Genomic DNA, 72,089 nt, shown 5'->3' with positions numbered 1-72,089 from the left:
TTGTGGGCATTTATACATTCTTTTTATAGCTTATTACTCTCTCTCATACTTGCATTTTAATCTTGATTTTTTGAGAGTAAGCTAAAAGTTCTTTTCCCATTATAATTCATTGATAAATATTGTATTGGGAAGAGCTCATCTTTGCTTTTGATTCTTAGCATCTTTATTGCAAGAATCAAAAGCTTGCATATTATTTTTGATAAACGTTTTCGCAAGCTTAAACCCTAATATCTATTGTGCTTGATACTTAAAAAAAAAAATTGAGATATTTGCTTAGGGTTTTTGAAGTTCCTTTGATTATTCATTTATTGAACAAACTATCTTAAATCAAAGGTCTCACTCTCACATATTCATATACACATCTTTGAGAGTTGACATATAACTAGACAAAGTCTCACTTGAGCATAAATCTACATCTTCCGTGAGTGCATTTTGCTATATTATGGTACACATTTTCTTAGTGAAGAAGCATTTGTATTGTACACGTTTATTATTATCTGTTGTATCCCTTACGTGTGGTCGGAAGAGGATTGCACTAGTTTAAAACGTGCACCAGATGGTTTAGACTCGGTTAGGAGAACCAAGTATACCTTTCTAAGGTGTGGTTGTAAAGGTTAGGGTCAGCCCTATAATGTGACCTGAGGTATTCGCTTGCCTAGTAAGGAGAGGGTATTGTATTTAGTTACGCTCTACCCATAAGTGAGCAACTAGTGGAATCCTTTTACTTGTGAGCTTAAGGCGGGGACGTAGGCAGTATTGGTTGAACCCTTATATCATATCATGCGTTGTTCTCTTCCTTGCGCACTTTATTTTCTACACTTTAAATTCAATTCATGCATGTTTGATTATTTATTGTCTTGATTGTTTTCACATACATGCTTTGAATACTATGGGTATTGGAATCATTTTAGAAAGACCCTAGGTTGCGATTTATTGCTTGTGGATTGGAACTTAACCTAGGAAAAGTTTTAAATTTCCAATTCACCTCCCTCTTGGGAATACACTAATTCCAACATTATGAATCTTAACGCGTGAGATGCGCAAGTTCAAATGGCGTTTACTTTTAATTGTTCGTGCATAGGTTTCTTTGAACTTTGTTTCATCATTTAGATTGAAACCTATAACGATCATCTTAGTCATTCAACTTCATTATAGGGATGTGAAGCTCTAAAAGATTTGATTAAAGTTTGAGAGCTTATGAGAGAATATGAATAAATACTCTTAAAGATCAAGATTTCTATTACGTTTAGAAGAGTATTCAGACGCAGGACATTATACAAAATATTTTCGTGCTGGTGAATATGTCCTAACAGATCAGACAAAGAGCACTTAAGGGTATATGAATTTCTTAAATGCTGCTCTTTGGTCATTTCGATTTTCCACAATACGAAGGTACCCCTTTAAATATGATCACCAAGTAGAGCAAGGATACAATTGAAGGAATAGGATAAAAGTTTACTGAATGTGATCGTGATTGGTAAAGAATTCCTATGGAGGAGCTCAAAGGGAATATTTTGATTTAACAATAAAACTTGAGTCCTTTAGTGGATGCCTCTAATTTTTATTACTAGAAGGATGTTTTTTAACAAGCACAAAATAGAATAGGAATTTTTGAAAGTCAGTGCTTATGATAGGAGTGATGACTAATTTTGATATGAGTTTAGGGATGAATGATATACAGTGAGACGCATTCCCTAAAACTCAAGCTTGCGCCATGGACAAACTATGCTTAACTTTTGGATTTTCACTTTTGAACATGAGTTAAGCATTTAAAGTTATTCAACAAGCAAGGATGCATTTGTCTATTTGGGTATGGATTTACTAGAGTATGCCTATGAGATTTTATTCTGGATGTGATGATTTGTGATTAGCATCTCAGAGTTAAGGTTCTAGATAACTTAGCCAATTATGCTTTGAACCTTTGTTTTAACAATACAGAGGAATGATATGAGATGTGGAGAGGCTAACGCCCTAACCAAGCAGGTGAAATACTCATTCCTTTCCCATTCAAAGTTGGCATGCTATAGCCAAGATTGTATAATTTACTTAAATTTTCGTATTGGCTTGATTCGTCTAAGGTTCTTAGTATACAATATAGTGTATAGAGATTGCATATACTAAGTTTTAAAATTTTGAGCCCAAGCCACTTCCCAAGCCTCTCAGTCATCATGTCCACTTTTGACTAATCCCAAAAACTAAGGAAGAATTAAGTGATTAAGTATTTCCTATTTGAGCTCGTTCTCCCTTTGGTTCTAAGGAGTTTGCTTTTTTGATAACCCATACCATTTTTCCATCTTTGAATTTCAATGGGTTAGGACCAAGTGGTTCTTTGACTCTTAAGACCTTTTTGGGTTTCACACCTTTCCTTCTAAATGGACAATCAAATTTTTGTGCCCCCCTCCCCCTTTTTTTTAACACAAGACGCAGGTGGTGTGAGCATATGAACTGGAGGAGGTACTAGCATAATGTTTAGATTCTCTTACAAAGTACCGCATGTATAGGTTCTTTTCGTATTTTCAATTCCATTAAATCCTATACTTTCTTTGTCTAAGGTCATCTTTTGTGAGCCTAAAAGATTGTCAAAATTTTCTTTGCCCCTAGTAAATGTATGGATGGTCTTAGCTTGGTCCTTAATTTTTCTTTCAAGGCCTTGAGTTTTTAGATCTTTTAAGCCCTTTCAAACACCTTGTAATTTTATGAATTCTTTTGTCATCATGTTTGCTTTAAACTCAAGTTCGGATATTTGAAGATCCTTTTTATTTTTTATAGAAACTTGAGATCTTAAATCTTTTAGCTCTTTTTCCAACATTGCATTCTTGTATCTATTCTTATGATTTTCAAATCCTTTTCTTTTACAACACTAATTTTATATTCTAGATCATTCAATAAAGTCTCTTTCTTGTTTTTCAAAGTAGTATATCTTTTATTTATCTTAACAAGAAACTTATGAGTTCTAATATATTCCTTTTTGAGTTCCTCATAAGTTGACATGCTATCATAAACAGATTCACTACAAGATTCACTACTAGAAGTATTACAATAAATATTGCAAGTATCATTGCATGAATCATTTAAAGAGGTAGAAGGAGAAGAATTTACCTCCTCATTAGTTAAAGCTATAAAGCACCAATTTTCTCCTTCATAATCTTTTGAGCTTGAAACATTTGGAGTGATAGCCTTTTCTTGTTTGGTTTCTCTCCATATCTCTTTTCAAGTTCTTCACATATTTCCTTAGCACTTTGATATGCCATGACTTCATGAAAGACATTAGTATCTAAAGCATAAAATAGAATATTCATGGCATTGAAATTTATTTGCATTAAATTCATGTCGTTCTCGTTCAACTCATTTTCTAATTTGGGAATTTCAACATTATTAACAATTTTCATAGGCACAACATTCCCTTGGGCAATTACTCTCTCAGTCCTCCAATTTAATGATTTGATAAAAATAGTCATTCTAAGTTTCCAATCGATGAAATTTTCACCATAAAACATTGGAGGGCATATAGAGAATTTTCCCTCACAAAACGGGGATGCACCAACGTGAGTCATTGCGATCTTCAGCATAAATAGTTAAACTTTTTGCAATGAGGCTCTGGTACCAATTGACAGGAATTGTGTATTCCCAAGGGGGGGGTGGATTGGGTATATAAAAAATTCCTTGATTAAATTCAAATCACAATCAGTATTTTCGCAACCTAGGGTCTTTTTAAGTAGTTACCAATTCTACAAATATAAATGTATGCAGATATTTAAAACAAATAAAACATTCATAGCAATTTAAATATAAGCATACAAGTGCGGAGAGTAAAAGGCGTAGGGAAAAGAAAGCTCAAACACAAAGTTTGTTATCGAGATTCAGTCAAATCAGCCTACATCCCCGCCTTAAGCCAGCAGCTCAAGGATTCACTAAGTGCTCACTTAAATCGGGCGGAGCGACGCCACTTACAACTCTCCTTACAAGGCGGAGACTCCCCAACTCAGTTACAGGGCTGAGCCACAACAAATACTCCTTACGAGGTGGAGGGAGTTATGTTCATTTTGGGTTGGTCGGTCGAGACTTTGTAAACAGGCTAAATATGAAGGGTTGGTCGACTAAGGCGTTTATAACGCTCAATGGTCGGTTGACCGAGGTCCTTGAATAACCGAGATTTGCCCTTATTTTGACCTTAAAAATTTTACTCCTATATGTATGAATATGACATTTTAGTTTGAAAATTTTTCCTGAAAGGTTTTGGGACTTAAGGTCATTCTATGGTCTCTATTGAGCTTATCAATCCCATCATGCATAAATGCATTATTACAGACCAAAACTTAAATGCATTTACAAATAAAATATATATGTCTTCCTCTTCTTCTTCTTTTGCTCTTCTGATTTTTCATGGAGTATGCCAAGTGAAGTAAGCTTTTGGATTCTAGTGGCTTCCATTGTACCTCTCATTTGTGTGCGTGCTGATTTTTAAACCTGCTCATGCACTAAATACACACATGAGATATAAGTCCATTGTCAGCATCAAAATAGGGATCAGACTCAAAAAGTCAACAATGCAGAGTAGAGAAGAAGTCAACTCGTACTATCGAGTCAACTCAACCTAGTCTAACTCAAAGAGAAAGAAAATTGGATTAGAAAAGGCCAATCAAATTGCACCATGTGGCATAAGTTGTAGAGACCTAGGGAAATTAAATTAATAAAGTAATAAAAGAGATGAAAGAGAAGGGAATTTTTAAAAGGGAGAGAAAATAGGTCTTCATCGACGAATATCCCATAGATTTTGGTGACGAGATACGCGTGTCTCGTCGACAAGAGATTACCAAGAGAGTTTTGGGAATTTCAGGTTCGTCGATGAAATAGACCCCTTGTCGACGAAGTACCTTCATGTATTCATCTACGAACCACTTGAATTCGTTGATGAATCTCGGCCTATAAAAGATGAAACCCTCATTTTTCGGCACTGTCCTCTCTCTCTCTCTCTCTCTCTCTCTCTCTCTCTAGACTCACGATTCTCTCTCCTTCTCTCTTCGTTTCCCTCTTCGTTAGGGTCCGGATTGATGATCGAGAACCACCACGACGTTCTTGGGAAGATTCTCTACAACATAGGTACAGTAAATTTTCAGTTTGGAGTTCTGGGGCATTATCCCAAAATCAAGGCAAGAGATTTTAGGGTATTTTGGTTTGTTTGTAGTCTTTGAAATTTGGAAGATGTTATACTGAAATTGTTTTGGGTAATTAGTTGACTGTAGTGATTTTTAGGCTTTTGAGTTGGGAACGCCGAGGAGTGGCAAATTTAGGGTGTTAGTGGAACTCTCAGTAAGTTAGGTAAGGGAAATAAATTATAGTAGTTGATTTTGTGAAATACTGGTTGTATTATTATATGAAAATGAAATTATGATATTTTACCTAAGATATATTATGATATAAGTATTAGATGAAATTTGTGTGGCATATGATATATATTGAGAAATAAATGATTTACCCTGAAAATATGAATTGAAATGATGAGGTTATGAAATGTGAAATGAGATATGAGATTTGAAATGAGGAAAAATGATGAAAGTGAAATGTATTGAAAATGTATGTCTTGTGAGAAATGAGAATGTGAAATATTAAAATGTGGTTTGGGAAATATTGAATAATTGTGAAATGAGATATGTATACGATAGTATGAGATGAACAAAATTGTGAATATTGCACCGTTAATTCTACAATATGAAAATGAGAAATGCATATATGAGAAATATGATTTTGAGAAATGTGAATATGTGAAATGTAAATATTGTAATGTAAAATTCAGCAATATGAATACTGAATTATGAGAATTGTAATGTGAAATTCCGAAATGGGAATACAGACATGTGATTGATAAAATGCCAATACCACATAATAATTGTTGGTATGTGGCAGTGATGACCCTAATGGATGGATATGGAAACCTTAATGATGGGTTGCGATATTGAGAGCACGATGCCATTGCTAGTGGAGTTAGTGCAACCATATTGGCTCATGGAGCGTGTGGCATGACAATAGACTAAGCTGTATAGTAGAGTTGTTGTGCCCCCTGAGTCCGGATCAAGGCTTTTGGCCAGCCAGTTGTACTATAGACACGAGATATATGATGTTCTTTGACCTAACCAGGTCGGCCAACCGCGGTTAGGTCTAGCCTTCGGGCCGCACAACCTCAACCATGGGGGTAAGCATGACATAGAACATTTAGTGAGACCTCAACCATAGGGTGAAGCATGGCGTAGCGGATATCCTTAGGGCAGCCATGAGTACAGACATGGATGTGTCGGTTATGGTGACACTCATGAGCTTGATATGGAAATAGAAATATAAAGGAAATGGAAATGGAAATGAAATGGAAATGGAAATGAAATGAGAACGGAAATGAGAAAGAAAAATGAGAAATGAAATGGTGTGAGTTAATAACTAATTAAAGCGAAGTAAAACACACCGCCTGAGGGCTTACTGAGTAAGGTGAGTGCTCTAATAAGTATCAGTTGTAGCTGAACTCGAGTTAATTGGGTTAGGCTACAAACGATATCAGGGCAGAAGGAAGCTACTTGTATAGGCGGGTAAGCTTCCCTATCCCCAGGAACTTTGCCAGTAAATTTAGGTTATGAATGAATGATTTTGGAAATGAAAGTAAAAACTTATGAAAGTTTGTGTTGTATATCTATATGATTATGACTTCCATTAATCCTTTCTTATGTGTGTGCACTGAATTAATGGCTTGCTCAAGTACTAGGCACACCTATTAGTAATATGCAGTTTGTCATAATCAAAACCAGAGATCGGACTCAAAAAGTCAACAATCTCCCCCTTTTCTATGATGACAAACGCATAAGAGCAAAATGTCGTTTAGCCGAAAAAGCCCCCCCCCCCTAAGAATATGCACAGTTGAAAGATAAACAGTAGAACACAAGCATATTCAATAAAGAAGACATTACAAATAATTATGCATTTAGTTTCAACATATAAGCACACTTAAGCTCAGACCATTCAAATTATGAATATAAAAGATATGCAACATTTTGCTCAAACAATTCTCCCCCTTTTGGCATCAACAAAAGGGCATGCAAAAATTTAAAACTGTTTTAAAAATATTGCATTTAAGCACATAAGCAAGAAATAAAATATATTTGACGTAGAATCATTTCTTACCAAATAATAAAGATATATGTAAATAAATATATGTATGTATGGGACAACCATATAGATCCAAAAAAGAATTAACAATTACATGCAAGATCATATGGCAAATTCAAAGACTATGTGGCCAATATTATATTTTTCACTGAAGGTATTCAATAAAAACATAATAATCAAGCACGTGCCACAAGACGTTTTAATGCACATCTAAGCTTAAAAATAGGTGAGCATGACAAGATAGTAATTTTTAGCTTAAGGTCTCCCCCTATGAATTTGAATCCTAGCTTAGACAAAATAAACAGCTTATACTAATCAAAGATTTAATTCATTAAGCATACCAAGAAGTATAAGCAATCTTTTAAAGAATTTCTTTATTATAACTGTACTAGATATTGATTAATTCATTTCAAACATTGTAACCAGTATAGTCTTCCTATAAACATGTATGCATAAAAAATATATTAAGGCATTGCAAAAGTACTCATAACCTAGAACAATCCATATCTTATCATAGACCTTTAAGCATTGGATATGATGTTTAGAATTTTTTGAAGACCCTCAATACTCAAGGAGTAAATTGATGCACATGAGTTCTTTAAGTTCTTTCTATAGAATAGGAGCTCAACTCCCCCTTAGTATATGATGATTATGTAAGGATGAACTTTTAATTTTCTTCAGATTTTCACTCATCTTTTCAAAAAGATTTTAACATTTATTCTATCATAATCATCTTTGTACAAGATTTTATTTTAGGAAAAGTCTTGTCAAAAGTTCGGCAGCATGCCGTTTGTAAATCAGACATTTTCCCATATAACATGTACCTGATAGATAGTTGTTCTCAACAAAATATTCACATAAAGCATGCAACAACCTAAATTCCACTACCAGCATGCAGTTCACATCCACTGCATCCACCATACAGGAGGCATTCTAGACTCCGTATGCAACTAGGTAGCAATTATCAATTTATAACAATATAAACTATCCATTAAGATAACATTAGTAATAAACAACAATGGATAGTGTGCTGCAATTCTAATTTCATTAAGCTTATATTCATAAAAGGTAAGAATATCAAGAAAGCATTTCAGTTTATATAACTATGAAGAATAAAAGCTCCCCTTGAGTTATGCACTTAACTCATTTTATGTCTTTTGCCTTTTTCAATATCTTTAGCCAAGAGTTATGAGATTTTCAGTGATTTAAACTTGGCGATGAGTGCTTTAGGCTTATCAGACCAAAGAGTCACAATACATATTCGTTGAGGTAATAAGCCTATGTCTGCCTCTTTTCTTATGAATTTCAATATGTGGGAGGTACGAGTTCAAGATGGCTTCAATTTAAACTACTTGTGCGCAGGTTTCATTTGGACTATGACTTTTCTTTAAATTTGAAACCTAGTGCAATTAATTTAGCCAATCAACTTTACTAAAGATATGAAGCTCTAAATATTTGACTTTGAAGGATTGAGAGCTTGTGACACAGGTTAGAACAAATACTCTTAAAGTTTTAATCTCTTATTAAGTTCTGAAGAGTATTTTGAAGTGAGCACATGTGAACAGTATTAAGATAGTTTTATGATAGTCAATCTGTCGAAACAATTTAGATAAAGAACAACTAGAAGAGTATGAATTTTGGAACACTGCTCTTTGGTGATTGGAAAGTATCCTTAAGACATGATCACTATTTTGGAGTAAGGATACAAACTAATGAGAGAATGGATATTTACCAGATGTGATCATGATGTGATAAAGCTTTCCTATGGAGGAGATGAACTAGTATCAGAGGATTTTTATTTTGAACTCAAAGGGAACAATCCCTTAGTGGATGTCTTTAATTTTGATTTCAAGGATGTCTTATGAAAAGCACTCAATATATATTGGTTATTTATGGTCAATAGTGCTTTAAGCCTAGAGTGATGACTACACATTTTATTAGGCATTTAAGGCTTTCAAGATGAGTTTAGGACAAGATGTTTAAATAGAAGAATTTATTTCCTAAAACTCAAACTTGTACAATGGACAGAGTATGCTTAACTTTAGATATTCATATTTAAGCGTGAGTTAAGCAAGTTGAATTAGTTACCAGACAAATAATGCTTTGTCTATTTGGAAGTGAATTTTACTGACATGCTTTGACCAATATTTTCATGTTTTACCCAACCATTATGATGTATATTCATTAGGTTCAAATTGGATAAATTTCTTGAATTTTCGTATTGGTATGATTTCTCTCAAGTTCTTAGTATGCAAATAGTTTATAGTGAAGGCATTTGCTAAGTTTTGATATTTTAAGCCATAACCACTTCCTAAGCTTTTTAATCATCACAACTCCTATACCTAAGAACTAAGGACGAATAAAATAATTATGTAACTTCTATTGAAACCATCTTTCCATAGGCCCCAAGAAGTTTGCCTCCATGATTACCCCCATCATTTTCTTGTTTATGCCTTTGGCACCTTTACATGTACGATTATATTGTATGTGCCCTTTTCCTTTATCAGATAAGCATGTTTTGTATGTACATGAAAGCTTGTGTTTATTTATTTTATTTTTACTAAATGAGACATTTAGATGAATATGGGATAGATTTGACAGATTTGAACCCATTTTAAAAGAATTGTGTCTTTTAACTTGCAAGGGTTTATTATGAATATTTTTTTCATTACTCATGGATTTGAAAAACATTTCAAGATAATTTTTAATTTTTCTCTCTATGCAAATGTTTTTCAAAACCTTCACAATTTTCTTCTTTTCTAAGGTAGCGTGATATTCTTCAAGATTTTCTAGTTGTTTTACTACCCTAATATTTTCATTTTTCAAAGATGTTTTCTGTTTATTCATCCTAACTAGAAGCTTATCCATTTTCGATAAAGCATTTTCTAGTTTTCATTTAAAACATGCTTCCATCAATAAATTCATTATATGATTCAATGCAGAAATTAACACAATAATTATCATATGAATCACTGCATGAATTTTCAGCCAAAACATCACATGAGCTATCAGATGATTTATCACAAGATATGTCACAATATTTGTTACAAGAATCATCACATGCATCATCAATAGATTTATCATTAGATTCAGTACATGTTATATAGTAGCGTTCACAACAAGAGTCATCAAAAGAGATAGAGTGAGAATCATGTACCTCACCGACTACAAATGCTACATGCTCATGATATGCCACTACCTGATCGTTTGAGTTTGGAGCTTCTAGAGTGGCAGTTTCTTTTTCCTGGGTCTCTCCATATTTCCTTTCTAGCTCTACCTAGATTTCCTGCGCACTTTTACAAGCCATGATCTCATGAAAGATGTTATTCTCTACAGCACAGTACAGTAAATCCATGGCATTAGAATTAATAATATTAAAATCATTTTCATTTATTTGTGCACATGTTCTTTTAGAAGTCGCAAGTCAGACCCTCCAGTCCGTAGATTTTATAAATACGATCATTCTAACTTTCCAATGGGTGTAATTTACACCATAAAACACTGGAGGATTGGTGACTAATCCCTCTTCGAATGGGGATACACCAACAAGAGCCATTTGTGATCTTTTACAAAAGTTGTTAAGCCTAGTGCAATGGGGCTCTGATACCAATTGTTAGCCTTGGTGTATTCCCAAAAGGGGGGGGGGGTGAATTGGAATTCTAAACTTTCTTCCTAAGTTAAACTAAATAGCAGCAGTATATTCGCAACCTAGGGTCTGTTAATACAGTTCCAAATGTGCAGATAAATAAAACGTGCGAAAATTAAATCATGCGCGGCATTCACAATATAACATACACGTGTGGTAAATAAATTACGAAAAAATAAAATACACACACGATATGTTATTAGGGTTTGGCCAATACTGCCTACGTCCCCATCTCTAGCTCGCAAGTCTGAGAATTTCACTAATATTCACTTAACAAGTGGAGCGGCACCCGTTACAACCAGGTCAATTAACGTAGCTGACCTCAACCTACAACTGCACCTTACCAGAATGGTGCACCTAACTTTCCTAACCGGGTCTAAGCCAATTCGGGACTATTCAACAAGGTTAGTCTCCCTCTTCATGCCTATGCCTGAAATACAAAGGATATAAAAATTTGCGTACAAACAAATGCTTCTTACCTAAGCAGACTATGTACTACAATTCAGCATAGCATAATCAATGCACACCAATGATGTAAGAACTATAAGCTCAGTGGTGTTTATGTGCAATCAACACTCAATATAGTGATAATCTCAAATATGCACAGGAGTGTTCAAACAAGCTAATCTTTGAAAGTTAAGTATATCAAATCTCAATATTAGATTATTGTTTCAAAGATGCTAACAATAATATTCAAACGAACTCAAAAAATATTTTATCAAATGAATCAAGCACAAGAGTTGTTTGAAAATCAAGTTTTGTAAAATATTTTGCACACCAAAGAATGCTTAAGAAATCTTGTAATGTTAATGCAAAGACCCTAAAGCAAATGAGTTTTCCCACACAAGATTTATTTATTTAAGTAAGTGGGAAGAACCCTAGCTAAACTCTCAATACAAAAAAAAAAAAAAAAACAACGCAATTTTCAATGAGAGTAAAGGGCTATTTAGAATGAAGCACTAATAATCTAAACACTCTCTTTAAGCTAAAATAATCAAAGAAAATGAAGTAGGAGAGTATTTGGGAGCATTTGAGAAATATAGGCTTTGGAAATTTTTAGAGGATTTCTCACTAATCACTTTGCTAATTATTGGCTAATCCTTGCAAATGAACTTGTATATATAGACATTGGTAAAATTATAACCGTTGGGGACATATAAGGCAATCTTAATTTTTTTTAAAAACGGTTTAGCAAAAATAACCCCATTTAACCGTCTTAAGTGTGGTAAAAATATAAAACAACTCGAGAGTTTCAGGTGGCTGAACCATGGTTCGGTCACCCGAACAGAGATAATGAAAAAAGTCAATTTTTGAAGTTCGGTCGCCTGAGCATGGGTTCGGTTTGCTGAACCAAGGCGATTTCCACACTATTCGAGATTCGGGTGCCCGATCCTTAGTTCGGTCTGCAGATGACAGTCGATGTGGCTTTATGGGAGTGTTGTAGTTCCCTTGGTAGTTCGGCACAGGTGGAACAGGCTCATCATACTTACACACTTATATTTGATTTAGCATGGTCGGCCAGCTATTGTTAGGTCCCGCCTATGGGCCCACACAACCCTGTCATGTGGGGGGGGGGTAAGACATGAGAATAACTAGCTATCTATCATGGGTAATAATTCAGTATGGTATGGTTATATAAGATGATTTTTTAGTATAAAAATTTAGTATGTTAAATTATGTTATGTCAAATCATGTTTTATTCAGATACAATACACCTGTTTATACCAGATATGAATTACGTATTGTTTATATGTATATCATGAAAAATACTCATGTTGTCACACACTGATATTAGTTTATCTTCCTTATTGAGAGGTGTCTCACCCCAACATTATAAACATTTCAGAAAATCTAGATAGGTAGGCAGACCGAGCTCCGTAGTAGTAGAGATTGACTAAATTACCCTATCTGAAGGGTAAGTAGGTGAACTAGGGTCAGATTATTTTTGGGTTATAATCCTAGGTTGACTTTTTGGTCATTTTGGGATGTTTGTACATATATGTCATAATTAGTAAAACTTTGGTATTTGTGACTGGTTGGATAGTATGTATGTAATTTATGTTTTCCACTGCTTAGGTATCAGAGATGTATGATAGGTATTTCCTCGGTACCCATGGGTCTGGGTTAATCATGATAAGTCCAGTTTATAAGCAGGTTAACAGGGGTTATTATGTATGTTGTTATATATGAAAAATAAATAAATAAATACGAAAAAATAGGCTGGTCATTACATATTCCCCCTTATGTGCTTTCTTGAACTATGCCAATAGGAACTTTAGAAGATACCTGTGGCGCTCACCTGAAACCTGGCTCAAAAAGCCTAGTTTAATAAGATAAGCCCCAAATAATCTACTATTTCTGCTTTTCCTCAACTTATAAACCTCAAATAAGCATTTAAAATCCCAAAACTAAGAATCCTAACCCTTACCTCAACTTTCGAGTATTTTTCGAAAAGCCTAGTTTAGAAATCTGTTGCGCTAGATGTGTAGAGAATCTTCCCTATAACACCGTAGCGGTCTTTGTTTGTCGATTTGGGCTGAATTTGGACCGAATTTGAAGAGAGAAGGGAGAGAGGACGTTTTAGAGAGAGAAAGAAAGGAAGGAAAAATGAATTCTTCGCCAAGAAGCTTCCCCAAATCTTTTTATACATGGAGTTGCCACGTGGCCTTGTCGACGAGAAGACAAGATTCGTTGACGAGTCACAGAAGGAACTTCATCAGTGAGATATTGCGTTCGTCGACAAAACTTAAAATTCGAAATCTGCTCACTTGGGATCTCTTCATCGAGGGACTGAACTTTGTCGATGATCTCTAGAAAAATACTCATCTACGAAAACAGGATATTCGTTGACGAGGTCTACTATTTTTTTTTCCAAAATTTTCCTTTTTTCCTTATTTTTTATTTATCTATTCCATTTATTGTCTTCCTAATTATTTAATTATTATAATTTTTCCAGGTTGTTATACAAGTGATGAACTATCAAACTCAAAACCTAGGTTCTTTCCATCTCTTTTTTTAAATACACACATAATATGTCACCATTTAAAAATAATTAAGAAAAACTAAATTCAACAAACTCTATGTACGTGTAGAAATTAAAAAGATTTCAACCTAACTATTTATTTTGAGATTTATTTAACATGTAAAGTCTATATATATTTTTAATCATAATCTAATATAGTGAAATATAAAAGTTAGAAATAACATTCAAAAGCTGTTGTGCACGTATTCCTGAATTTACTTGACACGTGACAAATCTCGTAAGATTAAGTTATGAGATTTAAATGATCAGGTCTATCTCTTTATATTTTATGAATAGATCTGATCGCAACTTCGAATATGGAATTCAAAGGGATCAAATAGGAAATGATATTATGAATCATAGAACTATAATGAAATATACGATCAACCAACATATCTCGAATTTGAAAAAGAGTCAGAAGAAATGGTTCGATCCTCTTATTTTTATTTCTTGAACCGGGAGATCCATGAATCGGGGGTTTTGACGCGTGAATTTGAATAATTGTAGGAAAAAGTTATGTGATTATATAAGTATTAAATTGGGAAAATTAAATTATTTAATATTTTATTATAAAATAAAAATAAAACGGGAAAAGACTGATTTCCAAACCCTTGGGCTTTGCCACGTCTCATGATCTTTCTAAAGCCCTCTCCCTCTCGGAACAACGCTTTTGGTTTCTCCTGCCCACTGCAGGTCGGGCGGCACCAGGCGACCAGTTTTGTAGCCCTCCTCCTTCCAACGTCCTTGTTGCCCCTCTGGTCACCGGTAAGCCCTCTGATGTTCTTTCTTCCCCCATGTCCATTCGAGCCCAAATATGAGCTTTCTTCCATTCCACCCGAACTATGGCTATGGTGTTTTACTCTGAGATATAGGGTTCATTCACTTCGTTGTAACTTAATTGATGTGTGTGCTGGGTAATCTTCAGATTCCCAATCCCCTTATGATGAAAAATCTTCCATGTTTCTTATATCTTCTCTTTTGTTGTGCCTGCCGATTGCTTTGGCAAATTTATCTCAATCAATCATCACTGCCATTTTCTGTTCGATATCCATTTTTAATGCTGATATTCTGCTTTTCAGTTAATTTAGCGACTGCAAGGTTAGAGATTCGTTTTTGTGAAGAGACAATATGCCATTGGGACTGATACTAGGTGTAGGAAGGGCAATGCGAAGAAAGCGCACATCGTCCCTTGAAATTCTGTCGTCAAAACGGGCCCCAAGGGATTACTACAAGGGAAAAAATTGCAAGTCAACTGGTTTCCATACGCGCAAAGGTTGGATTATTTTTTACATTCATTACACATGGTTTATTCGATGATCGTTGTTTTGCTTTGTTTGAGTCTATAGAATCATGTTGAGCAATGGACGCTTTCAAAGCAGAGAGTAGTTGGTTGATTGATTGATTTTTGGTGTTTATTTTTATTTTTATTTCTTTATGTGCGGTTGTTTGATTTATAAGGACACTCGTGAAATAATGTGTCTTGGTGAACTGAGCTGAAATGCTTGGTGAAAATATGAGTCACTAATACTATGCCCTTCCTAACACCTAGTTTTCTGAAAAAATTGCCATGATCAATATTTGTGCAGTGTTAACTCAAAATTTCTTTTGTTTGATGAAGGAGTTGATGGCTAATTCAATTTTATATTTATTATGTTTTAGTGTTTCGATATCTCTTGGATATTTCTCATTTTTTTAATAGCATGGCTAGAAATTCATTTGTGACTTGGCATATAATTGAATTGCCTGAATTGAAAGCTGGCTCTCAGAACAAAAGGGGTCTGTTTTGTTCTATTTCTGAAGTTTAGTCATACTAACTTAAGAAATCATCCCTTTTCTTGGAAAATTGTAAACTCTATTTTTGTCAGCATTTTGGGAAAAACTTTAAGTAAAAGCTTCCTACTTTTTATAATAACCCATGACGAAAAGCCACAAGAGTATAAAAAATTTGTAGGAATTTTCTCTTAGTATAGCATCACTCTTTTGCTAAAGATGTTTTTTTGCAATCCCAATCTAGGAAGCAAATATGACTTTGTTTATACAGAAGAGTAGAAAATTTGAAAAAATTCCCTCTTGCACATTTGACTCTCCTATGTGAAAAGCCCCTCCAAGGATGGCAAGAATTGTTAATTTTATTTTTCCACACTACCATGGCGAAAAGCCCCTTCTATTATGGCAAGGATGGGTACTTTTCTTTTTCCACACTCCTATGTGGAAAGCCCCTTCAAAGCGGCAAGGATTGGTTTATTTGAAAGGAAAAAAAAATAAAATAAAATTCTGCTATTAAGTATTGGTATTGGGCTTTGAACTTTGCTATTCTTGTTCCCTTTTCTTTATTTCTTCACCATTAATTAGTATCTAAGTTGATTGTGTAATTTCATCTATCTTGTATAATTTAATTTCCAATTATGCAGAGACACTAAATGAAGTCTTTAGCATCATTCATGTAACGTACTTCATTGTTTAAATGGACCTCAAGCTTGAAGGAAGGGGTAGAGCTGCTTTAGGTTGATACTTGATAGCTAATGTAAACCTTTCTATCAAATTCTTGTCAATGTAAATATTTCTATTGAATTCTTGTTTATGTATACCCTTAAGTTTTATGCAGGAAAAAAAATCCTTTGGACTTTTATGGTATAAGTTGGAGGCCCTACATGGACAAGCTGAAGGCTGATGAAAATGTGGGTTGAGGCTGTAAAGGGAGATATATAGCCCATGATTTTGGAATTACTTTGCCTAGATAAGGATGGTGAAGAGGTAATGTAGCCAACTTCAGATACTAGGGTTAAACCTTGTTGACTTGGACTTGAGTTGCTCTTTTACACTCCCATTTTTCCAAATTCCCCTAGCACTTTGTGCTGTTCTCATGTTGGGGTTGAGCTGTCTCGAATAACATTATGCTTCTTGACTTCCAAAGCTTAAAAAGAAGAGAATCTCCTCAAGTTGGTGTAGATTGAAAGTAAGACTGGGGAGGAGGCTTTGTTCATTTTGAGGAGAGATCCCAAGTCAGAACTTCGTGGATCATGTTCACTCTTTCAGTCTCAAGATAGGTATGCGATTTTTCTTCCTTAATCTACATATTGGATTTGGAGCATTTCTATCGTCACAAAACATTTGGTAGATTGCCTTTTTGGGTGATGAGTGGATTGAATCACAAAGGTAAATTTTTGCAAGTGGGAGTGCAATAGAACAACAAAATCTTTAGTCTAGGGGCTTGAAGGGGAAAAATTGGTATAGTTTTGTTGAGGCTTTGGAGTCAAAAGGAGGTACATAGAAGATTCCTTATTCTAAAGGAGAGGTTAGGAATGAGCTAGCACAACCAAACAATCATTGGAGTTGGAAGGATGCTTGGGTGGGAGATTTGTTGCCAAAGGTCTAGGAATGGTCGACAGGACATTGCTTCACCTAGGGTTTGCGATGTGGAGAGGGCTAAAGATTGGGGCCCAAGAATGATGAATTGGGCTGAGGATTATACACATTACTTTGATGGATGCTATTGGGCTTGACCCAACTATATTTAAAGGTTAGCGCGTTCAGTCTAACTTATTTTCTTTGGGGCAGGCCCCAGACATTTTTCATGCTTTTCAAGTTTTTTTTGTTAGATCTTAGCCCCAATGCCCATTGAAGAATGTCAATAAGCAGCTCATGGTCAGTAAATATCCTTAAAACTAGGCCCAAAGCTTGGGAAAGGCTTGTGTGGAGGTGGGTCTTGATGCTGATGGGCACAACAAACTTGGTCTTGGACTAAGTGATGAGGTGGAGGAGAAACAAACTCACGGTACCTATTTTCCAACGAGGATGGATTGTGCAAGTGAGCAACATGAGTGTTGTTTTTCGGTGGGTAAATGAATGGGGGATGGATATATAGATGAGTTTATGAGGTGGGTTCCTGTGGAGGATGGTTGTCTGGAGGTACTTATGGAGGATAATGGTACGACTGTTCAAATCAGAGGATCAAGATGGTGCAAGTTCTAGTAATGTTACGGTGAGGATAGATGGGGTAAAAAAGGCTCAAGTTGTTGAGAAGGCAGTAACATCAAAGGTTTACACTCGTGGGAGGCAGAAGAGTAAGGAAAAAAAGGGATGAGTCAATTGAGAAGCTTCTTAGGGAAGATGGGAGACTGGTTAAGTTCTTCAAAGAGCAAAGTGATGGTAATTTTAACATTGAGGATTCGAATAGGCTCAAAACTGATTTAGAAAAGGACAGTGGAGAAATTTTTGTGCAGAAATTTTGTTGGAGAAGAAGAAGTGGGGTGACATTAGATTGGGAGGGTGATCTAGTGAGTGATTTTGATTATGATGAAGGGTTACTCATAGGCGAGGTTTGTGAACAACTTGGTTATGGATAAGATTTTTCTAATTTAATGGGGCTCAGTCCTTGCAATCTTCATCTCCAATGGAGGTTCTAGAGGGAGCTCTTGGTTAGAGGCACATTGAATTAGAAGAGGTAGAAGACAATGTTGAGCAGAATGAGACTGGTGGTGATACTGGTTTCGTGTCTCATCTTCAATATATGCTGGATGAAAAAGGTATGCTGTAGGCTGATTCAAAAGGAGAGGAAGTCTGCTTGGATGGTGGCAAAATTAAGGTTAGGAAGGGGCAACAGGAATTGGCTGCATTCAATCAATTATGATGGGAAAGGACTGAAACTTGAAAAGAGGTTTTCTTAGGTAGTGTATTTTTAGGCTTAGGAAGGATTTTGGATGGTGGGCAATTATGGTCTGGGATGCCTCTAATCTTTGTTGTTATTTTCTTTGAGGATTCCTTGTCCTATTTTGCTTGTATCTTTTCTCTCTCTTAATATATCTTCTTTTATTATATAAAAAAATTTGAAGAGAAGAGGAAGGAGGAGAGGGAAAAGAATGAATTGTTGCACAAAATTTATGTTGTGCCACCCGGTATGAAGTTGTTTGTTATTTAATTCAACATTTTGGTGCAGGGGGCTACGTTGTGATGCCTGAGAAATTGCCAAACTATGTTGTCCCTGATTTGACTGACTTCAAGGTACTCATGTCCCTAATCTTTTCTTCAATTTTATTTTATGTTCTTTTTTGTGCAGAAAGAGAAACATTTTATCTTTTCCTTTTCTTCCATTTTTGTGGGTGGAGGTGGAGTGGTTTGCATTCCATTATAACCGACAACTTCACAAATAAAGTAGCAATGTGTGATCATGGTGTTAATAATACATAATTTGATCATAGGATGGATTAAGGGTGAGTTTGGCCAGCCTTTGTTTGGATAAACCTCCTTTTGAAAGCACAAGTTGGGCATTGTGTTTGCGAGTAGTTTTTCGAGCTTTTAAAAAACTAGCTTTCAGCTCTTTTAGTAGCTTTTCAAAGTCACAGATTTGAAGCTTTTAATCGCTAAAAATTGCCTGTTTTGTTCCTAACAAAATTGTCTATTCCATGGTTGTCCCTGAATTTTTCTTGATATGTCAAAATTATCAACACAATATTTGCATCGATTAAAATGACAAATCTATTTTGGTCATTTTAAATATGACTTGAGATCAGCTTCATCTTTTCAACAATTCCTTTTTCATAGGAGGGCAAACAAATTTTCTACCAACTGGGATCAACCTTTTTCAAAAGCTTCTTTTCATCGGCCACTAGGGGCCCAAGCCAACCTGAATTGAATTGTAAACAATTACAAACTCTCCTTATGGTAATGAAGGAAGAAACTCAAGTAAAATAAAATAAAGTATTAATGAAGGAAGAAACTCAAATAAATAAAATAATGTTACCTTTAGAACTAGCAATGTGAAAATTTTCTTTAATACAAGTTCGCTTTTGTTGCTTTTGGGAGTATGGATTTTGGGTCATGGATTTGGGTTTAGATGGATTTGGATAAAATTCAATATGGATTTATATTACATTTTTTCCTAATCTAAATCGAAATCCAAGGTTTCTCTCAAACAAAGGGTTAGTGTATGTTTCTTGTTAGTAGAAATCCCTCTTGAAGGCGCAGTCCTTGCGCATTCTTGCCTTTCATTTGAGGTGCTTGTTTGCAGAGTGGCCACAAAGAGATATATAGTCACAAAAAATTGTTGTTGTTGTTGCTGTTTTTTTTTTCCCCCCAAAATCCAGACCTGTTTATTAATAACATTTGGCTTGTTTATGCGTCTGGAGTTGCAGAATTTTTCTATGTTTTTCTTATTTATTTCTTAATAGATAATTGAAGTGCTTTGTGAATCCACCAGTCTGGGATGCAGTGTTCTTTTTTTTTTTTTTTAAAATTTTTTGTAATCATTTATGCATGTCAGCATCTGAAAAAGGCCAAAGTTTAGATTTTTTGCCCCTCAAGATTTTTTTTGTTTTTGAAGAAATCATGCCAATAGTTTTATTTCATTTTGAATTATGTTTGTTCATATTTCATAAAAGGATAAGTATTGCACTTATGTTCTGTAAGCACAGTATTTGTCCAGGCTAACTCTGGATTGCAAATTCTCTATTTCGATTGATTGAGCCCTTACTTTGCTCTCTAGGACTCATCTAATTGGACATTGTCTTTGCGGTTTTGAAAAATAACTGAAATTGCTGTTTTAGGAGGTCTTCAGAGACCAGTCCCATCCTTGATTTTTGTTAACATTTTCTCAAAACAGAAGATCTAAGTCAATTTAAAAAAATATGGATCAGAGCCAGATTTTTCAAATTGAGCTCTGAAATTGGGTTGGACTGGAGTTGGGTCTGGTCCAAAGCCCCGCGCATTGTTGAAATTTGTTTTGCGTGAATTACCTAATTTGGTTCTGCAGCTGTGGGAGTAAATCATTAAATCGCATATAGAATATTTGATGAGAATTGACAAGCACCACTAAAGGATCCATTGCAAGTTTCAGATGGGCCAATCGCAAGGTCAAGAGTTAAGAAGATCAAGGAAGCGATGTAAGGATTGGTGGAATCCATTACAACGGGTGACGACTTAGCCTAATGTTTAGTGTAGACTTTCTATTGCAATAATTATAGGCATGTGGGCCTATTTTATGTTTATTAGTTATAGGTGTTTAGGGTTACGTTATTTGAATTTGAATTTGAATTTGAATTAAATTTAAATTTAAATTAAAATTTGAATTTAAATTTAAATTTGAATTTGAATTTGAATTTGAATTTGAATTTGAATTTAAATTTGAATTTGATTTTGATTTTGAATTTAAATTTGAATTTAAATTTAATTGGAGGGGTTTATAAATAGACTTGTGGCCACATTCTACAAAAAAAAAGGACATTGAATAAAAATGTAAGGTTTTGTTTCTTTCATTGGTTCTTCAAAGAACTTTTCGAACTTATCGGGATTTCCCGTGGCGTTCACCAACGACTTATCAAACGGCTTTCCACCACCGTTTGTGGCGTCTTCCTTATACCAAGGTTCGTGTTTCACACTAAACAACGGGTTGAGGTCGTATATACCAAAATTCTTGTTTTTCGTAAACAACTTGTCGAGGTCTACCATTCATATCTATCCAAAAATCTGAATTTTAGCTTTCTTGGGCAAGCATTCCAACATTGTTTGTTGGGTCTCAATGCATGTCGATTGAGGTTCGCATCAATATTGCTCCTTTCTATTTAGGAAAAGGGCAGCTCTTGCATTTGGGCCAGAGTGCTCCAATCCTAGCTTTGTATAAGGATGCCTTTTTTTTTGGAGGGTGGGGGTGGAAGTTGGGGAGATTGTTGGGAAGAAACCATTGAGACAAATCAAGGAGGAGCTCACATTTGGTTAGGGAGAGCTAAAAAAATGGAGAAGAGTAAACCGTAGACTGGATGTGTGCCGCTGCAGAAAGGCCCAAAACAGGTATGGCAGCCCCCTATTTCCCTCAAGGCGTAGGCTGGTTATGCAATACATGAGTTCCACCATGACTACCTAGGTTTCCCCTCATCACTGTCATATAATTCATCATCCCCCTCACCCCTACCCACCAACACTTGAGATTGACACCATATTTTAAATGCATTAGCATCATCATCACCCTCATCCCATTCATACATGTTAATGATCGTCATCATCAACTCCCCACGCATTAACCCATGCATCCACATGCATACTTGAGCCTTAGCCCCATGAGACCATGCTTCCCCCTCCAGTCTTATCCTCTTCTTCTTTTTCTTTGCTAGTTTGAGAGAGAGAGAGAGCCCTTGGCGAAGGAGGGTCAGCGACAGCAGGAGCCAGAGGTGTGGAGGAGAGAAAGAGAGAGAGAGAGACAACTCTTGGTGAATGGGAACGCACTGGGCTGTTCCTGCACAATAACACGTGCATCCACAATCATAGTTTTTAAAAAAAATAATTTCTGTTCTCTATTATTTTGTAATTCAAATAAAAAAGCTGAAATGTTTTGAAAAAATGCAGAAAATAATTAAATTTTTTTTTTATTACTATTATGAAAAACAAAAATGTTTTTTTTTCTCTTGGTATTATTATTATTATTATTATTATCATTTTATTCTTTTATTAGCGTTTTATTTATATTTTTAATTTGAATTTAAATTATTAAAAAATTCAAAAATTTGCTCAAATTTTTAATTTTTTTTTCTAAATTAGGTTAATTTCCTGCTTTTTTGCGCCTTTTCATTTTGCTTGCTTCTTTTTAAGATTATAAAAATCCCATAAAAATTGCAAAACTTTGACAAATAAAAAACATGTTTCTTTTTGTATATAACAATGGTGTTTGTTTATAAAGTTTTAGTCTTGTTGCTTTACTTTTATTTAGTTTATTTTATTTTCTTAGCAACTTAGGAAAGCTTGAGATCTTCTAAAAACGGAAAGTTGTGGAAATTTCAAAATCATTAGAGGCCATATGCTTGAATTTTTTCTTGCCTAAGGTGTATCTAGGGTTATGGAATGTATATTTGTTTGCATATTTGTTTTCATATTGATGCAAGGATTGCGTAATTGTCTTTGATCGTCTTATAAAAGCCGTAGGAACATCATTTTAGATGGAAAGTTTTGATATTGAACTTGCTCTTTGAATTAGATTTTGATCTTGTTAAAAACCATTTTGGCAACAAGTAATTTTTTAAATTATTTCGACAACATACACCCAAAGGGCATGCACTATTGCTCTTCTAGGGATTCTTAAGGTGAGAGAATCTTTGCATGTCTTATTGGATTGTTGTGAGGAATGTAAAGTGTCTCAATATTAAAGGAGGGTAGTTAATGTTAAAATAGAAGGTTTTCCTCAATTGTATCACCTTCCTTGGTGCATAATGGTGTCATTTCTTCTTAATTTCTCATGGGCTTAAGTTTCTTATGGGTTCTACAATTTTTTAGCATTCTGAATGATAGGGAGGTGGAGGAACTCTCTCCTCTATTGTTGTTGTTGGAGGGCTGTCGTCATCCAATGGTGGGGATGATTGGTCCTAGGTTTTGTATTCTTTAGGGAGTTATTCTTGCAAATCGTTTCTTGCGCATTTAATTTGGTTTAACATGCCTTTTCCACTGCATAAAAACAGTAAGGTAAGGTTGTTCCTTTGTGACAGGTTGGGCACGGGATCAAGTCCAAGGAAACAACCTCTTTGCATAAAAGCAAGGGTAAGGCTGCGTACATTATGATGACCCTCCCCCTACTCTTGCAAAGCAAGGAACCTTGTGGCACAATATCACAAGCCAAACTTGTCTGCGACATTATGCTTGCCTGTGTCTGCTTGCCTTGTGTGCATGGGATGGGTTACCAAAATGTAAATAATAGCTATAAGTTTTATGCTTGGAGTATGTTTGTATCATAGTGTAAAGTGGGATTATGACTTCTCGAACATTTTGATGTTTCCTAGTGTCAGAGCTAAAATAAAATGTAAAGCTCTTTCGAGGAGGGTGAGTGTTCATCAGTCTTGTAAAACTTACTAGCAATTGTTAAGCGTGTTTAGCCTACTTGCCTCGTCACTAAACACATGTTGCTTACGGAGGTGTTGTTAATGAGTTACGTTGCCTTAATGTTTACCACCTCTTTGCCATTTGCTTTCATGAATTGCTTATTGCATCCACTTTTCATTCAACTGTTGTGAATGTGTTCTTGTGGTAAAGTGCAGTAATCTTTGGTTGACTAGTTAAGCAATATTTCTTTAGCTAGTGCAGCACGAGCTTTACAAGGTGTGGAGTGTTTAGCCCATGACAGTTGGTATGAGAGTTTGATTAATTACTATGTGAATTCAGTTGCCTCATATTGTGGAATGGTGTGAAGCATTGGTAAGAGACCATGCCAACCAATACCTAAAGAATTGAAGTGATAGAAATGCAAGTTGAGATAGTCAACAATGTGGCTGTGGAGATGGCCAAACTTGCTGAACATGTTGATGCATTGGAAGGGTCACAAAGGCACCAATAGGGTTCTTTGGTAGAGATGTTAGAGGACCTCTATGCGACGATAGAAATGTTACAAGCTTAGATGGTAGATATGAATGCCAAGATGGAGCTGATGGTTTTTGCTATGGGAAACCCGAACACTATGGAGTATGGAAGAACAAAGGTGCATGAACCTAGGACTGATGGGGCTGCTCGTGATGCTAAGAAGTTGGAAAACTTCTTATTTGACATGGAGCACTATTTTCATGTAGTGAGGATTGACTTGGAGCAAACAAAAGTATCCATGGGGACGATGTACTTGAGTGGTGATGCTAAGCTATAGTGGCATATCAAGTATGATGAAATTGAGAATGGATGTTGTGTAGTTGATTGTTGGGCAAACTTGAAGAGAGAGTTTAAGGCCCAATTCTTTCATTAGAATGTTGAGTACAATGCTTGACGGAAATTGTGAGATCTTGAGCACATTGTTTCAATTGGGGAGTGTGTGAAATAGTTCTTTGCTTTGATGGTGGATGTTTGGGACATGTTGGAGAAAGAGAAGTTGTTCTATTCTCTTAAGGGGTTGAGACTATGGGCAAGGACTGAATTTCATGGCAAAGAGTTCAAGATTTGCCTACTACAAAAGCTCTTGAGAAACGCTTGTTTGACTATGCTAGAGAGAATTCCATGATGTCCAAAGAGAGTGGTGTGGGTGGAAATAGCAGAAAGCCTTTCAAGAAGAGCAAACCTAGAAGTGGGGGTGTTGACACCTAGGCATCAAGTTCAAAAAGAAGCTTTGTAATCTTGATCATTCAACACACTTAGTGGTAAGGGTAAAATGGCATGCTTCTTGTCTTAAGGCCCTCACAGAGTTGTTGATTGCCTTGACAAGCCATCTCTCAATGCCTTGCAAGTTTCCATTGTGAAGATGATGAGAATGAGGAGGAAACCTTGAGGATGGATGCAATGCAGTTACCTAACTCGTTGGAGAGGCAGACAAAAGAATCGAAAGCTACCCAGGCGAAAGGGTTAATGTTTTTGGATCTTCTTATCAATGAAAAGAGTGTCATGCGATGGTTGGTATTGGGCTATCAATAACTTTGTCTCATAGGTAGAAGCATAGAGACTCAACTTGACCTTACAGAAGGATTCATGATGCATGAAAGCGGTTAACATTGCAGCTTAAACTACTCTGGGAGTAGCCAAGCAAGGGAATGTGAAGCTTGGACAATGGGCGGGGCATGTGAATTTCACAACCATGCTGTTGGATGATTTCCAAGTGATTCTTAGAATGAAATTCTTGAGGGAGACTAAGGAAGTACCGATGCCTATCTGATGGGAGACTGCGAAGAAAGGAGATGATAAGAAATTCCTATCTGCCATGCAACTCAAGAAAGGATTGAAGGGTGAACAAACATATCTTGCCACGTTGGTGGTAGATGAAGATGTAGGTGAAGAGTGGGTGCCTAGTACCACTGTGTTGTATGAGTTTAAAGGTGTGATGCCATAGAAACTACCTCATAACTTGCTTCCACGGCATGGCGTGGAGCATGAAATCGAGTGGTTATCGAGAGTGAAGCCGCTTGCTAAAGGCCATATTAGATCGATCCTCTAGAGTTAAGTAGAGTAGGGTAACAACTTAATAAGTTATTGGAAGCAGGCTATATACTTCCTTCCAAAGCATCGTTCAGAGCACCAATGTTGTTTTAGAGGAAACATGATGAGACCATGTGAAAGTGCACTTAACAAGGTGACTGTGCACATCAAGTATCCCATTACATTGATTGATGATTTGTTTAATTAGCTAATTTAGGCGAAGTACTTGACCAAACTTGACTTGCAGTTAGGCTACTATCAGTTGAGGATAGTAGATGGGCATGTGCTGAAGATGACTTGTGTGACATGGTATTTGAGCATATGAATTCTTGGTGATGGCTTGATGAATGTGCCAACGACATTTTGCACCTTGATAAACTAGGTATTTTATGAGTATCTTGACAAGTTTATCATGGTATGTTTGGATGACGTTGTTTACTATTCCACTTTGGAGGAACATAAAGAGCATCTACGGAAGGTGTTCAATATGCTAAAGGAGAACAATATTTTTGTGAAGAGAGAGAAGTGCTCTTTTGCTTAATGGACTATCAAATTCCTTGGTCATGTAATTGAGAAATGTCATGTCTGGACGAATATGGAGAAGGTGAGAGCTATTCAAGATTGGAAGATCCCAACGATAGTGAAGGATCTTCTTACCTCTTATGGACTTGCCAACTGTAGTTGAAAGTTTGTGGACGGGTACTCGAAGAGAACTACCCCCTTAACAAAACTATTGAAGAAGGGTCATTGGTGTAATTGGACAGAGAAGTTCTTGGGAGCCTTTGACAACTTGAAGGAAGCCATAATGTGAGATATGATATTTGCTCTTCTGGACATCATGAAACCCTTCAAGGTCTAGACTGATGCATCGGACTATGCCCTTGGGGAAGTCTTGTTATAGGATACACATTGTATTGCGTACGAGAGGCATAAGCTTAATGAAGCAAAGCGGAGTACATAACTCTAAAAAAGCTGATGTTAGTGGTGATACATTGCCTTCATGCATGATGACATTACCTACTTGGGTTGAAGTTTGTGGTGAAAATAGATAACTCGTTTGTTAGTCACTTTTTTAAACAACCAAATTTATCACCCGAGTAGGCCCTTTGGTAAGAATTCCTTGCAAAGTTTGATTTCTTACTTAAGAACAAGGTGGGGCAAATGAACCAAGTCATAGATGCACTAAGTAGGAAGGCTAAGCTTATAGCCTTACAGATGGTAACACACTTGATAGTAAGTAAGGTTACCGCAACAATGAGGAGAGTATTGAGAAGAACCTTGCCAAGATCAAGTTGCCCAAAAATTCATGAAGTTGGCGGAAGAGGGCAAATTGCTCCAGTTTTGTTAGAAGACAAATTGTTGATGACACATGTTAATGGGCTCTTAGTGCCTCAATCTGGAGATTTGAAAACTATAGGTATTAATGGCCACACATGCATGATGATGTGGTTGAGTATACTTGAACTTGTTTCACCTACCAATAAGACAAGGTGGGGCAGAAGAAGATTGTAGGGCTATTGGAGCCTCTTTAAGTACCAATGAAACTGTGGCAAAGTGTCTCATTTGACTTCATCATCAGCTTGCCCAGAGTGGGAGATGTAGGGTTTATACTTGTTGTAATAGATGAATTTTCGAAGTATGGTACTTTCATACCCGCACCAAAGTATTGTACGACAAAGGAGATAGCACAATTGTTCTTTAAACATATTGTGAAGTATTGAAGTGTTCTCCAAGCCATTACTAGTGGCTGATACTCAAGATTCATAGACAACTTCTTGACAGAACTTTTCAAAATCCTTGTTTCAGAGCTTGACATTTTTCGAGCTACAACCCATAGATAGATGGATAGACAGAGATTCAATGGGCTACGAGAGGAGTACTTGCTCCATTTCTCACTCCCAATAAGAAGAATTGAGTGCAACTACTTGATGTGGCTCAATTTTGTTTCAACGCCCAAAAAGAGCTCAACAATTGATAAGAGTTCTTTTGGTCTTGTTATAGGCAAGCCACCATTGTTGCCTCACACATTGGATGAGCTGTACTAAGGAAAGAGTCCAATAACATACATCTTCATCAGAGGTTGCTTGAGCTTAGTTGTAGAAAGCTTCCAAGCGGATGAAGAAGTGGGCAGATTAGGGGAGAAGACCATTGCACTTTTACTTGGGTGACTTGGTCCTTATTAAGTTCCATCCTGAATGGATTAGGTCACTATAAAGTCGAGATAGGAGATTACTTTGCAAATATGAATGACCAGTCCTCATTTTGGCTAAAGTCGGGAAGGCTTCTTACAAGGTTGATATTTCGGCTTGGATGAAAGTGCATTTTTTGTTTCATTTTTGTAGCCTCGATCCATTTAACACTGATACTAAAGACCAAGAAGAAGTTTGTCAGCCAAAGCACCACTAAAGACGGTGCAACTTGACAGAAGAGAAGCTGAAGTCATCCTTGCAGTCAGGGAGTTCATTTCATCAAGGAAGAAGTGACGAGAGTTATTAGTAAAGTGGAAAAACCTTAGAGATGAAAAAATCATTTGGATTTCAGTGGAAGACTTGCAATCGTTTGTGGACAAAGTTGAAGAGTATGTAGCCTCGAAGTTAGCAAGGACGTTGACTATATAAGTTGGGGAGAATGTCACAAGCCAAACTTGTTCAAGGCATTATGCTTGTCTGTGACTACTTGCCTTGTGTCCATGGAATGGGTACCATCATGGAAATAGTTGTATAGGTTTTATGTTTTAAGTATGTTTGTGTCTTAGTGTAAAGTGGGAGTATGACGACTTAGACATTTTGATGTTTCCTAGTGCCAATGCTAAAATAGCATATAAAACTCTTTGGGGGAGGGTGAGTGTGCATCGGTCTTGTAAAACTCACTAGCATTTGTTAAGTGTGTTTAGCTTACTTGCCTTGTTCCCTAAACACACGTTGCTTTTTAATGAATTACCTTGCTTCAATGTTTGTGCGTGCTCTCTTTTGCTTTCATGAATTGTTTATTGCTTCCTTCTACTTTTCACTCAAGTGTTGTGAATGTGTTCTTGTGGTTAACTGCGGTAATATTTTGTTGACTAGTTAAGCAAGAGTGCTTTAGCTAGTGGCGCACAGCCCTTCACAAGGTGTGAAGTGTTCGTCCCTTGATACCCAAGATGTCCTTTATGCACTTTCCACTTCATTATATTATTTGATGGCTAAAATCACCTCTAAGATTGGCTGTTCTTAATAGAGTTAACACCATCAATTATAGAGTAGAAGTCTTTTGAAGGCCTCATCTCCGAATGTGTGTCCCTTAGGCTTTGATAGTTCAAAATATGTCTTATATTTTTATAGTGCTCGATGGGCGTGGGGGTAAGTTGTTTAGCCTTTTTTGGAGAAAATTGGGTTTGTTAGGAATTAGTGCAAGATTTGTTGGCTAGTTCCTTTTACTAGATTGGTGGAAGTACAGATGGCTTTGCCTTATGGAGTTGGTATTTTTGCAATGTTCTTGGGTATTTATCTAGAAAAGAATGCTCGTGTCTATAGGAATGACGATGACATGTTCTTTGCTCTAGGACAAAATTCATTATTTGGCTTATTTTTGATCTTTTGCATTTGGTTGTTTTAAAGGGGTGTGCTTCTTAAATATATAGCAAGATTGGAAGGCTGTGTTATTTTGATTTAATTATTTAGAATTTTTTTCTTATATATCATTTTATTCTGAGGAGGATTTCTTACTCCCTTTTGATCATTTTGTATTTTTTATTGAAATATTTTCCTTTCAAAAAAAAAAAAAAAAAAAAAGGTGATAGTAAAATAATTGAACAATTAAAGATCATTGTTGGTTAAATTTAAGACAGTCCAAGGTTAATTAGGTATTTCGTGGGGTGGGTATGTAGTGGGTGCTATTGTTTTCCTTTTGCATAACCATATTCCAAACTCAGCTCAATTATGCAGCAAACCCTACTTATTCTATGGACCTAGGTTTGACTTAGTTTTAGAGGTTAGTAGTTAATTGGGTGACCAAGGCACACATTGATTAAATAAAGGGTTAGTGGAAAACCGTATTGCCACAAATTTCTCTTGCCTTCCTTTCCTCGAGCATTAGATCTCTGGGCCACATGTTATGACATATGATTATTTGTATGATTTTGTTTTAGAATTTTCTGCAATGTGAAGTGAACATTTATTAGGAGCCATTTTTTCCCCGTGTGGCTATATCCTTCTCCATTTGACAATCCTTTTTTATTTTGTGGTAATAAATTTTAATAAATTCAAATTCCAAATTTTCTTAGCACCTACACTTTATTCATATGTTTTTGGAGGTCATAAGGTCCACATACTCGTATAAATCTATTTCTACTACAAATGGTTGTAAACTTGCAATATTAGTAGTACTTAGCCAATGTGAAAACATACACACAAGAGTAGTAATTTTAAAGGTACTAAAATACCATGGTCCTAAGGTCAATTGTGCACGCGTGCATAGATGTGCATGCACATAAACTGTTTCAAGTTAGCATGTTAGTAAGGGTATAAACATCATTTATTTTATGTAGAGTTTATTATAAGTAAAGAAGACATACCCATTCTATAGGTTCTCTAGTTATTGCAACATTTCAACATGGTATCATAGCTAAAACTTGAGATCTAACCTCTACATAGCCATTGGCTGCTGCCACTGCTACTGTCACCCCCACCACTACTCCCCATTGCCATCTCTCATATTCATGCCTCTTATTAGTCATGCCTCTCCGTCACTGCAAGTGAGTGATGTGAAAGCCTGAAACAATGTCGCCATCCTAGAAAAATAAGCCTCACGAAAGAGCAAGTTAACTTTGGTAGACTCCACCACCCATTTTGTAAGACCACCTCCATGTCCCTTTTGCAAAACCAATACCATAATTCTCCACAGATATTGCTGGTATGAAGAACCCTAAAACCTTGTCACCTATGAACACACTTGTGTGCCTTCATGTGCAGTTCTTAGGCCACCCGCCGATGCCACGTTGAGTGTGAGGATTTGTTGGAGCTTGTTTTCACTCTTAAGTTTCTTTGGAAGCCACTCCAACAGGGTGTTTTGCAAGTTTTGTGTCTGATTTGTGATATTCATGTTTAGACATCATGACTTGGTCATGATGTCTTGACATATCCACTTCTCTCACACTTGGTATAGGCAAAAGCAATACATTTCTTAGCCTATGTTGTAAGCGTTGGTTGTTAATGTGTGTAGTTGATTCTTTGTTTGTGAATAAGGAGTGTCGCTGTGTTGTTAGTTTCCCATTTGTTTAGTGTCTTTCCTCCAGATGGAGCCCATGAATCTCAATAATAGCCTAGCTCCCACATCATTGCCATAGATTACTGCTGAGGAGTTGAAGAGAAGTAATTACTTACAGTGGTCTAAGGGTGTTAATTTGATAGACATGCAAGCTTGAATATCTCTTTCAATGTGGACCCAATGATGACTAGAAGAATGAGGTATGGGTTTAGGAAGATGCCTTGACTATCTTGTTGCTGTGGAATTCAATAGAACGCCATATTGCGTGGATATGTATCCACCTTGATATCTGTAAGGAGATCTAAGACTATGTGGAACTCTTCTGCATGCACCCTTCAGCTCCGCCTAGTTTGGGCACTTTAAATTAGTGTTTTAAAAGGTGTTATTGAGGCGCTCCTTGAAGTGATTTGGGCCTAAAACGCCCTAAGGCATAAATGGAAATGCGCAATTCCAGAAGGGCGTACGCCTCAGGGTAGAAGGCGTACGCCTTAGGTCTAAATGCTCGCCTTTTACGCCTCAAATGTAAAGGCGTACACATGTTGCCCTTTCCTCCCTCTCTGCGACGAAGCTTCTTCTCTCGGCGAAGCTTTTGCTCTCGACGAAGCCTCGACGACGATAGCTTCTGCTCTCTTGGCAAAGCTTCTTCTCGCTCTCCGACGACTCGGCGACTGCCTCCAACAATTCTTCCAAGCTTCTTGTCCATCTCCGACGACTCCACGATTGCTTCTGACGATTCCTTCAAGCTTGTCGTCTCTCTTCGACGGGTCGAGGGTCCCTTCCAAGCTTTGATATGCCTCCAACGACTCTTTCGAGCCTCTCGTCTCTCTGTAGCGACCCTGTACAACCTCTCTGCTCTGAGATTTCATCTCAATTTGAGGTTTTTGTTTCAAAAATTCAAATTTCAATTTTCATTTTTCAATTTTAAGTTCTTGCTGCACCTGCTGATTGTTCTTGTTCAATAAAAAAAAAACATGTCTGAAGGTGATTCTAAGGGGTAGCATTATGTTTTTAATTTTTTCTCCATTATTCTAAAATTTTTCTTATTTTTATACTATATATAATTTATTTATTTATTAATTATTTTAAAAAATGCAGTCCCAAAATGCTGACGCCTCAATGCCTTGAGGCTTACGCCTCGCCTTGCCTCCCCTCACGGAGGGTAAAACGCCTCGCCTTTTAAAACATTGCTTTAAATTATGTTTTTGAGCGATGTGTTTTCATTAGTTAGGGTGTTCTTGGTAGTTAGCTTGGTAGTAATAGGGCTCCAGAGGTAGTTTGGGAAACCATGATGGTAGAGATGGGTATAATTGGGGGGTGCCAAGCAAATGTACTCATTTTGGACATGGTGGTCATACAATTGTCTATTTTTTGGGATCTCCATGGGAAGCCCCCTTGTGTTGCTAAAGCCACAACTATTGATTCTGCATCTACTCATTGAGTGGCGCAGTGTCTATATTATAAGAAGAGTAATCTAAATTCCTGTAATCTTATCTCTATTAGTAAACTAACAAATTCTTTAATATGTTCGATCACTTTTCTCCCTAATATGAGGATGGTGATTGGTTGTGGATGTGAAGCTATGGTACTTCACTACCTTGATTTGCTATCCTTATCTACTGCTTGCATTGCTGCAGTCACACCTCTTCGCATTTAGTGTCACCTTGGTCATCCCTTGGTGGACTATTTACAAAATTTGGTTCCTAGTTTGGGTCCTTTATCTAGTTTAAAGTGTGTCTTGTCAATTGGGAAAGCATCATTACCACTTTTGCTTCCCGGGTCAATAGACTGGCAATCAATCCTTTTTTGTAAATCAATTCAAATGTTTCGGGCCCTAGTTGAGTCCTTTTCAAATTAAGTAGAGTATTTTGTCGTCTTTGTTGATGATCATTCAAGGATGACTTGACTTTGTTTAATGAAGGGTCACCTTGAGCTATTTACTATCTTTTGCGCCTTTTGTTTTGAGGGTGAAACTCAAATTTTAACATGCTGGTTTCAAATTCTTCATTGTTACAATATTGAAGAGTATACAAAACCCTTTGTCTCACATATATGACCACCTCAGGAATGATTCACCAATCCTTTGGTACATGATATGATTGCTGAAGGGAAAATAGACATATTCCGAAAGTCACTTGTAACCTGCTATACCAAATGAATGTGCCCAAAATGCTCTGGAGTGAAGCGGTTCTTATTGCATGCTCTCTTATTATTTGGATGCCATTGTTTGTTATTGAAGGCAATGTAAGGTAGTCATGTTTCTAGATCTCTTGTCCCCATTACCTCTTAGCATATTTAGTTATGCTTCTTTTGTTCATAAATTGCCTCTTGGTTAGATAAATTGGAACCTCATGCTTTCAAGTGTGTTTTCTTGGGGTATTCTCATTTACATCACAGAGAGGATGTCACTGAATTGTCTCTTTGTCTTTGCCGATGTGACCTTACATATTCTTCCTTCTCCTCCCAATGTTAGTCTTTTGCCTTCTTCTTGTCCTTCCACACCTTTTGTCACCTTGGAGTCCTTGTTGATTGAATCATCTTACCTGGTAGATATGTGCACAATAGTGCTGCAGAGAAAAGTGAGGTCCCTTCAAATTCTAGTGTCCGCCTTTGACTCCCTTGTGCATAGATCCTAAATTTCATGACATTGGTCTTCTCATTGTTGATGGAAAGGTAAATGTACATGTACTCAACATCCTATCTCTAATTTGTTTCTTGTGATTCTTTGTCACCATCCCATTATTGTTTTGTTACTTTTGTCATATATCTCTATTCTAAAGTTTTTTCATGAAGGTTTATTTAATTATGGGTGGAGTGTTGCCAGAGATACATGCCTTGAAGACAAATGCTACTTAGGAACTTGTGTGTCACTTTTGGCTGATGAGTTTGTGGCTTTTTGTTGGGCATATATTGTGAAAGTCAATCTAGATGGTTTGGATGCTTGCTTGAAGGCTAGATTGGTGGTAAAAGGCTATACTTAGGTATGGATTCGATTGCACAGACATGCGATTTGATTACACTGACTAGGTGCTAAGAATGCCAGCAACCTCTTGGGTTTATTACTTAAAGGGAGTCAAGGTTGGTTTGTTGTCTGAGAAAGTCTTTGTATAGCCTAAAGCAGTCTCCCATAGCATGGTTTAGTTGATTCAGTGTTGTGGTGGTTAATTTTGGCCTTTGGAGATGTGTGATGGATCATTTTATATTCTATTGTAATACTGCTCTTCTAATTGCTCATGTGGACAATATTGCCATTTTAGGGGATTATAGTTAGTGCATACAAATTTTGAAGCAATTCTTACAGGCCGTTCTAGACTAAGATTCTAACATCTAGATCTTGTATAGGGACTATCCTATCACAGAGAAAAAGAGAAGAACTTAAATGAAAATACTTAATAGCATGGAAATTACATTTATACAAAACTTCTTCTTCAAGTGCAAGTAATGGACCTGTAGACAGTCAAGTGAAATCCAATCCATGAAAATGTTCTTTTGGATGAGATGGGACTGTTGGGATCCAAGCATGTTAATATATTATGAACTAGTCCATGGTGATATTACAGACCTGTTAGAAAGTTGAATTACTTTGCCAGATAAGTATTGCAAGTTAGTTCGTTGGCTCTCCTCGAAGTAGTCATTAGGATGGTTTTATTCATATCTTGAGATACATTAGGGGTGCACCTGGAAAAGGTCTTTAGTATCAGGATCATGGCGATTCATGTGTTGAGGGATACATTGATGTATGTTGAGCTTGCTCACCCTTTGGTAGAAGGTCCACTATTCTAGATAATGTGTGTTGGTGACAACTTGATATCTTGGAATAGTGAAATGCAAATTGTAATTGAAAGCTCTAGTGCAGAGTCCAAGTATAGAGCCATGGCACATGCTATATGTGATTTTTGTTTGGCTCAGGAATATGTTGGAAAGAGATTGTGTTCCAGCACTCGCAGCTTATGGAGTTGTATGTGAATCAGACAATGGTTTTTCCATTATAGGACAAAACATGTTACTGTTGATTGTCATTTTATTTGGGAGAAACTGGTAGAAAAAAGCTCATTTCAACCACTTATGTGAAGTCTGAATATCCATTGATTGATTTATTTACTGTTCGTTGGGGGGTAAGCATGTTCAGTTCATCTATAACTAGCTAAGAGTATATGATATATGTGCTCCAGCTTGAGGGGGAGCGTTACATGTTAGTGTGTTAGTCAGGTATTAAATGTCATTTTTTTCTACATAGATTTTATTATAAATAGAAAAGGAGACCTACTATTCAGTGGGTATGTTAAAGCTTGATATACTTTGTTGGGGAATAGTGGGTATGTTAAAGCTTGATATACTTTGTTGGCCCGCAACCTAATAGCTTAAGCTTCTAGGTAAAGTGATAACCTAACACTAGTATTAGAGCCTTGGTTCAACATTCTCCCTTATATGCCATGCTGGGGGAGACCCTGATGGTTGCCTTGTCGAGGGAGACCCCGATGCCTTGTTGGGAGAGATCCTGATGTTGGGTTATCCCACATCGGTTGTGGAAATGGCTGGTGGTCAGTTATTAAATGTGAGGAAAAGCTTCACCCCTTGAGCTAGTTTTTGGGGTTGAGAAGGCCCTAGACCACCCAACACTGGTATCAGAGCTGGCTATCAGGAGGTCCTGTGTTCTAATCTTGTGCCCGCATTTATTTTGTGATATTTAAAAATTTATTGTGTGTTTATCTCTCCATGTGCTGTCGGGCTGCACGTGCGGAGAGTGTTAAAGTTTGATATACATTGTTGGCTCACGACCTAATAGTTTAAGGTTTTAGGTAAAGTGGCAATCTAACAGGGTACTCAAGTTATTGCAATATTGCATCATGAACTTCTATCACCATACTAAATGGTTGGTTGTGTAGTGTGCACTCTTTATCCTCTGAAAGAACATCTTCGTAAAGAACAAAAATGTAGAGATATATTCTCTTGTGATCTGTATTTGTAAAAACAAGATAAGTTTTTTGAAGGGTTATGAGATTTGATTGAAATTCTTTATAATTAGAAACTCTTTATGTGCCAAATTATGATATCATAAGGGCCTGTTTCATTTTTGCTCACATTCCTTTATAATTATTACTCTGTTGTTACATCAAATTCGAGACCAAGAGCCTCATAGGAGTACTTAACCATAGGTTTGGAAAAGTGGTGGAGATTTTCAATAGTTTTGTATATTAAATCTTTCATTATATGACCATAAATTTAGAATGAAAGAGAGATAAAGTCAACTTAGAAACGAGTCCTATTGATAATTGACTTTTGTATGAATGTGCCATCTGACAATATGAATGAAGAATTTGTGTTCTGTTTTACTTTTACTATCTGAATCTCAAGTGCAAGCTCCAAATTTATCGTACTAATTGGCTGTTATTGGATTCTTGCAATCTTACATAAATTGTTATGCTTATGGATTCACATCCATAATTTGTGCCCATTAAAATTCTTGAACTGATGGATGAGTGGTATAACATTGAAAGATAAATTAAGGAGTGAACATATTCGTGGTAAGTTAGGTATATGGCTCTTATAAAAGATAATATAAGGGAGGGACAACTTAGATGGTATGGACACTTACAAGGTAGGCCACATAGTGCACCTATGAGGAAGAGTTAGTTACTGTGGGGGGCATTAGAAGGGGTAGGGATAGACCTAAAATAACTTGGGAGGAGATAGTGAGTAAGGATTTAATATCCCTAAATCTGTCAAAAGAAATGGTCCATGATCGCATAAATTGGCGGAAAATGATTCATATAGCCGACCCCACCTAGTGGGAATTAAGGCTTTGGTTTTGTTGTTGTTTAAAATTCTTGAACTTAATCTATGATCCTATGAAGTAAATCTTTATGCATTGGTGATGTGCCTATACGCAAACTGCCAAAATTTTGACTGAATCAAGTTCACTACCCTCACATAGATTAAATTGCATTGTAAAAGGGTAAAAATATTGAGACATCTTGACAGGAACATCAACCACTGCTGTCATTCTGTGTCTTTATTTGAAAACCCTGCAGATAATTTTCTTAGGATGATTCAAGCTTTGAGTTTCATTTGTCCTTGAGTAAGCAAAAGCTTGAACATATAAATATTGTGTGGGCTTGCATGTGTGTGTTTTTTTTTTTTTTTGGTAGTACTAGTCTGGGTTAGGTAAGAATCAGGTGATATTCTTTCACCAGCACCATACTCATGATCCATTTTTACCACTTGGGACCCCTTTAGTAGGATATTCACAGGATTTGCTATAAAATGGAATTTAACAATCACACTGCTACCATCCACTCGATAGGAGCTTATCTTATTGTTTACCAAGCTAAGTTCCCATTTGCAATGTCTTAAAAAATAAATATTTTTTTTAGAAAATTACTTTTAATGAGTATTTGTGTCGATACTCAGATCTTAGATTTGGATTTGGGTGGATTTAGACAAATTTCAATACAATTTTATATTATATCTTATCCAAATCCAATACGACTCTAAATTCAAAATCTTTCCAAATATAGGGTAAAAAAATATTTTTTTGAAAAAAGTACTTATCTGAAAAGGACTTGTAATAAATAATCCCATACTGGTTTTAGACAAGTACTTTTTTCAGAAAAGTATCATTGCCTTCCATTGTATATGCATGTCATCATTTGCATGTATTGACACAATTTGTGCACATTTTTGCAGCTCAAGCCATATGTATCTCAATGCCCAATAGAAATGAAAACTACTGAGGCCACTGATGCGGTTAAATAAGAAAATGGAGTGATATTTGACAGTCAATTGCTGCTGTATGAACTCCATGGTGTAGATACTGCTGAAGTGCATGAAAAAATGACTTCTAGGTTTTACAAAACCCAAATGACCTGCCCTTTTCTGAACTATTTTGCATCAAGCTTCTTAGAACTATGATCGACTAAACGGTGAAAGTTGTAACTGGGGGAGGGAGGATCAAAATTTCCCGGATTTTGGTTCATAACTGCGCATGCCTGCTTCTGAACCCCCTGGATTGGTTACTGGGGTCATTCGAAGCAATGTTTTTCCTTATCAATGTTCAAGTTTTAAAGTTTCTCCTTTGTTGATTGGTTTGGATATTTGAGCTTTGCTCATTCAAAATATCAACAGTTCATATTTGATGTTTTCATGAGGAGCCAACTATAGCTATATATGCCACCCGTTGTGATGTTTTGCGCAGGGATATTCATATGAACACTCTTAACTGTTCAAAATTGCCTGCACATACATATATATTGGTGGTTCTTTTGGTACTGATTGTGTTTCAAATTGATACTCTCAGTTATTAAGTTCATTCTGATTGACAAAATGTTTTGAGTTTCAAATATATAATCCAAATGTAATATTACTTATAAATTCTTTAAACCAGTTAAAGAACTCACAATTAATTAATTTTATTGCGTTATTGATTTTATTTGGCATGCTATTTCATTGGAAGCTTTATAAATAAGCGTGGCACACTTCATTCCAACACAAGCAGCACTCTCCTCTTCCAATATTTGATTTTCTTTTCCCGCATTGCTTTGCTTTGCATTGTTTGTTTGATGTTATGTCCTCTCTCTCTCTCTCTCTCTCTCTCTCTCTCTCTCTCTCTTTTTACTTTTGCAACTTTTCCTTATTGTTGGGTGGTCAAATCTGTTAACAGTAATTTGAGAGGTCAGCCAGGCACGAATTACTATTGTACCTAATTTATACAAGCTAAATTAGCATTAAGAGTAGTGAGGCTGTTTGATATTATTGTTGTTTTCTATTTTAATTTCTATACAGTGAAGAAACATTGTTTGCTATGTTAGTCTTCTGTTTTAGTTGGTTTTTAATTGTTTGTGAATAAAGAAATTGAAAATCATAATTTTTGCCATCTTATTGTCAGAAAATTTTAATATTAAGAAATAAATTTGTTGCTTTAAGTTATTTATTTTATGCACATTTTGTTAACTAAAATAAAATAAAATTATCATATGAATTTAAATACAATTAAAATATGTAAATCCGAAAATAATGAACAAACAAGTCAATGGCAAAAAAATATTTTTTCATGTACAATATGATTGTTATTATAACATGAATTTTGAAGATATAATGACAGTAAAAAAATAGTGAAGTAAACTTTAATTTTATTTTAGGAATTTAAATTGTACTATTTTGTTTCTTTATTATTTTAATCATATATATATATTATTTGATTTAAAGATGAAATGATAATTTTTAATTAAGATTTTAAATTTACAAATGCTAATTAAATTGGTTTTTTTTTTCTAGCTAGTTTCATCTTAGTTTTTGATTTTTATTTTCATGATTTTTAAGGCTTGGTTTTGTTGTTGTTGTTGTCTTGGTTATCTGTATCTCTTATTTTTCCAACACTGGTGAATCTGTTGCCGTCATGTTTAATGGTTTGTTGGAATATCAACTTTGATTCTTGCATCATAGAATGTTCTGATTTAAGCTTGAAGCTCCAATTGAGTTTTTAGAGCGCCCAACCAAGTATAGAAGTCAGTATTTAATTTTTTATTCATACTGGGATTGGCTAAAGTAATAAAACATAATTGGATAGATTTTAGATAGAGTAAAGTAAAAACAGCTAATTTGATAATGGGAGTTCCTGGAGGAGCATGAGATTCTGAATGAGAATAAATTGCATGACAGGCATTTGGGATTGCCGTACGATTCAAGAAAATTATGGTTCGCCTTATTTTCATTCAATTTTAATTATTTTTGTATCCTATATAATTTTCTTATGTGTAACTTTTTAATAATTAATATCTTATATTTCATCAAATGTACAATGAAGCAGTATTTGAATATGAGCAATGAAGATCTGGCTCAGCATTGCCGCCATCTTCGCACCATCCATCCCCAGCTACGACGTGACGTTTGCCACCACTGCCATGCTCTTCGGCCATTCTGCCCCATAGGCTGCGTGTCAACACCGCACTCACCATCGGAAATTGAAACAATTGAGACCCATGTGACCATCGAAATTTGAAACCACCGAGCCCAACACACCACCCGAATGCATGAAACTAAAACCATAAAATTGGGACCAAACTCCATTTTGGAAATCGAAACCACCGGAAATTAAAACCGCCGGAAACCAACTTATGACTGGAACCCATGAAATTCAAATCCCAACTCCCCACAAACTGGAACCCAACACACAATCGGAAATTGAAGCCGCCGCGAACTAAAACCACTGAAACCAGCTCATGACCGGAACTCATGAAATTAACATCCCGAGTCACCACAAACAGAAAAGTAGCCCATGAAATTGAAATCCCAACTCACTACAAACCAGTAATACATAATAATGTAAGAGGAAATAATTCCTACTGAAATACTGTGAATTTTTTTTTTAATAAAAAAATTCAATTAAAATTGTAAATTGAAATGTTGAGAATACAGAACCTATGTTAGGGAAAGGGGATGATAACAGCAACACAAACACAACATAATTATAACACACAGAACATAAGGAGATTACATGGTTCGATCAAACTCGGCCTATATTCACGAGAGAGAGAGAGTCACACTATATTATCAGGAAAAATACAGTGGAGGAGGAGAACATGGTCTCACTCAACTCTCAGCACAAATCTCTCTGCCTCACACACAACTCTTTCTTCCTCTCCTGTCTGTATATTTTTCTCAAACACTCACACCCAGCTATACAAAGCAGTGTACATATATATAAGAGAGGAACATTGGGATGGAGCAGCAATAAAAGAAATATGCATGCTCGAGGCTGCACATGCACCACGACGCTGCAACTACCAAGCAAAAATAAATGCACCCACATGGGTGGGTCAACAAATCACCCCCTCCAAACATGTGGGGGCAGCCAAGTGTCCGTTGATGCTGCAACATGGTGACCTTGCCCTAGACTCAAGGCGTCCGCACTCCTTCGAGAGAGTGCCCGCACCCCCTTGCTGAGGTGCACATGCAGAGATCATCTTCTAGATGATTTCAGTAGATCTAGAAGACCCACTGAATCTGAACATAATTCCATTTTCTCTCTAGTCACTGTCTTTGTCAACATATCTGCTGGGTTTTGACTGCCAAGGATTTTCGCAACTGCTAATATCCCTTCATCTAAAAGAGATCTGATGAAGTGATAGCGGAGTCCAATGTGCTTGGTCTTTGAGTGGAATGCTGAATTCTTCGCCAAGTGTATAATACTCTGACTGTCAATATACAAAACACTCTTCATCTGCTTGAAACCCAACTCTGTCAACAAACCCTATAACCAGATCATCTCCTTGCTCGCTTCTTTCATGGCCACACACTCTGCCTCTGTAGTGGATAGAGTAACAATTTTCTAAATTTGAGATACCCAACTAACAACAGTAGCACCTACTGTGAAAGCATATCTAGTAGTGCTTCTTCTGTGATCTATCTCACTAGCAAAGTCTGCATCTACGTATCCCTGCAATGTCAGATCACTTTTGCCAAAGCATAAACATTTGTTAATTGTACCTCGGAGATACCATAAAATCCATTTTACCACTTCCCAACGAATTTTTCCTGGATTTGAATCTACTGACGGTTCCCACTGCATGATTGAGATATGGTCTCGTGCAAACCATGACATACATTAAGCTTCCTACAGTTGAAGCATATGGCATTTTGTCAATTTCTTTCTTCTCTTCCTCTGACTCTGGAGACTGAGTCTTTGATAACTTGAAATGACTAGCTAATGGTGTGCTAACTGCCTTAGCATCACTCATGTTGAACTTTCTGAGAATCCGCCTGATGTACTCGGCTTGAGACAACTGCAAGGTTCCCTCCTTTCTGTCTCTAGTGATTCTTATCTCAAGCATCTGTTTTACTGGACCCAAGTCTTTCATTTCAAATTCAGTGGACAGCTGCCTTTTCAATTTTCTGATCTTGTCCATGTCTGATCCTACAATTAGCATATCAACATAAAGTAAAAAAATTATGTAACTTGATTTATACCTCTTGAAATAGCAACAATGATCAGCATTGCATTTGCGGTAGTCATTCTTTTGCATGAAACCGTCAAATTTCTTATACCATTGCCTTGGAACCTGTTTCAAACCATACAAACTCTTATTCAACCTGCAAACAATTTTTTCTTTGCCTTTCTTTACAAAACCTTCAAGTTGGTGCATGTATATCTCCTCCTCTAGATCACCATGGTGGAAAGCAGTTTTTTCATCTAATTGCTGGAAGTGTAAATTCTTTGCTGCAATAATGCTCAAAACTGTCCAAATGGTTGTGTGTTTCACAACTAGTGAGAAGATTTCTAAGTAGTCAATACCTTCTTTTTTTTAGAAACCTTGACCATGAGTTTTGCTTTGTATTTTCTCGAACCATCATGCTCTTCTTTTATGCGGTACATCCATTTGTTTTGAAGAGCTTCTTTTCCCTTGGGCAACCTAGCTAGCTCCCAAGTCCTGTTGTCGGTGAGTGATTTCATCTCATCTTTCATGGCAAGTTCCCACTTGCTAGCCTCACCCACCTGACATGCTTCATTATAGCACTCTGGTTCACCTGCATCAGTTAGTAACAAGTAATCCCAATATCTCCTATTTGGTACATGCGGTCAGGAAGGCCTCCTTAGAGTCAGAGTAGGAGTCGGAGTTGGAGTCTGTGGTGCTTCAGAGCACTCCTCTGTGATAGATTCCCCTATTTAGGAATTGTCAATAGTCTGTTGTGCCACACTGCTTTTAGTGAAATCATCAAACTCTACAATATCAAGGTTATATAGTGTAGGATTACTTGATGATGTCGCGTCTTTGTACTAACCTTTTCATTGAAAACAACATCTTGACTTCTAATTATTTTCTTGTTTTGATCATCCCAGATGCGGTAACAAAACTCATCTTCACCATATCCAAGAAATGTGCATTTTTGAGATTTTGGATCAAGTTTGCTCCTAGCCTGATCACTTATATGTACATAAGCAACGCAACTGAAAACTTTTAAATGTGAAAGTTTTACCTCCTTTTTGCTCCATACCTCCTCTGGTAACTGGAACTGCAATGGTACTGATGGACTTAGGTTGATTAGATAAGCAGCAGTGTTGATAGCTTCTGCCTAAAACTGCTTTGGTAGACCTGCTTGTAATCGCATACTTCTGGCTCTCTCAGTCAAGGTTCTATTCATTCGTTCTGCTATGCCATTGTGTTGGAATGTACCTGACACGGTTCTTTCAAGTATGATCCCATGCTCGTAGAAAAACCTTTTGAATTCTCTATCTTCATATTCACCACCATTGTCTAATCTCAGCTTTTTAATTTTTACTCTTGTTTCATTTTCCACCATGACCTTCCATTTCCTGAAAAAATCATACACTTCAGATTTATGTCTTAAGAAATAAACTCATACCTTCCTAAAATGGTCGTCAATAAAGGTGACGAAATAAGATTTCCCGCCAATGGATGAAACTGGGCTCGGTCCCCAAACATCGGTGTGCACCAGCTCTAATTTTTCTTTCCTTGGAGTTCTGCCGAATGTCTGAAAGCTGACTCTTTTCTGTTTGCCGAGGATGTTGCTTTCACATTGGTCAATATTAGCTGACTAGAGACCTGATATCTTTCCCTTTGAGTTCATGATTTTTAAACCTTTTTCACTCATGTGACTGAGTCTCTGGTGCCATAGGTTTGAATCTTCATTCCTTGCAGCAACTGAAATTGACATGCAAGCATCTGAGGTTATATAAAGAGTACTAGTTTTCTTATCGCGCAAGCATGTCATTGCGCCTTTGGAAATTTTCCAACTATCGCCATAGAAGGTTGTAGTGTAACCTTCACTTGCAAGCTGTCCAACAGATATTAAATTTTTCTTGAGATCAGGGATATATCTGACATCAGTCAAACTCCAAGTGGTACTTGTCAAATTTATTTTTTCTTCTCTTTTTCCCGCAATTTCACAACGTTTGTCATTACCAAGATAAACATTGCCAAGATTACCGGGTACATACCTGTTAAGCATTTCTTTGTTGCCTGTTGCGTGAAACGAAGCTCCAGAGTCTAATACCCAAGACTCTCCCTTCCTTTTCAAAGAGCATAACAGTGCATCTCCTTCTCCTGAAGAAGAGACGATATTTGCTACGATCTTATTTTTTGGCTCCTTCTTCAGGGATCGACATTGATTTTTGTAGTGGCCAATCTTGCCACAATTCCAACACTCGATCTGCTTTTTGTTTTGAGTGTTGTTATAATTTCCTGAAGTTCTCGATTTGGACCATATGCTTCTTGATCTTCCACGATTTTGATTTCTATTTTTATTTTTGCCCCTAGTCTGTTTCTCAACTTGTGTGACCAAGGCACGCCCTTGGAGGTTAATAGTTGGCTTTCTAAGGGTGTCGGTATCCTGTAGTGAAACCATCACTTCTTCCAAATTCAAGGTTTTCTTACCAACAAGCAATGCTGTGACGAGATTATCATAAGAAGGTGGTAGAGATGCCAGGAGAAGAAGTACTTTATCTTCTTCTTCAACTTTTACACCAAGACTCATTAACTGGGTCATGATCTTGTTGTAATCATTTATCTGATCAATAATATTTACCCCTTCTTCCATTTTTAGCTGATAGAGTTTCTTCTTAAAAAAAGCTCGTTTTGTTAAAGATTTTGACATGTATCTCTGTTCTAGTTTATTCCATAGCTCAACAGGTGATGATTCATCTAAAACAGAATATTTAACTTCATTTGACAAGCATAAACGAATAGTACTAATCGTTTTCATTTCCATCTTTGCCAAATCATCATCATTGATTTTTTTTGGCTTCTTCCCAATTTGCGGCTTGATCAAGTCACGCTGAATCAAGATATCCTTGACTGTACTCTGCCATAAATTGAAATTGTTTCGACCATCAAATTTCTCCACATCTAACTTGGATAAATTGTCATCCATTATAGAACAGTAATTTAGAGGCTGATTTTTAGCAAAATCGACTGAACCAATGCGTTCGGAATGGTCAAAATAGCTAAGAATAGGTCTGACCCGATTTGTGTGGGTCCCATAGATGTGTGGCAGGCGGGCCTCATTGGTAATGTGGCAGGTGGGCCCCTTGGTGACGTGGCAAAAAAAATGTTGCAAATTCTGGGCATGACAGCAAACACACCTCTGCACACACTTCTCCAATGCAAAAAAGGGCTCCAAAGCAATTATTGTCAAAATGTAAGATGTGACCCTTTTTTTATTATTAAAAAAAAACCTCCTTTGTTGTTTAATAAAAAAACCTTCCTTGACTTGCAGGGGAAGATTTCAATTGTCTTCCCCTTTACCTTTCTCCATCATAGCTCAGTATAAAAAAAAAATGGAGGTTTTCGCAGGGCCCCACCAGGCAACCACTCTTGTGGCTGAGAGATCTGACATGATCAACACGATTAGTAGCTGCGTGCGATCTTCGTGGGGAAGCAACTCAAGGAGTTGGTATGAGGACAAGTAAAAAAAAATTCCCTTCACACCTCTACGACGTGGTATGTGGTCGCAGCTCCGACTCGATGTCGCCAAACCCCGAACTCGAAGGTAAGCTTAGATCATGCTCCTCACCCTTTCATGCTCTGATACCAGTTGCTAGGGAAATGGGATGATAACAACAACACAAACACAACACAATTAGAACACACATAACACAAGGAGATTACGTGGTTTGGCCAAACTCGGCCTACATTCACGGGAGAGAGAGAGAGTCACACTATATTATCAAGAAAAATACAGTGGAGGAGGAGAACACGGTCTCACTCAACTCTCAACAAAAATCTCTTTGCCTCACACACAGCTCTTTCTTCCTCTTCTGTCTGTATATTTTTCTCAAACACTCACACCCAGCTATACAAAGCAGTGTACATATATATAATAGAGGAACATTGGGATGGAGCAGCAATAAAAGAAATATGCATGCTCGAGGCTGTGCATGCACCACAACGCTGCAACTACCAAGCAAAAATAAATGCACCCACATGGGTGGGTCAACAACTTAATTATGGCAGAGGAAATTGTAAAATTTCAATTGAAAAAGAGTGATAATACTGATATGCAAAATGTCTAAAAAAAATTGGATTTTTGATTTTTTTTTTAAATCCGAAAATTATAATTTATAGACCAAATAGATATGTACACGATCACTAGGCAAGGAGAGGGAAAAATAACTCCCAAATAGGGATTTTCTAAGCAGACAATTAGAAAGCCTTACACGACTGAGATCAACAACAACAAAATACATCAAAACCTGAGCATCCCCAGAAGTAAAAGCCAGGATGACAAAACAAACAAACAAACAAACAAACGAACAAATTCAGTCAACCAAAGGGTGGGGGGGGGGGGGAGTACTCCCCCAAAGCAATCAACAAGCCAAACAAGGCTAGAAAAAGTACTACTCAAACATCCTAACTTAACCAACTAGATAGGGAAATTTATTATAAACAATTCTGTAAACGTGGGATTGGAAATAATTGATGAAAGTCTTTGGAAGGGTTGCAACTCCCTCAAACTTCCTCCTATTCCTAGCGTGCCAAAGGCTGTAAACCGTAATAGCAAGGCAGGCCTTCTTAGCAACAACATGGACTCCTGTACCCCTGGCCTCTTTGCGCATCCACTTGAAAGCAAATTTAATTGTAGTCCTGTCTCTTGAAATGCCCATCCAACCCTAATGAAACTCTATACACAGGAGGAAAACCTGCATTTGAAAAATAGATGGTCAATGGTTTCATTTTCAGAGTTGCAAAAAACACATGATTGGTCCACACCATCCACCCAAAATCTATCACAAGCAGCAGGTTCCCTTTTGCTCCAAGCTACAATATAAAGGAATGCTTCAGAAGGCAACAATTCTTCCATACTACAGCATGCCAAAGGACTTTGTTACCCCTGTCTCTCCAGAAGTGATAGGCTTTGTGATGGGGATCAGCATGCGTTACCCCTTTCTTTTGTAGATGTTTTGACACGTGGATGACCTCCAGATGTCCACGTTTCCTTCGTCGGCATGCTAATGCATGGACAACCTCCGGATGCCATATTGTTCATAACTCCTTTGGAGGAACTCATGGAGTATCTAAAAGATGTTTCAGTGTAAGAAAGACCCCAGCAGAGATGCGGAAGCAAGTCTAAGATCAAGATCCATGCACGCCCTACATGGTATTGTGGGCCCCACGCGGCTCCATTGGGCCCCACATGGATTTGGGCTCTTTCTTTGACATATAATTTTAGATTTAAAGTTGTAATAAGTTTGAGTCAACCAAGCTTGCAAGTGTGTGCTTATTATTTATTGTGTCTAGAAAATAGGAGTCTTTAATGTGTTAGAAAGTTGTGAGTCTTGTAAGTTGGAGTGTTGAGAGTTGTGTTGTATTTATTTTGTCTCCCATGCTTGTACAAGAATTGTTAGTGTGTTTAGTCTTTGTCCCCTCATGCTAGCTTAGTTAGTTATTGCTGTGTCTTTCCCCTCTCCATGCCAAAGTCTATAAGTATGTCATGTATCATTGTAAGAAGAAGCTAAGCAGATATTGTTATTGAATTAAAAAGACATTGTCTTTGTGAAGCTTGTATAGCTTTGTTCCGATCCTTGTGATTGAGTGGTGAAAGGCTACAATCGTTCTCCTTGGAGATTAGGTGGTGTGAGACCACTAGTTATCCAGCGACTCCATTCATATCCCATTTTCACGACATCCCCTCCATCACCCACACGACCATCACCAAATTACCCCCCGGCCAACAATCCTTCATTTTATTTGCTGCATATATATATATATATATATATATATATATATATATATATATATATATATGCTAGTCTAACTTGCGAAGAATATTGTCAAGACATCCTTCATAGTTATTGGTAATTTCAGCATTCGTTTGGATCATTACAAACATTCAGCAGTTCCACTTCCTTCATTGCATTCAAAGCTTGATCCAAGGAATTCTATGGTGTGTTTTGAATTTGTGGTGAATCGAACTGAGTCATCCCACGATTTATTTTGGTAATGTTGTTCTTTTCTTAACCCTTAAACTAATTGTGAATTCCTACTTGAAGCCCATAAGCCTTGAATAAGAAATTGCTTTGGAATTCTTGCATATTATTTCAAACCCATACGAGATTAGGCGACTGACCTCGATAGATCAGTCAACTGACCTTCTACTGCTCTCGGTATTTCCATCTAAATTTCAGACAGTCGACGGAGGTCATTGGTTCAGTCGATTGACAAGCTACTGTCCCTCTAGAAATTTGTTCCTAAATTCTTCAGGCGACTGACCCTTATGTCCAGTTGACTAAAGTCACCCAAAACCTATAGTTTTCAATATTAACTCACATTGTTTGAATCCCTACTCAACCTTGTGTAAGCTCATACTTGAAAACCTGAACTTCTATATTTGAATAAGCACATTTGAGTTATAAGATTAAAATATTGATACTTGCTAGCTTTAAAATCAATTCTAGGAATATTGTTGTGCTAAACATAGGACTTTCATTCTTGAAATATTGAAATAACATCTTTCCTCATTTAACTTTATTTATTTGTGAAAGAACTCTTGGGACTTATCTATGAACAACATCGTGCACCTTTTAAAAATCCTTGAATATGTGAAATATCGTATGATTTATTGTGTTTATGTTGGTTGATTTAATTCTTAATTTAAAGTGTATTGAGTGTATGTGCTTGTGGGAGGGTTGAACAGTAGGTCATAGGTTGACCATTCCCGTCCTACATCATCTTGGTATCAGAGCCTAGGTTAGAGCCTAGGTTTGGTTAGGCTAAACCCTCAAAGTTCCAGTTCCTTAGCTTGCAAGATTTTACTTTTAGATTGAAACAACCGCAGGATTTTGCTCAAAATAGCCCACCTGTATTTTGAATTTTGGATATTTGGAACTTAGTTTGGTTAGGTTTACACTTGACCCTACTTTGTGTGACCAAACACCATAATCATTTATATTTATAAACACGTAAAATTTCCATTTTAACTGGTGAAGTTTACAAATCTATTGGCTTAATCTATTCCCCTTGCCTGGCTTTCAGAAATTACGCCAGTAGGGACCCCAAAACGATGCCTGCGACGCTCACCCGAACCCTAATTCAATAACCCTAGTTCAATCAAATCAACCCTAAATAAAATACTATTTTAACATTTCCTAAGCCCATAAATTCCAAATAAACAGTTAAACTCCCAAAAATAACTAAATTTCTTAATTCCCTAAATCTCACACTCGCTTTGGAGTGGTGTTCAGGACCCCCAAATTGAAAATTTGTTCCGGCCAAAATGACAACGATCGAGACTAGGACCCTGTGGTAGTGCCTGATTGTCGATTTAGTTGAAGATTTAAGGAAAAATTGAGGAAATAAATGGAGTATACCTTACCTCAGGAGTGGTGCCTACGTCGCTCATACGAAAAATTCACTCCAATAGGAATGTCGGTGGCGGAGATAGAAACCCAGGAGTATCTTCCGTTTTCCGATCGGCCGAATATTTATCAAGAAAATGATAAGAGAGAGAAGGAGGATGGAGGAGAGCATTGAGAGAGAGAGAGAGAGAGAGAGAGAGAGAGAGAGAGAGAGAGAGAGAGAGAGAGAGAGAGAGAGAGAGAGAGTTAACTCTCTAGAATGCAGGAAACAATTTTCCTATCAGGAAAGTAACCTATGTATATGTATATTATATATTATATTTAATTATTATATTATATTATTTTATATAACATTATATATATATATATATATATATATATATATATATATATAAAACCTCTTCTGCTATATAATGCTATAGTTTATTTCTTCCTTACTAGGAGGTGTCTCACCCTGAGGAATTATTATCTTTTCATGTCCTTCAGGTAATCAAGCTTAGAAAGCTTTGGGGTAGGGTTAGAATTTTGGTGACTTGTGAGTGGTAGTAAGAACTGAAATATGTATAATTATGTTTCTAGAATTTTTATTTATGTAATATGTGGATGGATACTCCTTTGGGGTTGTATATAGTACTCTGAATTTTATTTGAGGTTGTTTATTATTTTTCGTTGCGTGTATGTTAGATATGGTATCAGAGACGGTGATTAGTCTCATCACACCCCGGGCCCCACTTGGAAGGTTTCGGGGCGTGACACAAAACATGAATGTAAAATAAACAAGATAATACATAATACTATACATGTATGGAGATTAAAGTACGAAGATAAGGGAACACATGATATGATATCGGGGTTCGGCCAATACTGCCTACGTCCCCGCCTCAAGCTCACAAGTAAGAGGATTCTACTAAGTTTGCTCACTTGTGGGTGGAGCGACACCGTTTACAACATCTTACCAGGATGGTGAATCTAGTTCTCCTAACAAGGTTTAAACTAGTCCAGTACTCTCCTAACCGGGTCCGAACAAATTTGGGACTATTCATAGGGCTAGTCTCCCTCTTCCGACTACCCGTCGGGAATACAAGAGATAATCAATAATTTTTATGTACAAAAAAATGTGCTTCTAACACTAAGCAGATGATGTACAACAATATGCTCAATACACTCATGTATGATATGAATTAAAACTCAATGTGAGAATGTGTATTTTTCATTCAAAAATATTTCTCAATAAAAACCAAGTGTGAAAAATAGTTTTCTTACTAACAAAGAGTAAGAGACCTTCCAAGCAGTGATATTAAAATAAAAATATGCTCATGGTACTCTTTTCAATATGCCAAATTTTTTTCCAAAACTAGTTTTTCAAATAATGTTAGGGGAACTAGAATTCTTGCTCAAATATAATTTTGCAATGAGAACACAATCACCCCAAAGATATTTATCAAAATAAAATATATGGGGTAACCTCTAACAATACTCTCAAAACGATTTTCAATAAATAAATATGAGTGAGAGTATTATGCCTAAAATGAAGAATCAATGCTCAAATGAATTCTCTCTAAAAAGTTTTTTCAAATTAATGCTTTGAAAGATTGAAAGAATTTTGAGCAAAAAGAGAAGTATGAGTATAAAAATTTTAGAAAATTTTTCCTAATAATTTTTGCTAACCCGTTTAAAAATGTGTAATGGAGGGGTATATATAGAGTTTGAGACAATTTTGACCGTTAGGGACATATTAAGGACTTTAGTAGAATTTTTTTAATAAAAAATTAACCCTAATTACCGAAGTAAAAATATGTGAACCCGAGAGGTTCAGTCGCCCGGTTCATCGGGTCGGTCATCCGAACAGACTCATAGACAAAATTGGGTTCGGTTGGCTGAGCAAGACATCAGGCAATTGAGCCAAGACTATTTTCCAAACCTTCGTAGGTTTGGTCGCCCGATCTAGGATTCATTTTATTGGCTGTTGACCTTCGGTCGCCCGGTGTGATTTTGAACTACAGGTTTGGGCGGCCGGGGCAGATAAGGAAGCTCACCTTTAAGGTTTGGTCGACCATGGGCATTTTAGTTCAAACAAGGTCGGTCGCCTGAACCTCAGTCAACTTGTTGACTTCTGACCCGTTCGGTCTACCGAGGCGTTTATAACACCCTAAGGTCGGTCACCCAAAACCCTTTCAAAACACAAGTTAGGTCTTGATTTTTATTTAGAAATCAACCCTGTTCGCATAGGTATAACTTTTAAGATATAGGTGATTTAGCATGAAGAATTTTGGGGATCTAAAGTCAGTCTATGACCTTCACTTTTTAATTGAGCCTAAGAGTTCAACGTCGGTCGACCAGTCTTATCAAGGTCTTTTGTTTTCCCTACGGTCCGTCTATGGTCATCACTGAGCTTTTATTCATACCATGCGTATCATGCATTATTACAGATCAAAATATAAATACTAAATGCATTTACAATTAAAATAAATATCTTCTTCTTTTTTTACTCCTCTAATCATAAAATACGCCAGACAATATGATCGTTATGTCCCTCCGGCTTCCATCAATCCTCTCTCATATGTGTGTTCTAAATTAATGACCTATTCAAGTACTAGGCATAACTTGCAGTTTTATCATTATCAAAATGGGCTAAAAAAGTCAACACACTTCATAATTAGTTTTCAATTTTATCTATTTTTATTAATTATTTTCTTAAAATAGAAAATTCCCTCCTCTAGCAGCTTCGCATGCACAAGCACCACACGATACGTGTCACAGATTTCGTCATGCTACATGTCCACCCGTCGTCGGCCAAAGCCACGCGGCACTACCATTTCATCCTTTTAAATTCCACGTGTCGTATGACCGAGTCATTCTCATCCTTTCAATGCTTCGCTGATTGTATATAAGAAGAGCACCACCTGCTCGACCTATTGTCTCTTAAAGATTCTTTTGATTCTGATTCTCCCAAGCGAAAACTTTCATTGCCGAAGAGTGCAAAAAGGAAGAAAAGGTCGTAGAGGGTGCCAAAATGGAACCGGAAAATGCACAGAAAGGGCAAGAGCAAGAAAAAGAGCAGCAGCGGTCGGGCGTTATCGGTACCCTGCAGGAGGGAACGGTGTCCGTCCTACGGGCAGTTCAGTCCACGTACGAGCACGCCAAGGAAGCAGCCCTTGGAAAGACCCACGAGACTACCGAGCAGACAAAGGAGGGAGCGAAGGCGGCCTCGGGGAGGGCTGCGCAGATGAAAGACGCAGCCATGGAATCGACTGCGGAGAAGGGGAAGCAGTCGCAGGATTCGGCGGCCCAGTACAAAGATTATACGGCGGAGAAGGCCAAGGAGACCAAGGATTCTGCTGCTGGTAAGGCCAGCGAATACAAAGATTATGCAGCGGAGAAGGCGAAAGCGACGAAGGATTACGCTGTTGGGAAGGCCAGCGAGTACAAAGATTACGCGGGTGAGAAGGCGAAAGAGACGAAGGATTCTGCTGTTGGGAAGGCCGGCGAGTACAAAGATTACGCGGCTGAGAAGGCGAAAGAGGCAAAGGATTCTGCTTTTGGAAAGGCCGGCGAGTACAAAGATTACGCGGCTGAGAAGGTGCGAGAGGGGAAGGACACAACTGTTGGGAAGATTAGTGAGTTGAAGGATTCGACGGTGGATGCTGCGCGGCGAGCCATGGGCTATGCAACGGAAACGAAGGAGGAGACTAAGGAGAAGGCGGAGGAGACCAATGAGAAGGCAGAGGAGACGAAGGTGAGACCTCGTATTGGGTATTATAATTTGATGGAATAAATAATTAATTAATTCTTAGGCATAAAGTAAAAGGGATAAAATTTGCAGGATGCGAGTGAGGAGGCGACAAGGCAGAAGATGGAGGAGTTGCGATTGAAAGGGGAAGAACAGAAAGATGAAGCAGCCGAGAAGTCCCGCGAAGCCAAGGACGCGACAGCTGAAAAGTACGTATGCAGTAAACACTAAACAGATTACTTAGTCTCCTACCCTTGCATGGATAAATATTTTGCATCACTGTGCGCGCGAGTGAATGTGGTGTGTGATTGGAATGTATGTGCATTATTAATTACAGGGGGAGTGAAGGAAAGAGCAGCCTTGGAAGGGTGACGGAGAGCGTTAAGGAGAAGCTCTCGCGTGCCACTGAAGAGGGTGACGAGGAGGGAACTACACGTGTTGACGCTTAGGGCAAGATGTGATGGGCGATGCGATGCTATAGATGATCCATGGCTACCACTTCAGCTGCTTTTGTGTTGTAAATTTGGACTGGTGCTATATATCCGTGTATATCTTCGTGCCGTGTGTTTGTGTTTCTTGTTTTTCAAATATATATATACATATATATACTCTCCCATTTGAAATTTCTTGATACTCTTGTTTGTTTGTATGATTTTAGACGTGATAATTAATAAAGTCATCTCGTAATGGTTAATGGCTTCGTTCTGTCTTATTACTAATAGCAGCGTGCTTATTACAACCTTCCATCTCCAAAATTAATAACTGTAGATGAATCCATCGTCCCAAGTCAATGCTTATATGTGGTGATATGCACTCTCATTTTACACGATTGAGAAGGGGGAAGCCTAGGCAATGAACCCGCAGGATCGCCCATAGACCCCGTCCAGGTAAGTGTAATTCCTTACTATATTTAGTTCTCCTCTCCGCTGGTTATATTTTTAATTATATTGTGCAGTAGATTTCATATTTTATGCACTACTGTGCAATTTTAATCTTTGTATTGTAGTCACTCGAGCCACAAATTAATGATCTATACTTTTATTTTAGAACTTCAGATAAAACACATTCAGCCTCTTTTAAAAAATTCAACAAAAAAAAATATATTTTTTATATAAAATATAAGAGGAGATTCGTTTAGAGGAGATTTGTATTTGTTTGTCTTTCTCAATAACAATAAAAGAAATTTTCTTTAAATAAAAAAATATATATTTTTAAGCCATTGGAGCAATTGTCTTGTCAGTCCATATTTCCCTAGTTTAGGTACATAGTACCGCCACTTTCATATAGGACTCTACCCTTATTTATTCTTCTCTTTCGGAAGTGGTGGTGGATCAGTGACTTTTCATTAACTTACTTGCATGATGATCCAAACAGTATTTAAAATTTTTTTTTTTAGGTTCAATTTAAATTATAATCAGTATTTTGTAATTTAGGGTCTTTTTAATTTGTCTTAAGTTTTTTAATAAATTAAATATACAAATATTTAAAATAAATATAACATTCTCAATAAATTAAATAATTGCATACAATTACTACCTTATATCTCATTTAAATTTGAAACGTGTATGTAAAATAGTTAAACAATAAATATAAACATATACGTGTGACATTTCATTTAAATAGTATGTGTGTATGGAAAATAGTTACAAGCATAAATGAACAACTATACACATATGGAAATTAACGCGCAAAAAATATATGAGATAAAGGGAGACATACATACGATTTATTATCGAGATTCAGCCAAATTAGCCTACGTCCCTATTTTGGACATACCCCCTAAGGATTCCACTATCACTGCTTACAGCAAAGCTGTTTAAAACCTCTGCTTATGGGGCGAGGTAAACCCCAGCTCAATTACTGGGCTGAGCCACGACCAATACAACCTCTCCTTACGAGACAAGGAATATGCCAACTTAATTACCAGGTTGAGCTCAATTAGTCTCCTTTATAGGGCGAAGACACTCAAGTTCGATTTACTGGGCTGAACCAAACTAATCTCTCTTACGGTGTAGAGACTCTACAGTTCAATCAACAGGCTGAGTCAAACTAGTCTCATAAAACAATTTTTGTACATTTAGATGCTTCTAATACAAGCAGAGATGTAAACATTAGTTTGTAATTTAGGGTTTTTTAATCAATCTCAATTTTCTTAATAAATCAAATATGCAAATAATTAAAACAAATATGACATTCTCAACAAATTAAATATTTGCATACAATCACCACCTCATATTCCATTTAAATTTGAAACGTGTATGTAAAATGGTTAAACAATAAATACAAACATACACGCGTGACATATTTCATTTAAATAGTATGTGTGCATGCAAAATAGTTATAACTATAAATGAACAAATATATACATATGGAAATTAAAGCGCAAAAAATAAATGAGATAGAGGAAGACACACACACACGATTTGTTATCGAGATTTAGCCAAACTAGCCTATGTTCCCGCCTTGGGCATACCTCCTAGGATTTCACTTTCCCCAGCAGAAGCTGTTTACAACGTCTCTTTATGGGGCGAGGTAAACCCCAACTCAATTACTGGGTTGAGCCACAACCAATACAGCCTCTCCTTACGACATGAGGAATATTCCAACTCAATTATCAGGCTGAACTCAACTGGTCTCCTTTACAGGGCGGAGACACTCTAGTTCGATTTACAGGGCTAGACCAAATTGGTCACCCTTACAGGGCAGAGACTCCATAGTTCAATCAACAGGCTAAGCCAAACTAGTCTTATAAAACAAATTTTGTACATTTAGATGCTTCTAATACAAGCAAAGATGTAAACATTAAAAGCTCTAAACTACACTCTCATATGATATGAAATATGCTTAGTAGACGAAGGTAATTTTCTCAAAATAATTTTGTAATCTTTGAATATTATGTATATGATAAGCACTTCAAAGATCCAAAGAAATATTTCTCCAAAAATATTTTTCAATAAAAATTAGGAGAACCTAGGGTGTTTGCTTCCAAAGTGATTTTTGCACAAATAAGAATATATGATCTTTGATTTAAAATATGGAGTGAGTAAGAAAACATTTTAAAGATCTGAATGTGATACATATGTTCTCCAATAAAGATTTTGCAAAAAGAAATTATTTGGAGAAACTAGGATTTAAACTCAAAAATATTTGTACAATGAATACTATATGAGCATTTATATCTTGCAATAGATGTGCAAAGATTCAAAAGTTACGTAGAGTTTTTCTAATAAATATTTATCAAAAAAATAATATGGGAAACATTCAGAGCTTACTCTCAAAAATTAATTTTCAAAACTAACGAACAAGTGAGTGTAAATGCTATCGATGATTAAAAATAAATGCCCTAAATAAAATGAATGCTCTCTTTCGAAAGTATTTAAGGGAAGAGAGTAGGAGAGAGTATGAAAAAAAAAAAAAAATTGCCCCAAAAAGAATTTTTGCAATAAAATGTGTTTGGGGGAACTTTTTTTTTTTTAACTAAAGGTGGGCAGCACCTTCAATTATTTATTGATATACCCTCACTTTTGGCGGAGGACTACCGTGGTTACAAGAGGAGCAATGAGATATTACAGATAAAATAGACATTAAAGGCCTCCTAAAAACAATACCAACAACCAACCAAAATAGGACTACAAATCCAAACAAATCTAAATTAGAAACAACTCTAAACAAGCCTAGCAAAAAGCAAACATAATAAAATAAACTAAAATAAAAAAATCTAAATCAAAAAAACAAAAATCGAGAGGATGAATTAATGACGAAGGAAAGTGAGACCCAACTTATCCATCCAAAAGATACCTTTCAAAGAACGTGGTAAAAGATGTTGTTCTTCGTAGATGACATTGTTTCCAATTTCTCCTTCTCTAGCGAGAAAATCAGCCGCACTATTACCTTCCCTATATTGATGGATCACCATAAAGTTCACTCCTTCTAACTCCACCACAAGGTCCTCCCAAAAACCTCAAAGATACCACAAGGTACATCTACCTTTCCGAAACCAATCAACAACGATTCTTGAGTCACTTTCAATAATCACATTAAAATAATGAAGTTATTTGCATAAACAAATTCCTTCCAAGATTGCTTCTTTTAATTCCACACTATTGTTTGTATCATTGCCAAAATAGTTTGAAAAAGCCGCTTTCATCATGCCATGTCAGTCCTGAATGATTCCTCCACCTCTTGAAGTACTCGGGTTGCCCCTACAGCTCCCATCACAATTAAGTTTTATCCACCCTACTGGGAGTTTAACCCACGAGATAATTTTTTCAGGTCTTGCGCAAACTCCCTAATGCTGAATTTGAAACTCTTTCAAAATCGTAATGTTTGATATCTTCAATTTTTGAAAAGAATTAGAGCTCTTAGCTAAAAAACTAACCCAGTATCGAACACTTCTCCACGTTTGATCCGCATTTTGGTAAACTCCTTCCATTCTCCCTTTGCATCTTCAATTCCAAAGGCACCACGTAATCAAACACGGAATTAGACAGATTAAAATACCTTTAATAGATGATTTTCGAGCATATTGGAACAAGTTTGCAATTCTATTTTTCTAGGGAAGGAACCGTTGGAAAGGAATCCCCAACACCATACTAGCCCAACGCCAAACCTCTGAAGCCACCTTGCCTAAAGAAAGAATGTGATCAGTGTTTTCCTGGCTTCTCTGCACATAGCAATCACAAGCCGAAGCCATAGATATTTCTTTTGCCTGAATTATATCATATACTGCGAAGCATCTAAACTAAGTTTTCCATAAACACATTGAGATTCTTTTAGGCAATAAAGAATGCCAAAACTAGTCATTTGACTCAAAATTACTTCTGCTCCTCACTGCCTCTTATGCCATTTTTGTAGAGAAATTTCCATTAGGGGCAGGCTTCCAGAAGAATATATCTTGACCACTTTTACCAGCTAGCACATTATGTAAGATTTTCATAGTTCTGTTGGCCCCAACCAATTCCATTAATAAATCAGAGTTCCAGTTGTTATTCAGCCAGCAATCCTTAATACACAGCTTCTTGTTCGAAATATCCTCAATGTGCACCTCTAACGGGCCTGATGTAAGCCACCTATCAAACCAAAAAGAAAAATTACCACCTCTCACCAAAATTTTAACATTATCCTTAATTTGGAAAGGTGGCCATCATTGATTTCCAGAATTGAGAATCATTTCATCTCCCCTTCCTTATTAATAAATTATCATTTCTTCAATATTTAGCCTTGAAAAAACCTAACCATAGATTGTTAGAAGTGAGCAGTCTAAAGGCAAATTTCATGAGAAGCGATTTTTGGACTTTTTTAAGATCTCTCAAGCCCATACCCCCTTTCGAGGTGGGTTTACAAATTTTCTCCCAAGAGTGCCAATGAATCTTCCTTTTACCTTTTACCTTTCCCTGTAAAAAGTTAGCAAGAAGAGAGTTGATGCGAGAAAATGTGACCTGTAAAACATTAATAACCGACATCAAATACAGCATGCTAGACAACACATGTCTTAATAAAATCTATCTTCTACCTTATGAGAGCAACTTAAATTTCCACCCTTCAATTTTCTTCCTAATCTTCTCCACAAGAGGCTCCAAGATCCTGGAAGACAATTTTCCAGAAACCAAAGGAGCACCCAAATACGTAACTGGGAATTTACCTTCCATGAAATTCGTGATTTTCAATAACCCACGTTTCCGAGTTGGAGTAATATATTTCAAAAGGAATAACACAGACTTTGTCTTGTTGACTTTTTGACCTGATCACTTCTCACACATCTCTAGAGTGTAAACCAAATTTCTAATGGACCTTTTCCCACCATTTGCAAAAATAAGAATATCATCCGCATAAAGCAAATGTGAAACCAAAGGGGCCCCAATCAGATGATTAAATTGTCCAATATGACCTGTCTCATAGTTTTTCCTAAGAAACTTTGTCAAAACCTCCTTCATTATGATGAATAAATAAGGAGAAAGTGGACCCCCTTGCCTCAAGCCTCTAGTCGATTGAAAAAACCCTTTAAAAGTTCCATTCATCATAACGAAAAATCACGGGGACTCCACACAATTTTTTATGAGCTTGCAAAACCTCTCAGAGAAGCCAAAAGTCATAAGAACCTCCAAAAGAAAATTTCGATTCACTCTGTCATAAGCCTTTGCCATATCTAGTTTCACATTGTCACCAGCCATTTTTTTGTGCAAAGAATGAACCATTTCCTGTGCAAGCATAATATTCTAAAAAATACTATGCTAGGGAATAAAAGCACCTTGCTTATGTGAGACTGACTTATCAACAATATCAATTAGCCTAAAAACAATAATCTTGGAAAAATTTTGTTAGCTTTGGTGCAATCCCAAGAGGAGGAGGTGAATTGGTATTTAAAAAATTTATCCCCTAGGTCCAATTAATCTAACAATCAGTATTACACAAGCCTAAGGTATTTCTATGTAATTACAAACCCAATAAGATATTTAGACAATAAACGTACACATATAGGCATAGAAAATCAATTGCGAAAAATAACACTAACACCAGATATGTAATCGGGGTTTGGCCAATACTACCTACGTCCTCACCTTGGCACACCCGACAAGGATTACACTATAAGCTCACTTAATGGGTGGAGCGACACCATTTACAACCAAGTCAAGTAGCGGGGTAGACCTTAACCTACACTTTACTAGGATGGTGCACTTAGCTTTCCTAATCGAGTCTAAGCCAATCCAGGACTATTCAACAAGGCTAGTCTCCCTCTTTAGGTCCACACCTAGAATACAAATAATATGTATAAAATTTTGTTTACAAGGAAATATGCTTCTTCAAAAGCAGATATGTATACCAATATAGCTCAAGCAACAGTGCAAGCATGAATGATATGTGAATATGCTCAGTGCTTAAATATGTGTGCTAAGCACCCATTCAAGTAAGAATAATCAATCAATATCTAGAGTGTATATCAAAGCAAGATTTGAAACACAATATTTGAATATCACAATATCAGATCAAGGTTTCAAAAATGCTAGTAAGATGATTCAAATAATCTCAACAAGATGTTCTCAATATATTAAGTACAAGGGATGTTTGAATGCAAGCTTGAAAATGATTTTTGCACAAAAAAATATATGCTAAGGTAACTTGCAATGACAATGCAAGAACCACAAGCCTCTAAGTCTTTCCACACAAAGTTTATCAAATAAAATCAGAGGGAGAACTTAATGCTTTACTCTCAATAAAAATCAATAAATCAATACAAAAAATGAGAGTATGAGCAAATTAGAATGAAGCACAAGCACACTAAATATACTCATAACATTGGAATGATCGAGGAAAATGGAGTGTATGAGTGTATGAGAGTAGTATAGGCTATAAAATGATTTTTGAATTTGAGAGAATTTTTTCCTTAATGATCTTGGTAATCACCACTAATCTAAGCAAATGAACATGTATATATAGGCAAGGGTTGATTTATGACTGTTAGGGACCCAATAGGAATTATTAGAAAAGTTTAATAAGAGATTAGAAAAATTAACCCAGTTTACCCCATTTTATCTCGGTTAAAATTAATTCAACTCGAGAGTTTCGGGTGCTCGGCCCAAGATTCGGGTGCCTGAACAGACTCAATGTAAAATAGGTATTTTTGAGGTTCGGTTACCTGAAATATGCTTCGATTAGCTGACTAGGGGCGATTCCCAAAAAGACTGTAGTTCGGGTGCTCGGAGTACAATTCAGTTAACTGAATTGACAAGTTCGGTCGCCCGAGGCCATTTTGAACGCAAAGGTTCAGGTGCCCGAGTTGGTGAAAAGTACTTTGACATGGGTTCGGTCGACCGAGGAAGATATGTTCAAAAATGGTTCGGTTTGCCGAACACAAGTCAACATGCTGACTTGTCCATGGTTCGGTCGCCTGAGGTGTTTTGAGTGCCACAGGTTCGATCGCCCAACCTCTCACTATTTTTTTTTATTTAAAGTCCAATTTGGCTTCATTTAACTCCTAGATATAATAAGTGATGTTGGGGACTATGTTCACTATGTGTAGGTTCCTAAAGTCCATTTAGGATCAATTTGAGCATACCTACCTATTATGCATGATGCAAATTATTACAAGCGATAGGTGTACAGTCTATAATTAAATTTATATGTAACGTCTTGTTAATAAAAATAAAATAAGGTCTTTTCCCCTCTTTTAATATCAAATCATTAACCTAAACAAAGGAAAGCCAATCATATAAAATAAATCCACACATAATACAATACTAGAGTGTCAAATCAACCCATGATAAACAACCATCAATGTTCTCTCGAAACTACCCTTACTGATACCAAGAGTTTACAAAAACATGCCACCCAAAAATACTCACTCTCAAAAAGGGCAATACAACAACCCCTCTACCTGCGAGCCTGTTGTGCTCGCCTAGCTAGTTCACCTGAAAAAAAATTCAACACTGGGATAAGCCAACGCTCAGTATGATGAAACATGTTATTACTAGTGTGTGGCCATTGAGCTATAGTTTGATAAAAATAATCTGAGTTAAGAATAGTATGAATAACTGAATCTAAAAATGCTGATATTGCATAACGTATACTAAAACCATTAACTACATAACTTAACATGCCAATCTGTATGAAATTACTTTTCATATTAATACTACTATTCCTGAAAGTCTGATAGTACTCATAATATCTGAGATATTTCCCTGAATGGTTGTATGTCATGATTTAACCCCTCATGATAGGGTTGTGCGGCCTGAAGGTCGGACCTATCCTGGTTGGCTGATTAGGGTAAGTCAACTAAACTTTGACAGTCTGATCGGCCCCTTCAATTCATATTTGATGGAGAGTTTGTCCCGACGTGGGGACGATTGACCTCATACCACTTACTGTCTGAGTAAAGTGGTTGCACTTTGAACTGAATATCTGTAACTATGGTACTGTGCTCTGCTATTTGATCCATCAGGGTCTGATAATATATAGGTAATTAATATCTATAATATACAGTTTTTACTGTGGTTTCTAAAATAACCATAACCCCATAGAATTTATTTGAAATTCTAAATAAAGTGACTGAAAATCTGATTTCTGTATAACTGAACTGCTGTTTGAATATCTGTATATCAGGACGTTATGGTACTGATAAACATGTTATTCTAAAATGACTGAAAATGTATATTTCTGAGTATACTGTACACTGAAAAATTCTTCATTCTATAAACATGTAAATATCTTGGTATTTTTGTTAATAACTATAAACATGGTATTCACAAATTCTATAATTATAGTACTATTCTATTATCAACTCAAGTCACATAAATAAATATTAATATTATCAGCATCTGGAAACTGTATATATATATATATATATATATATATATATATAATCTGAATAATAATTTGATAAAAACATATAGTTCGTACTGAAATCGTAAAAGGGTTTCCTAGCATAGCATATTTCCTTTACCTGACTATTGAAAAGCCCCTACTGTATATTGGTCCAACACCCACAGGGCTTCCTACTCAACACCCTGAAAACAATATACGCCAGAAAAGAATATCATTATTTCTTTGTCTCCATCATTTCCTACAACTGCCAGAAGGCAAAAAACTGAATAAAATGCCTTACTCTGATTCTGGGGAGAAATTCAACTTGATCCCACAGATGATCTGCCCTGGTAAACTTGGAGAGAACCTCACCAGGAGCGTCGTGGTGGCCTCAGATCGTCGATCCGGTGACTGACAAGGCTGAAATTGAAGAGAGATGGAGGAGAGGTCGTAGGAGAGAGAGAGGGGAAGGTTTGCGTTAAATTTATGCGATTAAACCAAGTTTAGGGCTATTTATACTGCAGTCTTCGTCGACAAGCCATGTCATCTCATCAACGAGGTCTAGAAGGAGGTTCGTCAACGAATACCACCTCCTCGTCGATGAAATTCAAAATTCGAAAAATAGCCGCTTGGTATTTTCACGTTGATGAAATGCTTCCTCGTCGATGAGGTCCTAATGTACCCTTGTCGACGAATCTCCTGTGTTCGTTGATGAGGTCCTAGGAAAATTCTTGGGTTATTACATCCAAGGTTCAACGTCGTCGACGAAGTCTGCTACCTCCTTATATTTTTGTTTCCATTTCCCTCCCTCTTTATTATTTAAATACCATTATTATTTGGGTCGTTACATTCTCCCCTCCTTATAGAATTTTATCTTTGAAATTTACTATTCATACAACTCATCATCCTTTAAAGACAAAACGGTCTACTTATTTTATTACCTACCCTTACTTATGGCGGAGGAATACCGTGGTTACATGGGTAGTTTTGAGAGATTACAATCATGAAAGAAAATTCCACCAAACCCAAAATACTACCTATCCTATACACTACATTACAATTACATTATACTAAACAAAATAAAATTACTACCTTAAACATATACATTACTACTATAATTCATCGAATAAGTGGGGATATTTCTGTCTAATTTCATCTTCAAGTTCCCACGAAGCTTCCTCTATCGCGTGATTCATCCACAAGACTTTCACTAACAGTATTCTTTTGCTGCGCAATACCTATTCTTTTCTATCTAAGGTTCACACCGGAGCTTCTTTATATGCTAGATCACCACTGAGTTCCAATTCTGCATAGCTAATGATATGGGAAGGATTTGTGATGTATTTCCTTAATATAGAGACATGAAACACATCATGAATCCTGAATAAAGATGGTGGTAGAGCTAGCCGATAGGCCACTGACCTAATTTTCTCAAGTATCTCAAAGGGGCCAATAAACCTAGGGATCAACTTGCCCTTCTTCCCAAATCCTATGATACCCTTCATTGGTGCTATCTTCAAAAATACATGATCACCCACTTCAAATTCCAGTTCCCAGCGGCGAGTATCCACGTAGCTTTTCTACTGACTCTGTGCTGCACTGATTCTATCTCGAATAAGTCGAACTTCATCGAACGCCTGCTAGACTATCTCTGACCCTAAAACTCGCCTCTCACCCAACTCACTCCAGAATAAGGGAGAACAACACTTCCTACCATAAAGTGCTTCATAAGAAACCATGCCTATGCTAGCTTGATAGTTGTTGTTGTAGGCAAATTCCACCAATGGCATACACTAAGTGCAACTACCCCCAAAATTCAATATATACGCCTGCAACATATCTTCAAGTACCTGAATCGTTCTCTTTGTCTGACCGTCTATCTAAGGATGGAAGCGGTGTTAAATGCTAGCTGAGTCCCCAAGGCCTCCTGCAAACTCGTCCTGAACTACGATGTAAAACATGGATCACGATCCGAGACTATGGATACCGACACTCCATGGGGTCGAACAATCTCCTGTATGGTAATCTTCGCTAACCTGTTCATAGGGTAGCTAACTTTAATGGGTAGAAAGTGAGTTGTCTTTGTCAGCCTATCAATAATTACCCAGATGACATTCTCACCATGTGGCGCCAGCGGTAGCCCAGTAACAAAATCCATGGACACGTGGTCCCACTTCCATTCAGGAATGAAAAGTGGCTACAACTGACCAGGCGGCCTCTGGTGCTCAACCTTAACCTGTTGGCATGTCAAACATTGCTACAAAAATTTCGCTATTTCCCTCTTCATGCCACTCCACTAGAAATACTCCCGCAGGTCCCTATACATTTTCGTACTGCCAGGATGAATAGTGTATAGAGATCTATGTGCCTCATCAAGAATCGTCCTTCTGATGCTATCATCTGTAGGCACACACAATCTAGTGTGAAACCTTAAAGCCCCATCGTCAGAAATACTGAATTCTTCCTCCTGACCATCCTGTATCCTGGCTATCACTTCTGTCAATTTTGGATCATTCCCCTGAGCACCTTTAATCCTTTCATAAAGTGTAGGCTGTACAACCAGATTGGCCATGAATGCCTGAGGATCATCTGCTATTAGTTCCACGCCGAGCCTTTCCAAGTCTATCTGAATTGAGTGTTGAACTACTGCTACTAGCTACGATGTATCTTTTGATTTACGGCTTAAAGCATCAACCACCATATTTGCTTTACCTGGGTGGTAACTGATGGTGCAATCGTAATCCTTTATGAGTTTTAACCATCTCCTCTGGCGCATATTCAACTCTTTCTGTGTGAAGAAATACTTTAGACTCTTGTGATTAGAAAATATTTCACACCTCTCCAGATCTTCAATGCATGTACTACCGTAGCCAATTCCAGATCGTAAGTAGGGTAGTTCTTTTCATATTCTTTTAACTGCCTAGACACATACGCTACCACCCTACCATGCTGAATCAGTACACAATCGAGCCTTTTCAAAGACGCATCACTGTAGATAACATAACCATCACCTCCAAATGGAATCGTCAGGACTGGTGCAGTGAGCTGTTGCTTTAATTCCTAGATACTCTGCTCGCATTTTCATCCCACATAAATCTGGCATTTTTCCTGGTCAAGCGCATGAGAGGTCCTGAAAAGGCTGAAAATCCTTCCACAAATCGACAGTAATAACCTGCCAGTGCCAAGAAAATTTTGACTTCCTGCACATTCTTCGGCTTGGCCCAATTCACCACCGTGTCAATCTTGTTGGGATCTACTGAAATGCCATCTCCTAAGATCACATGGCCCAAAAATGCAACCTTCTCAAGCCAGAATTCACACTTACTAAACTTGGCATAAAGCTTTTCCTTTTTAAGTGTCTCCAGTACCTGCCTCAAATGCACCTCATGATCCTCGAAATTCTTTGAGAACACCAGTATATCATTAATAAAAATCACTACAAATTGATCTAGATATTGGTGAAAAAATCTATTCATGAAGTCCATGAACATAGTTGGGGCATTCATCAGACCAAAAGGCATAACAAGAAATTCATAGTGCCCATACTTGGTCTTGAAGGCTGTCTTTGCAATGTCCTCTGCCTTTACTCTTACTTGATGATACCCTGATCTGAGGTCAATCTTGGAATATACCTGTGTACCCTGGAGCTGATCAAAAAAATCGTCTATACGGGGTAGAGGATATTTATTCTTAATAGTAACCTTGTTGATTTCTCTGTAATCAATACACATCCTCAAAGACCCGTCTTTCTTCTTTACAAACAACACTGGAGCTCCCTATGGTGATACACTAGGTTGTATAAAACCCCTATTCAGTAGGTATTGCAACTAATCCTTCAAATCTCCTAATTTAGTTGGAGCCATACGGTAGGGAAGCTTAGAAATAGGTGCTGTCTCTGGAGGTAAATCTATAGAAAAATCCACCTCGCATGCGGGAGGCAACCCTGGTAGCTCCTCTAGAAACACATCTGGAAATTCTCGTACGACTGGGGTACTGTTGAGCTTTGATTCGTTCTCTGACTCTTCCTTTACAAAAGCCACAAGCCTCTGATTTCCATTTCAGAGTAGTCCGTTCACCTATAAGGTTGACACCAACTATGATGGAGCACATACCCGTGAACCAACAAATCTAAATTCCAGCTCACTAGGGGGTCTGAAAATTACTTCTTTCTGAAAACAATCAATGCTAGTGTGATTAGTAGCCAACCAGTCCATACCTAGCATTACATCAAATCCACATATATCAAATACAATCAGATCTGCTGGTAGCACTCTCCCATGAATTTCTATTGGATGACTTCTACGTACCCTTTGACATCTCATCACTGACCCTGATGGAGTAGCTGCTGACAATGCTATATCTAATGACTGGGTTTCACTTCCAGATAATTTAACGTAAGATACAGAGACAACGGAATGAGTTCTGAGTCAAATAGAACAATAATTGGATATGATAAAACAATAAATATACCTGTCACCACATCCGTGGCAGTCTCAGCATCACCCGGCGTCAGAGCGTAAACTCGCGCTAGAGCTACATTCCTCTGCTGGCCTCCATGAGGCGTCTGATATCCTCCCCGAGCTACCTGATGTCCTCCTTGATAGGACCTGGAAGCTGGAACTTGGTCCTGTGGCCTTGGGCATGCACGTGTCGTATGGTCGGGTCTCCCACACCAGTAACATACACCTCTCCCTGCCTGGCACTCCCCTGAATGACGTCTCCTACATGTTTGGCACACTGGGAAGGTCTGCATACCCTGGTACTCCTGAGGTCCTACTGTATGCCTCTGATCTCCTCTATCACGGCCTCCTATCCACGGGCCCCTATTGGAGCTAGCCTGGTAATCCTGAGGCGCCAGTCTCTTCCTCTGACTCTGTGCTGCTAAACCCCTCTGAATGCCACTCTCAATAATTGTAGCTCTGTCTACAACCTCCATAAATGTCTGAGCTCTAAAGCCAATCTCGTGCTCAAACAAGTTCTACCTCAATCCCTCTTCAAACTTCCTGGCCTTTTTCTCTTCATCAGGTGCTATATATGGAGCAAAACGTGACAACTCAATAAACCGAGCTGCGTACTGGGATACGGTCATCTGCCCCTGTACCAGATGCATAAACTTTGCTGCCTTCGCACTCCGAACAACAGAAGGAAAATATCGCTTGAAGAACAGCTCCTTGAATCGGTCCCATGTCACTGGTGTTGGAACTAGCCTCTGCTTCTCTATCAGTTGCGCTGACCTCCACTAGCACTTCGCTTCCCCTGTCAGTTTAAATGCCGCAAATACCACTTTATGTTCATCTATACAAGGAAGTACAACCAACGTCTCTTCAATATCCTGGACCCAATTTTCAGTTACAATCGGGTTATCTCCTCCAGCCAAAGATGGGGGCTTCATCCGCGTAAATTGCTCTATCGAACAACCACGCTCCCCAAAGCTCCTGGCCATATCAGCCGTCACCTGTTGGGTGACGCTGCGCAGAACAACATTAGTATCGGCACCTCCCATACTGGAAGGTCCTGCTCCATCCCTCCCAGCGTTCGTACCGCTACTTCCTAGATCCATCCTGAAAAACAAGAACACACTTAAGAACTTTATCTCTTGCATAGACCCTATCTATTTCATTATACTCAAATCCTATATTTATAATTAACTACTCTCCCCAATCTTAACTCAAAATCTAGTTCTGCAACCTTGACACATGACCCGACAATAGTTTACTATGATTTTCCTGAAATCGTCACCCCAGGAAAAACACAAAAATCACCACAGAAAATCCTGTACCTCGACCACAGAATAAATCCCAAATCATTTATATACTCTAGTATTGCTTCAGCTACATTCCAGAACTTAGCAACCTAGGCTCTGATACCAAATTGTAACGTCCCGCTAATAAAAAAAAAAAGTCTTTTCCCCTATTTTAATATCAAATCATTAACCTAAATAGCGGAAGCCAATCATATAAAATAAATCCACGCATAATACAATACTAGAGTGTCAAATCAACCCATGATAAACAACCATCACTATTCTCTCAAAACTACCCTTACTAATACCAAGGGTTTACAAAAACATGCCACCCAAAAATACTCACTCTCAAAAAGGGCAGTACAACAGCCCCTCTACCTGCGAGCCTGCTCTACTCGCCTAGTTGGTTCACCTAAAAAACAATTCAACACTAGGATGAGCCAACGCTTAGTAAGACGAAACATGCTATTACTAGTGTGTGGCCACTGAGCTATAGTTTGGTAAAAATAATCTGATTTAAGAATAGTATGAATAATTGAATCTAAAAATGCTAATATTACATAACGTATACTAAAACCATTAACTACATAACTTAACATGCCAATTTGTATGAAATTACTTTTCATATTAATACTACTATTCCTGAAAGTCTGATAGTACTCATAATATTTGAGAAATTTCCCTGGATAGCTGTATGTCATGATTTAACCACTCATGATAGGGTTGTGCTACCCGAAGGTGGGACCTATCCTGGCTAGCTGACCAAGGCAAGTCAACTAAACTCTAATAGTCTGATCAGCCCCCTCAATCCATATCTGATGGAGAACTTGTCCTGACGTGGGCACAATTAACCTCATACCACTTACTATCTGAGTAAAGCAGTTGCACTCTGAACTGAATATCTGTAGTTACGGTACCGTGTTCTGCTGTTTGATCCATCAAGGTCTGATACTATATAGGTAACTGATATCTGTAATATACTATTTTTATTGTGGTTTCTAAAATAACCATAACCCCATAGAATTTATCTGAAATTCTAAATAAATTGACTGAAAATATGATTTCTGTATAACTGAACCACTGTCTGAATATCTGTATATTGGGGCGTTATGGTACTAATAAACATGTTATTCTAAAATTACTGAAAATGCATATTTTTGAGTATACTGTATACTGAAAAATTCATCATTCTATAAACATGTAAATATCTTGGTAATTCTGTTAATAACTATAAATATGGTATTCACAAATTTTATAATTATAGTACTGTTATGTTATCAACTCAAGTCATACAAATAAATATTAATATTATGAGGTTCTGGAAACTATAAATATATATATATATATATAATCTGAATATTAATTGGATAAAAACATACAGTTCGTACTGAAATCGTAAAAGGGTTTCCTAACATATCATATTTCCCTTACTTGACTATTGAAAAGCCCCTACTGTATACTGGTCCAACACCCGCAGGGCTTCCTACTCAACACCATGAAACAACATACGCCAGAACATAATATCATTATTTCTTTGTGTCCATCATTTCCTACAGCTACTAGACGGCCAAAAACTGAATAAAAGGCCTTACCCTAATTCTGGGGAGAAATTCAACTCGATCCCACCGATGATACGCCCTAGTAAACTTGAAAAGAACTTCACCAGGAGCGTCGTGGTGGCCTCAGATCGTCAATCTGGTGACTGACAGGGCTGAAATCGTAGAGATATGGAGGAGAGGTCATAGGAGAGAGAGAGGGGAAGGTTTGCATTACTAAACCAAGTTTAGGGCTATTTATACTACATCCTTTGTCGACGAGCCACGTCATCTCTTTGACGGGGTCCAAAAGGAGGTTCGTTGACGAATACCACCTCCTTGTCGAAAAAATTCAGAATTCAAAAAAATTCCGCTCGGTATTTTCTCGTCGACGAAATGCTTCCTCGTCGACGAGGTCCTCATGTTTTCTCGTCAAAAAATCCCTTGTGTTTGTCGATGAGGCCCTAGGAAAATTCTTGGGTTATTACATCCAAGGTGCAACGTTGTCAACGAAGTCTTCTGCCTCCTTTTGTTTCTATTTCCATTTCCTTCCCTCTTTAATATTTAAATACCATTATTCTTTGGGTCGTTACATTATATCCTAGAATGAAGAAAATGAATAAAAATTACAAATTAGAACACAAATTACTTCATTCTTTTGCTTGATCACCGCACGCCATTATGATATATATATTTTGTTTGAATATGTGTGTAAGGTGAACCTGTAAGAACCCGAACCGTGATAAATGGATTTAAATAAATAAGAAAGGGGCAAATTGGGAAATTGGCACATTTCGTCGATGAAGCCAGATTTCATCGACGAAGCCTTTGTTCTTCTTGTTGAAAAAATTCAGAGACTCGTCGACGAGGAGAAGCTGAGGAGTCTCTGAAAAATTGGTGATCTCAGATTCATCGACGAGGTCACTGATTTGTCGACGAAATCAGTGGAAGATTCGTCAACGAAGGCACCATTTCGTTGACGAATTGGGCTAGGTCAAAGGGCTATAAATAGGATTTTTCATTTCTTCCAAGCTAAGAAAACTCAATCCTATCTCTCTCTCTCTCTCTAGAACTCTCCCTACTCTCTCTCTCTCTCTCTCTCTCTCTCCCTCCAAATTTCTTGGTTGATCATTAATGGAATCAAAAATTTGAAGTTACCACGAAGATTATGGAAGGATTCTCTATAATTTCTACAGATCAGAATCTCGTTTCGGAGATTTTCAGGTTTCGATGAAAAATCGAGGTAAGGCTCAGTTTTCATTTCTAATCCAGTAGTTTTTTAGGTAACGGTCTTATGCACATATTCTGCACTGTGATTTGTAGGTTTTGGAACTCGATTTTCTGTTTAGGGGCATTGGAGTTTGGGATTTCTTATTCGGGGAAAAGGTAAGGGGAACTATGTATATATTGGTTATTTTTGAAATTGGACTCCGTGGAACTGTGGTCCACGGTCCTGTGTGTGTTTTGGCTACTCATTTAGGGGGGATTTAACGGGAAAAACTATTGGTTTTTCATTATTACAGTTTTGGGAAAAGGGGGCGACGGGTTGCATCCCTGATTTTTTTGAAAACTGAGTATATGTGTGATTTATACAATGATATTGGGATTGTCGTGCCTTGACTTGTTTAAACTATATTTGTTTGAAAAACCATGATTTAGATTACCAAATGGGTGTGGTTTGTTTGGTTATATGAGCATGCATGTGTGTGTGATATGTTGAAATGCTAGTAGGAACATGGTTCTGAAATGATTCCAGGTACTGAGAGTGTCTGGTTCTATATCTGAGGGCGTGTATTTTATTGCTTGCCATGTGGGCAAAAGAGTGTCCGGCTCTATATCCGAGGGCGTGTGTTTATCGCTTGCCATATGCAAGAGTGTCCGACTCTATATTCAAGTGCGTGAGTCTATTCCAATAGATCAGACCGAAGGGTGTGGATCCATTAGCTATGCGTTGGTACGATGCTATGGGAGTTGTGGACTAGCCATGTGTCGGTGGCACCGTGCTTTACGGGTTGGCTACGAGCCAACGCCGGATTGTTGCGGACCGGCTTCGGGCCGATGGGTGTGACGACACCGGGTTTGCTGATCATGTGTGTGTATGTGTGTGTGTTTGTATGCACTGTATAAACTAGTACTGGATTGCATTTAACTGCGTGTATGTTGTATCATGATAGCACTCAAATGCCACACACCGATATAACCTGTGTTCTTCCTTACTAAGAGGTGTCTCACCCTTACTGTACGTACATTTTTACAGGTCCTTCAAGTAACCGGAACTAGCGTCCTGGTGTAGGGAGCATAGTGGCCGGTGTACTGCATTTAGCGCTTGGGTAAGTGCTAGGACTTTATTTTGATGGGTTGCCATTTTGGGATGTGTTGGGCACCCAGTTTGTACGTTTTGATAGAGCCATCTTCTGCTCTTGTATAGAATCTGGTATGATACTGTATATGTTTATATAGAATGACTTTTACATTGCATATATGATTGTGTTTGGATGTGTTTAGGGTGCCTGGGAACCCCACGGGGTCGGACCCTTATCCATTGTACTATATCTGT

At 37.2% G+C, this 72,089-nt stretch overlaps 2 protein-coding genes across 2 annotated transcripts; both read left to right on the top strand.

The window, feature by feature from the left end:
- Positions 1-14,413: 14,413 nt before the first annotated feature.
- On the top strand, positions 14,414-38,059 carry LOC131167948 (uncharacterized). The gene is made up of 4 exons (XM_058127030.1): positions 14,414-14,582; positions 14,897-15,090; positions 18,754-18,818; positions 37,605-38,059. The coding sequence occupies exons 2-4, from the start codon at positions 14,946-14,948 to the stop codon at positions 37,671-37,673; spliced, it is 279 nt and encodes a 92-aa protein (XP_057983013.1). The 5' UTR covers positions 14,414-14,582; positions 14,897-14,945; the 3' UTR covers positions 37,674-38,059.
- Positions 38,060-52,031: 13,972 nt separating this feature from the next.
- On the top strand, positions 52,032-53,657 carry LOC131168298 (late embryogenesis abundant protein ECP63). Its single transcript, XM_058127624.1, has 3 exons — positions 52,032-52,963; positions 53,051-53,166; positions 53,295-53,657. The coding sequence occupies exons 1-3, from the start codon at positions 52,241-52,243 to the stop codon at positions 53,404-53,406; spliced, it is 951 nt and encodes a 316-aa protein (XP_057983607.1). The 5' UTR covers positions 52,032-52,240; the 3' UTR covers positions 53,407-53,657.
- Positions 53,658-72,089: the final 18,432 nt, after the last annotated feature.

This window comes from Malania oleifera, chromosome 11 (genome assembly GCF_029873635.1).
Source record: "Malania oleifera isolate guangnan ecotype guangnan chromosome 11, ASM2987363v1, whole genome shotgun sequence".
In the NCBI taxonomy this organism is placed as follows: domain Eukaryota; kingdom Viridiplantae; phylum Streptophyta; class Magnoliopsida; order Santalales; family Ximeniaceae; genus Malania; species Malania oleifera.
Note: the sequence above shows the minus strand (reverse complement) of the source record. Positions and strands in the feature narration are given on the sequence as shown.

What these genes read in the sequence shown, in the direction of transcription:
- LOC131167948 (XM_058127030.1), top strand. Translation starts at nt 14,946, where the DNA reads ATGCCATTGGGACTGATACTAGGTGTAGGAAGGGCAATGCGAAGAAAG. An exon ending in TGGTTTCCATACGCGCAAAG is followed by an intron (nt 15,091 to 18,753) that starts GTTGGATTATTT and finishes ATTTTGGTGCAG; the next exon opens with GGGGCTACGTTGTGATGCCT. An exon ending in CTGATTTGACTGACTTCAAG is followed by an intron (nt 18,819 to 37,604) that starts GTACTCATGTCC and finishes ACATTTTTGCAG; the next exon opens with CTCAAGCCATATGTATCTCA.
- LOC131168298 (XM_058127624.1), top strand. Translation starts at nt 52,241, where the DNA reads ATGGAACCGGAAAATGCACAGAAAGGGCAAGAGCAAGAAAAAGAGCAG. An exon ending in AGAAGGCAGAGGAGACGAAG is followed by an intron (nt 52,964 to 53,050) that starts GTGAGACCTCGT and finishes TAAAATTTGCAG; the next exon opens with GATGCGAGTGAGGAGGCGAC. An exon ending in AAGGACGCGACAGCTGAAAA is followed by an intron (nt 53,167 to 53,294) that starts GTACGTATGCAG and finishes TATTAATTACAG; the next exon opens with GGGGAGTGAAGGAAAGAGCA.